The sequence below is a fragment of the Sapajus apella genome, unplaced genomic scaffold (genome assembly GCF_009761245.1).
Source record: "Sapajus apella isolate SASKATOON/1434 unplaced genomic scaffold, GSC_monkey_1.0 scaffold39, whole genome shotgun sequence".
Taxonomy (NCBI): domain Eukaryota; kingdom Metazoa; phylum Chordata; class Mammalia; order Primates; family Cebidae; genus Sapajus; species Sapajus apella.
This window is the reverse complement of record NW_022436979.1, coordinates 11,791,758-11,853,139: the sequence shown is the minus strand read 5'-3', so window position 1 is coordinate 11,853,139 and position 61,382 is coordinate 11,791,758. Positions and strand designations below refer to the sequence as shown.

At 34.5% G+C, this 61,382-nt stretch overlaps 1 long non-coding RNA gene across 2 annotated transcripts; it reads left to right on the top strand.

Moving 5' to 3' along the window:
- The first annotated feature begins 18,484 nt into the window (after nt 1–18,484).
- On the top strand, nt 18,485–40,709 carry LOC116565112. Of its 2 annotated transcripts, none has more exons than XR_004275265.1 (3): nt 18,485–18,643; nt 31,764–31,773; nt 40,699–40,709. It is a non-coding gene; the product is annotated as an uncharacterized LOC116565112 (long non-coding RNA). The 2 variants fall into 2 exon arrangements; XR_004275266.1 differs by lacking the exons at nt 31,764–31,773; nt 40,699–40,709 and adding exons at nt 20,189–20,191; nt 26,787–26,798.
- Nucleotides 40,710–61,382: the final 20,673 nt, after the last annotated feature.

Sequence of the window (61,382 nt, the reverse complement as noted above, 5' to 3'; positions counted from 1 at the left end):
AAGAAAGAAAGAAAGAAAGAAAGAAAGAAAGAAAGAAAGAAAGAAAGAAGGGGAAGGGGGAGGGAGGGAAGAAGAGAGAGGGAGGAAGGAAGAAGAGGGGAAGGAAGGAAGAAAAGAATGAAAGAAATAAATGAAAGAGAAAGAAAGAAAGATGGAAGGAAGGAAGGAAGAAGGGAGGGAGGGAAGGAGGAAAGGAAGGAAGGAAGGAAAGAGAAAGAAAGAAAGAGAGAGAGAGAGAAGGAGAGAAAGAGAAAGAAAGAAGGAGAGAGAAAGAAAGAAAGAAAGAAAGAAAACAGAAGAAGTGAAGGAATGGAGAAATGGAGGGAGGAAGGAAGGGAAGGAGGGAGGGAGGGGAGGAGCTTGAAGCTGAGAGACAATGAGTAAGTGTTAAGTAATTGCATACCAGGAGATTAATGTAGAAGTCTTTGGTGGCTCTTGAAATAGTACAGTGTTGTGGTGGAGGTAAAAGTCTGATTTATGGCAATATTAGAAAGCATAAGAGAAGAGAAAGTAGAAACAATGAGTGTGGACAAGTATTTTGAAGTGTTTCATGTTAAGAATTACCAAAAAATGAAGCCGTAGCTGGAGGGCGATTCGCTTTTTGTTTTAAATCCCTGTACTGAAATATAATTCACTGTGATAAAATACATCACCATCAAGATATAGAGCATTTTTTAACCTCATAAATTTTCCTTATGCTCCTTTTCAATCCCGCCCCATCCAGACCAACTTCCACTGCTGGCCCCTCTTAACCAATTTCACCTAATTGATAATTACAGAAAATTACACCCAGCACAACACAATACACTATTTTTTCTTCAAAAGCATGCAAACTTTCACAAGGGTCATCTTCTGTGCCATAATACAAGGGTGAAAAAATGAAACAGGAATAAAACAATACAGGGAAATTTACTTAGTAATCAGAAATACAGGGTAATTTGGGAAATCCTCAAATATGACTCATATATGAGTCAAAAATATTAGAGAAATTGTAAAATATTTAAACTGAACAAACAAAATAATAAAATTATCTAAAATACACCCAAAGAAGAGTTTAGAAAGAAATTTATAACTTCAAAAGTGTGTGTGTGTGTTTAGGTGAAGGTGTTTGTGTATGATATATATGTACATATTTGGATAAACTAGAAATTGTGTCAGAGTGACATTAACCATTTAACTGTCAATTTAAGTTGCACATTGTAATTTACTGTGATATAAATCTTTTTTTTGAATAATACTGAGATTGAATATGCTGAATAATATTCAAGGTGTTTAGCTCCTTAATAATCCCTTTGGAAACATTCCACATTTGTCTTGTTGTGGCACTACACTAAATGCATACACGAATCCAGTCACACACCACGTTCATAGAATCCAGCAGAAAAGCAATTGGTGTACAGGTGAATAGTATTCTTCTACACTGCAGAGTGAACAACTGAAAGGTACAGTTTCTGTGTCTAAATGTCCTTCCAGCTTCATAACCAGCTGAGCATTCTCACCACCACTGGCTACCAAGCATCCTAGTCTATCTGCCCTTCCTTTTGTCCCCCAGTTGTTTTCTCTCTTTCCTTTCTTTTAGCTTGTCTCTTATTTCTCAGACATAAAAAAATACTCTTTCCATTTCCAATACAAAGAAACTTAAGAGAGTATAATTCTTTTTACCAAGTCACCCAAAATTTATCCATAAATATAGTTTGAAAATTATCATGTAAAACACATAGTTAGAAATAGAATGTATTTGTTATGAACAGTAGCATAAATCTGATGTATCCATTTTATCCTTGGGATGAAATGTTTAAGCCACCCTAATACTTGACTTTCATTAGAGAATTAATTTCATTTGTACCATGAGCAATTACATAATCATAAAATTTTTAATTATTTTCTTTTGTTTAGATGAGATGATAATTTATTCTGTTTAAAGTGGATTCAAGTTAATGAAAAAAGATCTTTACAAAAATTGTATGCTTATTTTCAACATCTCAATAAAACTTTTGATTAAAGTTTCTACAGTAAAAAAGAGAAGTTGTGATGTGTTTTCTATAAAAAAAAATGAGCAAATATTTCTTTTGTCCAATATACCAGGTCTTTACAGAAGTGTGAATTTCCTTTTCATAAAAGAAAGAGAGAAAGAAAGAAGCTTGTCTTTACCTTTTAGAACAAAAGAAATCTATGTACCAATGTATTAGATTGTAGGCTGATGAGTATGTTAAAATATTTCTGCTGTTGCCACATCCCAGGAGACCATTATGGGATGTACTGTTCTGAACTGTCGTATGCCACTTTCTTGAAATGATCTTGCCTGAGTCAGTCTCTGATATTTTTCTACAATGGAATCATCCAGAATGATTTGATTGCTAAGGGAATTAACCTGTTCAGTGGTTCTTTACCTAAGCAATCCCTGTAGAGCAGTTCATCTTACTCAGGCAGGTTAAAGATTGTCAACTGGCTGAGAAAATATCCATTTTGGCCTATTGGATTTCAGTAAAACTAGTGATAATGATCATCCCATGAGTCTAGTAAAATTTATCACCCTTAGCATTTGTCCCTCTATCAAGGAAAGGGAATAAAAATAGATATTTCAGAAACCAGATTTCATATAAATATAATGATGCAGAAGTAATGCTGATTTTGAATAAAAATTGCGTACAGATGGTGTCACTGAAGGGCAGATGGAAAGGAGGGCAGGCCAACCTTACAACATCCATGGAAACAGATGCTCTCTACTCTCTGCATGACAGCCATGAGATTCTCTCAAGCGATTGTTGCAAAAGGATTCATGTCTTTTCGTCTCCCGCCCTATGCCTGATTCTTTTTAGATCTCATCCCACCTTCATTTAACAAACGTCTTTGGGAACTTTCAATACATTGAACACGGTGCTAAAGACTTAAACTACATCAATGAATAAAACATCATATCTGTTTTCATGGAATTTATTAATATATGGGAAAGCAGACAAGTGGACAATAGACAGTGAAGTACAGTATAGAGTGAGAAAAAAATAAAAAGTGCAACAGAGGAGGTATATGAGTTTCATTACAGCACTGATGAAGGCATTTAAGCAGACTGAGGGAGGTAGGAAGGGGATGCTGAAACTTTGTTTTTCTTCTTCTTTCAAGTATAGGGACCCTCAGTAGTGGAGCTGCCAAACTTTTATCCACTTCACTAAGACACTGCCCTATAGAGGCTGCTTAGGTAAAGAACCACTGAGCAGGTTAATTTCCTTAGCAATCAAATTATTCTAAATGATTCCATTGTAGAAAAATATTAGAGAATACTCAGGCGAGATAGTTTCAAGGAGAGTGGCACACACGGTGGTTCAGGACAACATTGTATCCCATAATGGTCTCATGGCATGTGCTTACACCAGAAATACTCCAACTTACACTCAGCATACAATCCAAAACCAAAGGGTTTTCACTCCCTACAGAGAGGAAATAATTTATTCTTTTTGTCTCCGTTTCAACATGCTAATTTTCTCAATGTTGGTGTCTCAGTAGGGATTCCATATTTTCCTGTGGATGTAATTTAATTTTCAATTATTTTTCTGCAATTGCCAGTATTAAAACTTTCTTAAATTACTCTCATATTAGTAAGATTGATTTCAGAAGATTTCTGAAAGTTCCAACCATTATTCTCAATTAAAGTGATAGTCACCATATATTTGAAAGGCTGTATACTATAGACTATCTGTGTTTTGATGCGTCTGAGCCCATTTTTCAGCTAGGAGACCTTCAACAATAATATAAACGAATGAATCTGTCTATCTATCTATCTATCTATCTAAGAACTAGAATACCAAATGCTTTCCTTTTTTTTTTCCTTTATGGTTTTCTCATTTGAGAAAAACATACATATATAGTATATGAATAAATTAAGAAAAAATACGGTAGATGAATAAATTTATGGAAAACAGAGACTATGTTTTAATCATTAACGTAGTTTAAGTCTTTAGTGCTAGTCTCATTATTCACAGATCATATGTGTGTGGATTTGCCTACTTGCTTAAATTTATTTGTAACCCCAAAATGAAGATTTGCAGCAATTTTATGGTCATTTGAGGACACGTGTGCCTTAGTCCATTCAGGCTTCTATAACAAAATGTCATAAACTGGAGAGCTTATAAGCAAAATTTCTTTTCTTTTGCAGTTCTGGATACTGGTAAGGTAAAGCTCAATGAGCCAGCAGATTTAGGGTCTGGTGAGGTCCTGCTTTCTTGTATTATCCTCACTTGGTCCAAGATGTAAATTTTGGAATTTTGGGGGAACACAAACATTCAGACCATTGCATGGACTAGGCTGTGAAAACGTGAGTCACCCAGTGAGCACATGCCCAGCTGAGGATAGACAAGGCCTTGTTCTGCCTCTTGTTTCAGCTCTCATGCTGTAAGTAAGTGCATTTACTATAGCACACCTGGGGCCACAGTTTTCTCATTTTTGTGCTTTTTATTGGTGATTTGTCTTTTTACTATGTCCCCCAAGTACAGGTATTGATCGACTTACCACCTATGCAACTTACAACCATTCGGCTTTACGACCACAATTGCTAGCCACAACTGCTCCATGTCTGGCAGCGGAAACGTTGCCCAGCTGGGCGTACGACAGTGTGGACCAGCTTCCAGCAGCACTACCATCTCCGCGTGCACCATTTCAACTGTACATATAGCCTACTCAACTTATGACCAAATCGTGTTATGACCAGTCTGCCAGTCCCAATCGTGGTTGTAAGTCGAGCACTAGCTGTATAGTGCTGAAATGCTGTCTATTGTTCCCAAATACAAGAAGGCTATGATGTGCCTTACAGAGAAAATACATGTGTTAAACTGCTTTGTTTGGGCAAGAGTGGTAGTGCTGCTGGCTATGGATTAAATGATAACTCCATAATATATATTAATAAGGTGTATAAACAGAAACAAATATGTGTTGATCAGTTGATGAAAATGTGACAAGAGGCTTACAGGAACCTACCTCTATTTTTCCCATAGGAGCAACGGTTTAGTATTCCCTAATTCATTTTCATGGCAATTTTATAGAACCTAAGTACTATGAATAATAAGAATTGAATATACCCACACACTTGATTAAGCTTTATGAAATTACAAAATTAGTAAAAAGAGGGTGGAAATGAGAAATCACTTGCTCTAGATACCTACAATGCATCAAGGTGTACAAGGCATAAGACCAATGCAAATTCATTTGTCCGTTTGCAGAACTGGGTAAACAAATAATCAGAAATATCAAGTAACTTTCAAAGATCATACATCTTGTAGAAGACACAGCAGGGAATGGAGGCATCTATGTCTGCAGAGCTCACATGCTTTTTATTATACCACGGTGCCTAACAAACCATTTTCTAAATTTAGACACTTCTACATTCCTAAATGTGAGTCACATGTTGGGTGTGAAATTCAGTCTGAATGTTTTTCTTAACTCTCCACTAATTGGTCCTGTACATTTTTCCATAATAATGAAAAAATAAATTTCTAACTGTGTTACAGTTTATCTCTGGATTAAAATCCTTTTTAAGTCTTCCTTTCTTGTTCTATATTTTATTCTGTTGTCTAACTTCTCTATGTTTAGTACCAATCTTGCAGTAATTTTCTCTATTTTCTTGTTCAAAAATCAAATTCTGCAGCTGCTTATAATTCCTCTGCAGGTGTCACTGACAGATAATTATTCCCTACAGGTTTTTAGTACAATTCCACCAGGCTCATTTATCACATACAATTATATATAATCTACTTGTTAAATGTTTTTTGTTTTGTTTTGTTTCTGGTAGACTTACTAGACTTACAAGAAACACCATTATATCAATTTTCAACTAACATCTGTGGATAAAAAGCATTATAATACAAAAGAAATATCTTCAGGGTGCCGCTCAACATAATGTTTATTTTTTCACTGCCTAAACAGAACTACGTTCATTTTATCATCTTAAAATTTTGAAGGAAAAAGAAAGAAACAAAGCTGATTTTGCCATAATAAAACTTGAAAAAGTGTGATTTGCTATTAAGGGCTTAAGGTTGTCAAAAGATAAAATAAAGAATACTGATTTTTGTACAGACTTCTCACAATAAAAAGCAGTGATAGTCTTAGCGTTTCTGAACTAGAGAAATAAGCAATACATGAAACCCCCTCATGAACTCATTTTCATTAGCTCCCAGGAATGCTATGTATTTGCATGTTGTGTTTGAGAATGATGCATAATGACCAATAGGAAACACATTATGCTTTTCCAGTGTATATGTCAGGCATTTTGTTAAGCCTGTGAAGAAGAAGGTAACTAGTTCCACAATGTACTTATTAAAACACCTGTCTTTATATATTGGTTTACAATCATTGCGTTTTGGATCACAAGCTAGCATGAGCTATTTTGAATCAGTCACAGAGGAATGTTGCTCAAAAAAGGAATTGAATATAAGAGCTCTTTCTGATAACGGAATAGCAGTGTAGTTTTAAGGGTTCTGTAGCTGAGTTAAGTAAACTCAAAATGTATTGAGAACCTACCTTAGAAGTAAATCCTCATTGATAGCACAACAGGAGTTGTGGTGTAAGAGCATTAATCAGATTGATCTGAAAGAGTAAATTCAGAATGAAAGAGAGAGTGTGATAAGTTCCATACTAGATTGGAAGAAATATTTTTAAGAACAATTCCAAGAACCAACAAAAAAAGCTGGCATTTGGACTTTCAAATTTGCTTTCAAAGGCAAGCATATTATCCCAGATTGTTCTAGAGGAAATTCTACTGTCAAGATGTTTCTGATTACGTGGAGGAGTTGGAGGGATTGATGAATTAATATGTATCAATTGGATTCTAAGATATGTTTAGGTTTGGGAGTGGAAGAGGATATTTTTGTGAAAATTCTTGACATGTATAGGTGAAGAGTGGATATAGAGGAAGAAAAATGTGATTTTTGACCTCATCAAAGTCTATGTTCTCAAGTTTAAAACCCAAGGAAGAGAGGCTGCAAAAAGAGCATGAAGAGCTTTGGGTAAAACCACAAAGGACTGTGAGGGGACATCTTGATCTCTGAGGTGACAGAGTGTGTGGTAGAATGTAGACAGATGGCATTTTTTTTTTCACTTGTAGGCCAACTGCAGACAGATTAATTACTTCAAATTTCGGGAAAACATGGAGATACAATACTTGTGTGATCATTGGTACTCTCATGTTAATCCTGTGCCATTGAGAGTGGGTTAGATGCCTTCAAGCAGATGTAATGGAAGCATCGGGAGGGTGGAAAGAATGCAGAAAAGAACACAGCTGATGGTCTGTTTCAAGAACTCATGAGATGAATCTTCTATGGATAGTCAACCCTTGGCTGGTGAGGCCTGAGGTCAAAGAGTTGATACTCCAATGACTCTCTACTCTAGGGAGTCGTCAGTGTTTAAAGAATTAATGAAGCTTGTCTCGGACAATACTCATCAAAGAGTCATTGATCAAACAATAGTTATCTGGAACTAATGCAAGACAAAGCATATGACTCAGCGACTTGAAGTGAAAATTTTAAGAATCACATATTATGGGAAACAAATCACCAGCAATTAAAATAATTCCCCTATTACCTAATCTGTAGTGTGTTAGTTCTACTACTCTAACTATAGGTATAAACCATGCCAACACAGCTGGAAAACCAGGAAGCTCAGGGATGAAATTGTTTCTCATTATGTAAAACGATCATAGTAACTCACTTCATATATTTTGTGATTTAACCTCATGACCAATCTAATTTATTTTTCTCTGACTTCTGTAATTACTTTTCTCCTCTTAATCATTCACAGGTATTTTTTCTGTCTCCTTAAATAATTTTATAATCAGGATAATATACAAATAAATATATTTTAATTCTTATTTTTGTGGTATTTTCAAGTTCACATTCCTCTAATAAAAGGTAATTTATTAATGATTTGTTGTATTTTAAAAAGGTGTTTATTTTCTTGGAGCTATAATGATTTTTTACCCCATGATATTGAGGAGCCATAATTAGCTACTACGGATGTTTTCCAGTTAGAATTGCCATCTGGTGGCAACTTCCACAAATCTTAGTCCACATCTATAATGTAATTTAAAGATTTAAAACTAATGAAGTGTGCAAAATTCACAACTACTATTTAGCACATTATACCTGCTTAATACATAAATGGGCGCCACAAGGCAAAATGGGTAAACACTAAAAAAGGTGACATTAAAGTCACCATATTTAACAACATGTAAAGTCATTTGGAAAAGAAAAGCAAGTCACCCACTGCCGTATTTTCAGCTGAAAATACATATGCTGGAATATCTACCATACACATGCTGGAATGTCATTTTATATATAGAAGAATTAAAATTATTTCCAATTTTAATAGCAACAACTTTTTTCAAAACTGCTCTGAGAATTCATCAAAGAGAAAATGAAAATTTTACCATGGAGTATTTTTGGTTTCAGTGAAAAGGTAGACACTCCCAAAATACCATCACTGTATAACAAAAATATTCTGCCCAAGCAATAAAATCATAATTTTTAAATAATGAGAGATTGTTGATGTTAAGAAACCTATGTAAATTGAAATCCAGAAATAAATAAGGCATATGACTGGACTCAGCCAGTGAGGAGTGATGAGAGAAAGAACAAACCTGCCATAGATTTGCATAGAAAATATCCACACATAACTTTAATGGATGCTTCAAGGTTGCATGTGGGATTTTTCTACAATGAATTAGAACCCCAAATAGAAATAAAATCTGCATCCACTCACCAGTTATTTTCCACAGAGCTGTCCCTGTGTATGTGGGATAAGGTGAGGATAGAAAAGGAAAACTCAAAGTGATCACTGTTCCTCCACATCACAAACGCTATAGTGTCTTCCCAAACACACATCAATAGTCCACTGATGGAAAGAGGCAGAGTGTCGAAGCTGAGCCAAATCACCTACAGGTGCATGAGAATTCTTGCAGTGTAAAGCAGAGGAGGATGTGGAGCAGGAGCTGGGGCTAAGTACACTGCAACCCCTGAAGGTCATGGCAGAGCAGTGTAGACAGGAATGTCAAAAGATTTAGAAATTCAGGTTGGAGAGCAAACAGAAATGCCTAGTGACCCAGAAAGCTGGCATCTGTGCTGTAAAGCAGAGTGGAATCTACCATGGTATAGGAAACCAGTGACTGGATTCCAAAACATGTAGACATCCAATCATCAGATCCCAAGCTTCTGTTTTTGTCTGCTTTATTGAGGTATAATTGAAAAATAAAAACTTGACAAATTTAAAGTATACTATATGGTGATTTGATAGACACATATGTTGTGAAATGATGACCACAATCAATGAACACATCCATCACCTCCTGAAGTGGCCATTGTGTGTGTGTGTGTGTGTGTGCACACATAGTGAGAACACTTAAGATATACTCTCTTAGCAAATTTCAAGTATACAATACAATATTATCAAATATAGTCACCGGGCTATACATGACATCCCCAGAACTTATTCATCTTAGAACTGAAAGTTTGCACACTTTGACCACCCCCTTTCCATTCCTCACCCCCAGTCCTTGGCAACCACCCTATCACTCTCTGCTTCTACAAGTTCGACTGTGGAAATCTGTGAGGTGTATAAAGTCCTGCACCTTAGAGGAAGAGCAAGGCAGCCAGAATAGCTGAACTGAAGTAAAAGAGGGGCAAAGACAGTGGAAGAGATGTTGAAAAGGTGCTGAGAGGCCAGATTGCATAGAGCTTTAGAGGCCTGTTTTCTCTGATTTTCCTGCTATAGAAAGATGTTGTGCTTCATTGAGAACCAGATTTGTGCTCATATGGACAGCTTAAAGCCGGACTTAGGCCTGGGCTACAGAAATTGATATGAGAGGCAGATCAGAAAGAAAGTAAGCACCTGATTAATTTCTCATTCATTTGAAATTATTATAAATTATAAATTATGGTCTATAAAGCAAAGACCTTTCCTTCATTTTTGTGAATACCTTTACAGGCTACTGAGAGTAAAATTATGTCAATATATAAGGACAAAATATGTTCTGGGATAGATTATTGTTTTATATATTTTTTTCTTGTGAAGTGGAAACTAAGTCCATGTTAGAAAATTTTTATCTAAATGTTTAATAGCTAAATGTAAATTATTCAACAGTGATAAAAAAAATTTATATTTGTAGTTTCCTCATAGACCTAGGGATTTATGCAATGCAGATTAATAAATACTTTCAGATTTATTACTGGATATAGTTGTTGAATGACTTTTAAAGAGAAGTGGAACTTTATAGAAAAACAAATGAACATTAGAGTCCTAATCCGTCAATGTCGAATAATTCTTCTTTGATGGACTTTTTATTTTGAACTTATGATCAATGAGCTTAAGAGTAATTTTGGTTTCTTACCCAGAATCTATATGCCAGGGGTGACACTGATAAATCTGTCTATTTCACTTGGAATTAGTATCACTGAAATCTTTTTGATGATAAGAAAGCTTTCCTTCTTCAATATATGGGCCTTATATCTCATTTCCCAATGAATGTCCTTGATTTCAGCTATTTCATTCTATCAACGCTGTGCTAGGTGCTGGGTATACAACGCTGAATAAACATAAGTCATCCTCCTTCCTGTTTTTCATTTTTACCGTATTACCTCTGCTAAGGTGCTGTAGTTCTATAATTTAGCATTAAGATTCTTGTTTATATGCAATTATCTTACTTTTTGTTATTAAAGAATATCTAAAATTGCAGTAGAAGAATAGATCAAAAGAAATAGTTATTACTTGTTAGAAAATGTCACAAAATGATACAATCTAAATCTACTATGTAATTTTGCCTTTATATTTCACCTAAATGAAACTCATGGCATATCTGTATAGTCTTTGTCTTCAGGCTACACTAATCAAGAGACATGAAAATCTACCAGTCAAAAGAGTTTGGACTCTTGTATTCTGCCTGCCACATTTCAGTACATCACAAAGGTGATATTCATTCCTTCCTATTCCCAATGCGTCCAGTCTTTGAAGATTGTAGCCACCCTTTTTCTTTTCCTTTGATTATTAGAATGCTGTATGCTTGTGGTGTGTGACTTTTATTTAATTTTGAGACGGAGTTTTGCTCTTGTTGACCAGGCTGGAGTGAAGTCTCATGATTTGGTTCATTGCAATCTCCACTTCCTGGGTTCAAGCAATTCTCCTGCCTTGGCCTCCTGAGTAGCTGAGATGACAGGCACCTGCCACCACGCACATGTAATTTTTGTATTTTTCATAGAGATGCGGTTTCACCATGTTGTCCAGGCTGGTCTCAAACTCCCGATCTCAGGTGATCTGCCCACCTCGGCCTCCCAAAGTGCCAGGATTACATGCATGAACCACTGCACCCAGGCGGTGTGTGACCTTTTTTTAAGGCAACACAGCAAAGTGGTTGAGAGCATACCACTATACTCAGAGACTGCCTGTGCTTAAATCCGTTTACCAATTATATCACCTTAGATAACTAAACTAATATCTCCGTGCCTTAGTTTCTTTGTGGAGATGATAAAATGAATCAGTAGATACAAAGTGCTTTGAAGAACGCCTGACATCTTCGTGTTGTATGTGTCAGTTGCCATTATGATGATGATCTCATGAGAAAATGCATATAAATAAATAGTACATACTAAAACTTAAACAAATATTTGTTGCTGCTGTGGGGAACATGACACCCATAAATCCCAGTGTCATAGCAATGTAGTATCAGAGATACGCTTTTCGGTGAACAAAAGTTGTTTTGAAAAACTCAAGTCCTTTACTTTCTTAAATAGCATAGAGGAGGTAAATGGACCAGTTGATTTTTCTCTTCTGAGCCTGACAGATACTAATTTATTTCTGCACTTGTGCTATTAAGGATAATATTGCTTGTACGTTTTTACCAACCTATGTATCAGAACTATAGAGAGATTCCCAAAAATCACATTTCTGGTATTTATTTTTATTTTTTACATTAAATAGATGGAGCCAAATTGCCTTCTGAAACTTTGCCAGTTTAGCTTGCCCATAAACAGTAAAACAGTCACATATTCCCATTTGCTCTAATTATGAAAAATTTTGTATGGTTGTCACTCTTCTGGGTAACATTGCAATCTACATACAAATTTAAGACTTGGAAAAAAACCAGATTTGGGACAAATAATAATATCAACAGCAAAATAAGAATGGGTGAAATTGCTTGCAAACATTACAGTTTCTATTGACCAAAAATTAATGAGAAGATTAAACTATGAAATTATTTGGCTTGGTACATTTTAACCCATAGAATCTGTATTTGGTTAAAATAATGGCACCAAAGAAATTTACAATGGCAGTATTTCACAAAAATTGATATGCTGTGAAGAAACAACCAACAAATATCTAAATTTTTCACAAAAATAATCATCCTAATGAAAATTATGCCAATGAATCCAACATTGAATAAACTGGAAACAGTTAAATGGTGCTATTTTTAAAAAGTAGAAACAAACTGAGCCTAATGAGGAGTTCCATAAGCATGATTTGTTCTTCCCAAGTTTTGAGTCTCAAATTTTGAATACATCATTTTTACCTGCACTTTCATTTTGATTCTGAATATTCTTTGTGGTAGTGATTATGAATGCAAACATTTCAGTCAGATTTATTTTAAAGTTGAGGTACTGCATTTTTTACCGAAAATATGTATTATCCAGTGAACTTCATTAAGCCAATTTCATTTTGTTTCTACTTTTAAGAAATAGCAGAATTTAACTGTTCCCAGTTTATTCCACATTAGATTCATTGGCTCCCTTTAGTCTTCTGTGCTAGGAAGCAAACGTCTGAGCCTGACAACACAAAGGCGGCAGGAAACTCAAAACAAGAGAATCAGGTGATGTTCACTCTTTTTTCTCCTCTTACCATTTTTTATGGACTCATTTATGTCTCCCTAAAATTCGTATCTTGAAATCCTCATGCCCAATGTGACTGTATTCAGATATAGGGTCTTTAGGGAAATCATTAAGGATAAATCAGGTCATAAGGGTGATGCCCTAATGCAATAGGACTAGTGGCCCTATAAAAAGAAGACGGGGCCATAGAGCTCTCTCTCTTCCCTACCACTCCCCCTACCTACATTTAAGGCCACGATGAGAAGGTGGGCATCTACAAGCCAAGAAGAGTCCTGACCAGAAACCATACTGGTGAGCAGCTCAGTCGTTGATTTGTAGCCTCCAGAACTGAGAGAAAATTAATTTCCTTTATTTAAGCCAGCCAGTCTATAGTATTTTGTTATTGTAGCCCTACCAGACCTAGTCATCATTCTAAGATCCTTTATATTTCTCCCTAAAACTTATCATCATTTGCCCACTATCTTCATAAATGAAACTCCTCTATGTAATTACTTTCTGTTTGATTACTGGTGCTATAATCACAGGGCAAACTTCACCTCCTGCATCTTCTTGCTTGGCACTTTTCTTTAACTTAGGCCCAGGTCTAAGCTTTCTGAAGTCTTTAAAAGAGTTGTATATATTGAAACACTACAACAAATCTTAACTTCCACTAAGTTTTATAGGCAAAATGAAATGATTTTCATGATATGGCAAAGAAGAGAAAAGGCATTTCATATCTCACAGGCTTTAAAAGATACAGCTTAAAAATGAAAGCAAATATATGTGTGTAGAAATTTAATGAAAAAATTATACACTAGTCTTATATATAGGTTTATTTAGGTAGTTAAAAAATCTAGACCATCATTCAGAACTTTTCAGAAAAGATGTTCTTTTTTTTCAGTGTAGGAAAACAAATGAAAGCAAAGTAGAAATCTAATGGAATGATATATCTTGTCATTAAGAAACAAATAAAATGAAAACTCTTTCAACATCAGAATTCTGAATAAAAGTATTTCAATATACTTTTCACAAATTGTCTTAAAGTTTGAGGTAGAAAATACTGAAATAAAATATTGGTATGATTACTTCTAAGCAAATACACCACTATGGAATTTTAAATAATTTATTCATACATGATTTATGACCCAAGTACTTTCAAAATACTTTAAAACATTTCATTATAAAGAAAATAGGTAGTTAAAATGATTTTTAAATCCAGAATAATGGAAACTGTATGAAACAGGCAGGTATAGTTGCGGAGCTTTAGTTAAGTTTAATTTAGACTATATAGGATTATTGCTTTTGCTCATAGTCCAACTCTGAGAATTCAGGCAAAAACAAATTGAATTCTATACTTTCCATATTCTGACCAAAGTATCAAACCTACTGTTTTTCAAAGGAATTAAAGTTTTTCAATGATAAATTCTAGAAGTAATAAGTTCCCTGTGTTCAAAGATGAGCAATAATGAACAGAATAATGGCAGGGTCTTCAACAGCAACTCATCAGCAATGCTAGAAACATTCTTCATATGTCCACTCATTGAATCTATACCTCATAAAAGCCAAGGACATAACATTAAATATAATGCAATGAAGGCATTTCTCTGAACATTTCTGCAGAGGTTTGAGCCAGTCAAGTAAGCATTTTGATAATCCAACTTGATATTATAGTAGAATTTACAATCATTTGAGAGGTGATAGATAATCCAGTCCTTGTGCTTAAGTTTTCTTTCTCAAATATCAGTTTTCTCCTTTGCATGAAGAAAAAATAGCTTCAACTTTAAAACTCTTGAACGTGAGCCAGGAATGCAGGGGTTCCAGATTCCTGAGGTAGTAGTTCACACATTTTACAACAGAGATTGAGAAGTAGAATTAAATCTTCACACATGGAGTACTACGGGTCAGAGAGCCAGAATTTTCTGAATCCTATTAGATCACTTTTAAATGTATTCAGCTGAGATCACATATTGCAGACAAACATCTCAGTCATTCAAGAACATCATCATGGATACCATTAAATTTTTCATCTACTTACAAAATTGCATTTTCCCCAAATTCCATGTTATTTGTTGGAACTGTCATCCAATTAGATCCTCAAGACAGAAAGATAGTAAATATAATTTGGTTTCTAAATGTCCTTCACTCTGTCATTCTCTGCTTCTAATTGCTATCCAAATTCCTCTGAATTTATCTTTTGAGAGTATGTTTATGATGTTTCTTCTCACTTTCATCACCCATACAATCCTCATTGGAGCTTCAATTATAGTGATCCTAAACTGATCATCCAGTGTCTTCACTTCACTTTCTTTCAGTCTATGCTGCTTCTTGCCACCAGAGATCTTTTGAAGACATAGATTATTTACTGGCACTCACCAAGGCAAACCCTTTGATAAATCTTCTCCAGTCATCAGGGAAAGGTCTAAGGCCTTTAGCCCGGCACACGAGGCACCTATCCTGTCTCCGAGTACTTTATTTTATATGTTCACAAAGCACATAGCAGAGAGAGGGTGCAGTTACCCAGAACAGCCTGTGGTTATAATTCTCGTACTTCAGTTAACATACCTCAGCCAGCAACTATCTTGCAGCAAGGTCAGTGAAAGCTGGTTATCTGTCGCTAGGCCCTACTGCTCTTCTCAGAGATATACACATTCCCCTATTCACTTCTCTTGGAGTTCATCCAAAGCTAACAGCAGCCTTGCTGCTGATGCCCCCAGAGGGTGGGCTTCTGTCTCTCTACACATAATATATAAATATATACTATGTATATAGTATATATACTTATATTTTATATATAATTATCATATCATAAAATGTCATATATGTTCCTGTATATATTCCTAAATATGTATGCATATATATATTCACTTAAACATATATACATACATATTCATTTATATTCACAAACAATCTCTCAGAAATAATTCAAGTTCTTGTCAATATCCTTGTAAATTCCATGTGAATGGAATAAGGAAGATCTCCCTCCCACAGATTTATTTAATTCAAAGCCAATTGATGATAAAAATAAAAAAAAACAAAAAATTGTATCAATCATTGAATACTCATTCTGTGCTTTATGTATTTGTATTCTTTGTAAGTGCAAAATACAAATATTATTTTTATCTTAAAAATGTCTAAATCCCTTCAGATAAATGGACTTCCCCATCTTGGCGTCTTGGCACAGCCAATAAGAGCTCGTATGAAATTAAAACCTATTGCAAGTTGGTTCTAACAGCTAATCTCTTTCTACTAACCCACTGAATTACCCATTTTGAAAACAAGTCTATTGCAGCATGCTGCCACTCAAGGCATCAAGGATACTGATTTCAGACATTCTGGTGTTTACCTCCCAGGGAGGAATTGGCAGATTCAGAACTACTTGGTTATTTATAAAGGTTAAATGCCATAGAATTTTCCTTCCTTGATGGGACTTCTTTCCCACTGCTGTATTTTGAATTGCTATGGACTACTCATGACAAAATCAGAAGTCATATGTTTTCATAATGAGACTCCATTGCTCATGGATAAGATAACAGTGCTCCAGTGGCTAAAAGTGGGACTGTTGATGTCAGATGAAACTTGGACTTTAATTCTGGCTGTATCATTTGCTGGCAGTATGACCATAGACAACTTCTAAGCTTCATCTTTACTATCTTTATAAGAGACTACTGATATTGCACACATAACATTCTTAGAGAAATTTGTGTGCTCATATAAATAAAGTGTGTAAAACATCTCTTTACTTCTGCCCCTTTGCCTCATTGACGCCTTGTTGATTTTCAGAGTAAGATTTTTAGTCACACTGTACCATATTATTTACCCAATTACTAGTATTTCATTGAGGCTGATTTTACTGTAAAGAATGTACCTGGGATGAAGAAGAAGAAACTACATACGCACCTTTGGAAAAGCCATGTGATTCTGCTTCCCGCCATCATTCTAAGAACTAAGTACTTCTTTTCCAATATTTATAAATGAGATCAAATAATCAAGCGTATTAGCTAAATAAACATATTAAAAATTGATAAAATAATAAGACTTCTTCAGTGGCAAACGGCATAAATCCAAGAGTTAAACTTTACACGGAGAAGAGAGCAATGCTGTCTGAGTTAAGGGTACTATAAACAACTCAGGTGTTTTCTGCAACTACATCCTCAGCCTGGGGGATCACCGCATGAGGTCTCTCTTTGAAGAACCTGGATACCAGGTAGACAGCCAAAGTTTGAAACAACCTGACGGCTCAGTCTCTTTAGTTTGGCAGTAAGGTCCTTCATGTAGGGGAGTGCATTCTCAACAAACTTCAGAAGGCTCGGTTGAGCTCTCTACTGGGGAATGTCCTAAAATACTCAGTGAAACAGACTAAGCATTTAGACACAGAACTCTCCTGATTCTTGGAGATATATCCAAACTGCACTGCTGCAATTTTAATTCTCCAATGAATTCTACTTTGACAAACATCAAAGTGTCAAATAATAAGTTTTTAAGCTTGATTTCTCTTAAAATTTAAACAATATAAAGGATCCAAAACTATGTGGAAAGTAGAATTTCTTTGTATTCTGTAGAAAGTAAATTTATATGAGGATGCACTGAAACATCTCTATGAATTGCATCACAGGTAAGTTTTATTTTTTAATTAATTAAAAATATCTAATACAAATATTTCTGGTCATTATAATCATAAAATAATAGCATTATTTTATTATTGCTATTAAATATACATAGAGTATTGATGTTTTTCAAAATAATTACTTTGACTTACACAACTTTTGCTACTATGTAAAACAACCAAAGTACACTTTAAATTTCAATTTGAAATCCAAATTTATAATGTGCTATACTTAATTACTTAATTTTTAAAATTTGCTGTAGACCTATAAAGCATATATAAGCTTTAATCGTTATCTATTATTTTTTCTGTTACAATATAGTACTTCAATCAGACATGCTTTATCTTTAAATTAAGAGTATAAATCTTGCCAGAAATGTACCCTGTTGTCGTATAAAACATCAAATTTAAAGTTTGATGAATACTGAGAGCAACATACTACCTGGAATTTGATGAAACTTGAAACTTATTTCACAATTGTGGACCAAATGATAGTAATGTATTATCCAACATGTTATCACTATACAAAATTTGAGATAGCTGATTGCTAGGTGACATGAGGAAAGTAGAACATGGTCTAAGATATGAAGACTTATCAACAGGATAAAAAACAATTAAATGAATTTACAAACCCCTTGTGTTTATTTCAGTTAAATAACATTTTCTTACTGTGAGTAGGAGAAAAATATTAATTTAATATAAAATTCTACCAACTTAACAAAAAGAAGTTTCTACATTAATATTTTTTTCAATAGAATCTGAGAAAGTATGACCTCTGATGAACCTAAGAAGAAGCATGTATTGCATTATGTGAATCCCCTAAAACAGGGGTCCCCAACCTCTGGGCCATGGACTAGTACCAGTTCATTGCCTGTTAGGAACCAGGCAGAATAGCAGGAGTGAGCAGCTAGTGAATGAGTGAAGACTCATCTGTATTTACAGCCGCTCCCCATTGCTCCTTACCACCTGAGGTCAGCCTCCTGTCGGATCAGTAGCAGCATTAGGCTCTCATTGGAACAGGAACTCTACCGTGAACGGCGCATGCGAGGGATCTAGGTTCTGAGCTCCTTATGAGAATCCAATGCCTGATGATCTGTCACTGTCTCCCATCACCCCCAGATGGGACTCTCTAGTTGCAGGACAGCAAGCTCAGGCCTCCCACTGATTCTACTTTATGGTGATTTGTATAATTATTTCATTAAATATTGTTACAATAATAGAAAAAAGTGCACAATAAATGTAATTTGCTTGAATTGACCAGAAACCATCCCTACCCCTCCATCCCCCAGTTCATGAAAAAATTCTCTTCTACAAAACCAGTCCTGGTGTCAAAAAGTTTGGGGACTGCTGCCCTAGAGCACAACCTCACATGTTTGCGGGTTGTAAACAAAATAAAGCATATCCTTAGTAGACTGAGGTAGCTGAAATTATGTTGAGAAGAGCTTTACAATCCCTACCAGAGCAGGAAAGGGCCTTTCTCAACTTCAGTTACCTCGTATGAACAGCCACAAAAGGTATTTCAAAACCCACAATCTGGAAAACGTTTATATAAACTGGATTTAGTTATATGGCTTTCATGTAATCATTCTCATATAAAAGAAGGCATTAATAACTATCTAAATGCCTATATTTAAAATGTCTAAAGGTCTATATGTCTATATTTTGTCTAAATATCTAAATGTTTAATGTCAATATTTAAGTGAACAAATATTATAGAATTTGATTTTGACAATGTATACATTATAAAAAGTCCCTTCTAAAATGAAGTAAAAATATATTTTTGCTAATTTAAGGAATTTTTTAATTCTTTATTAGATATAAAAGTAACACTGAACAATAAGTGAGTCATTTCTATACCAACATGGCACTTTATATTGACATTCTTCAATTTGATATCTTCAAAAGTATAAAAATTATTTTATTATACCTCTAAGTATGCAGTTTTATATGTTTTCTAAAGCTTTTCCTCTAACTGATTAATGGGAACTCAAGGTCAGTCCATGCATAATGAGCACTGGTTTCATTTATGGATTAATGTTCATGTTTGATATTTCTGATCTCAGTACAGAGAAGTTTCAAGACCTTTATTTCCTTCTGGTGTTAGCACAATCTGCAGTTGTTAGGGGAGCTGTCAATCTCTTCTTAATACATTCAAGTCCTTTGGAGAAAAGCATGGGCCAAAGGGGAAAACCCAGAGTGGAAAATTTCTGAAGCTGATTATAGAGAAGGCTGAATGGTAGTCAAGGGCAAATTTCCAAAGGGATCTGATTAACATTGCTCTATCAAATAAGAACCAGACAATAAGTCATTAATTTTATGGCATTTTTTTTGTCTTCTACCTGGTTTTTCATAAGTTGGACTTCCTTCCAGGATAATTAACCACCAAACATTTTGCAAGCAATCCAAATGCAGAAGCAGTACAAGATGGATAGCACTTACGAAGTAATTGACTAAAGGTATATTGGGCATTTTAAGCAATAATGGTGTGCATCCTAATACCGGAAGAAAGGCTTATGTACTGCCATTTGACAGGTCATTATTTAATCTCAGACCTCAACATCAGATAATATAAACTCAAGGCTAAATTGAACTTAGGCATACTAGGAAGAGGGTATCTTAGTGCAAACAGCTTCTGAGAAAGCACTTAGTGTTCTTGCCTTGGTATTATCAGAATACCCCTGGTGTTATCTCAGATGAATTTCCAAGTTATTTTATTTTCTTTTGACAGTAAAGTCAGTGCTGACAAACCAAGACAGTGTCAAAGAAATTCAGTTACTGAAGTGTCTGACAGCTTGCTTTGCTGCTTCTCACTAAAGTTTTCAAAGTTGCTTGCAGCATATGTAATATTGTTTGCTTTGCAAGACATGCATGATATTTTAGAATAAAATAAAAAATAATATCAAAAGAAAAATAAAAACTTGTAAAGTTAAAAATTTTAGTTAAAAAACAAAGTAATGATAAAGTATAAGGAAATATTTACAATTTTGTACTTAGAGCTTATTAGCCTTCTAGTATTGTTCATGGCAGTCAAGGGGGAAATTGTTTGTCTTTCAACAATGAAATCTATCAAACATTTATTGCTATGAAATCTGAAGTCATGAAACAGGGTTTGCATACAAATGATGCATTGATAAATTTAAAACTTTATTTCTCAATGAGAATATCCCCATGAGTTGGATGACTACAGTGACTGACAATCAGTGCTAGTTCAAGTGACTGGGATAAATAGTGGATGAATTAAAGCACATTATCTCTGGGTGTATATGAATTGTAATATCATATATAGTCTATATACAATACATTTCATTATTAATATATAATTACTAGGAAAACATTGAGATTTACATTATCGTAAGTGTTAAAATAATTTTTTTAAATGTGCTTAGGAACAAAATCCCAGGAACCATCTTGTTCCTATTGATTGGTTACTATATTAAACTTCAGATTATCCTCAACTATTTATAACGCAAGATTATGCTACAAAGAAATATTAGAGACAAATAATGATATTGCACCTATATCAACACTATTTCAAGTGTGTCTAATTCCTAGAAAATGGACCATAAAGAACTCCTTAGACCAGGTGTAGTGGCTCATGCCTGTAAGCCCAGCACTTGGAGAGGTTGTAGCAGGATTGCTTAAGGCAAGAATGCCAAGCTGGGTCATATAGCCAAACCCTGTCTCTGCAGAAAATAAAAATTAATAAAATTATCCAGGCATTTTGGTGCATACCTCTACTCCCAGCTACTCAGGAGACTGAGGTGAGAGAATTGTTTGAACCCAGGAGGTCAAGGCTGCATTGAGTCAAGTTTGTACCACTGCACTCCAGCCTGGATGAATTCCTTTGAGAATTACAGGTTTTTCTGTAGACTGCCTTAAAAGATAAGAAAAGATATTGCTCTGATTACCCAGTTAGCCATTAACTCTTCTCTCTCCCCAGAGTGTCCACGTTTTTGAAAAAGGATAATTAATTAGATTTATTAGCCTTTTTTTTTTTTTTTTACTGGGTTAGAACTTAATTTTCAAAGATTCTCTATGCCCAGTTTTCTGCAGTCAAATGCTTTTTCCTCTGAGCTATGCCTGCAAAGTCTAGGTTTCTACCAACCAAAAGATGGGTTTTTCCAAACTTAGGTGTTGTGACAAACTTAATATGGGTGGCATTTAATGATCATCTGGTTGTCTTCACTGACAAGAGGGATTCATGGCTAAATATACATGGTGAAATCAACTTCAAAGGTCATGCATTTGTTTTGAGGTGAGCTAGATGCAAAACCAAGATCTCATTATTCTATATCCAGAATGGTTTATACTTTTTTATGAATTAATATGTTCATCTATTCAACAAACAATGATTACATTAATACTAAGTAGCAGAAAACATTCTAAGTACTGGTGAAGCAAGGATAATTTAAGAAACCCACAGTTATTACCCTCATGTAAGGAAAAATGGACATGCAACAAGTTATGAATTAAATAAATATTTGCCAAGATTGATATGTTATAAGGAAAAGTACAGGGAATACAGGAGACTTTAGCCAATGTGGTTACCAATCATGTGGGTTAAATGAGAGATTCCTTTAGAAGAAGAAATTCTACACTAATTCTTATATCTTCAAATACCACATGAAGTTTTAATCATATATAAAACCTACTGATGCATATTGTCATCAAAATAACTACCATTCTTTGAATCGATTTTAAAAACAAAAGTATACAATGTGTTTATTGATGTTATTTGATGTATGTTTTCTAGAGAACGTTATGTAACAAACTTTAAGTTGTAGTTTGTAATTTATTTTTTGTAGTGAAATGCCAACATATGTTATTTTATTAATTTCTAGTACTTGGCTCCAATGAACAATAATAGATATACAGTTATACTGAATGTGACATAGATTCTCACTTTCCCTGATTCCTTGAACAGTTCATCAATCCCTTTTATCTCTTTCCCCTCATCACTGATCTCCCTGGGGAAAAACAAAAAACAAACAAACAAAAACTCACCTAGGTTCAAAAATCCAAAATTCTGCTTATATAATGAAGGACAAGGGTCAGAACACAACTTGCCTGTTTTCACTCTGATCTCAAAGACAGACCACAAGTGTGTGATACAAGTGCTTTGCACAGCAATACATTTCTTAGAAAATTCTTTCTTCCACTCCTGTAGATGTCTGTTTCATTCCCTTTCTTCTCTCCTCTTTCTTCACTGTTAGCACTCAAGTCCAAATCACCATCATCTCTGACATGGATTATTGTGTTCTCATCCTGAGATGTTTTCCTGAGTTAGCACTTGCCCTCATGTAGTGGGTTCAAAATCACGTAACATGAAGCTAAAGTCAATCTAACAAGGCTTGGTATTGCATCCTCAATGCAGATTTCAAAAAGTTTCCTCTCTCACTTAATAAAGGGTAAAGTCCTGGGCCCAGCATGGTGGCTCACGCCTGTAATCCAGGCACTTTGGAGGCCAAGGCGGGCGGATCACCTGAGGTTGGGGGTTCAAGACCAGCCTGGCCAACATGGTGAAACCCCATCTTTAAAAAAAACTTAAAAATTACAGTGTAAAGTCCTTATCAGAGTATAGGGTCCAGCCCTTTAGGGTTCTGTGAGCCCCTCCCTGCTGGTGCAGAGATGAGAAACTGTAGAAATAAAAGACACAGACACAGAGATAAAGAAAAGAGAGTTCGGGCTCGGGGTTCCACTGCCAACCAAAGCGCAGAGACCTGCAGTGGCACCGAGTGCCTGCAGCGGCACTCTGACTTTTATTGAGTAAAAGCAGGGGGCAGGAAAGATAGGGTGAGCTAATGGTGGTCAGTGATAAGGTCAGGTAAATCATGTGTCTTGAAGAGAGGGGGCCCAATACTTTCAAGTAGCCAAAGTGAGGAGAAAACCTAATGCATTGGTACTCTTCGCATATTTGTCAGAAATATCAAGGACACTAAGATTATGTTACTATTATTAATTCTTATCCTTTAAGAAAAGTGAAACCAGGTGCAGAAGCAGAGCGTGAGAGTAGACATGGAACGTGAGCACTGCTGTATCCCGACAAAGACAGTCCTGCCACATGGGATGTGCTTGTTTAATACAGGGCAGATGAATAACAAATGGACCAAAATGCCTCTAATTTGAATAATCAATAGTCCAAAACTTCATAGAAGACTAAAGGTCACTATCCAGCTTTTAATTTTACATAGATCAGCTTTCTCAGTCTGCTAAATGGGCACATCTTATTCACCACATACTGTAGTTTCCTATCTACCAGAAACCAAGTTTGAGACTTTTGGGTACAAAATATAAGAAAAAATAATCTTTAAAATGATGAGACATGACATAAAATCGTATAAATGTAGAGACAAAATGTACAGTTTTAACCTGTCTCTGTGCAAATAAAATAGTAAGAGGAAAGGCAAAGAATAAATTGTGAGTCTCAGTAGTAACAACAAAGAAAATATTTTTGTCTGTAATATTATAGCACTTGAAATTTGAAACCTGAACAAAAAGTTAGTGCAGAGACTTTGGGAATAGTTCCACATGCAGGAATGTTACCTGTGGCAGGTGGTCATCAATTTCTACTAGAAATGTTTTAGTAAAGGAGAAATTACTACATTAACAAGGAAGCCAACTTAATAGTTATGATTATCAGAAATATTTTTAATAAAAGCTGAATCTGCCTTTTTATTCCTTTCTTCCTGCGGTTTTTCTACCACTAATTCTTACAGGAAAAAAAAAGGTTTCAGGTACATGAATATTCACTTTATCATTTTAACTTTTTAAAGTAGACCTAAATCCTTCCTTTTTAATCACTTTATGTATGAGTTCACAGAGTTTCTAAAACTGTAACTCTGTTTTGAACCTACTAGAGTCTTTAACATCTCTTTTATACTAGGCTTCCCAGTAGTCACTGCAATAAATTTGTCCATAAGCATTTGAATTCACTAATTCAAACTAGCAATTGAAATGACTATACAACTATAAAAATAGCAAACAGCTGCACCAGCGCTGGAAATTAAAGTCATATGCCATACACCTATCAGATGCTTGAATCATTTTTTTTCTGAATTTAAAATAGGTGACATTAGATAAAAAGATGTTTTCATTTCCTGACTTAGAAATACTACTTAGTGAAAGAGACTGCACAATGTCAGGGAAACAGGTCCTGTCAGAAACACATCATTCTGCAGGAGAGAAGCTGAGATAAATGTAAGATAAGGAAACGTTAGGAGGTCATTATTCCTGACTCTGACTACTCATTTGAATAAGCATTATTTGTGCAGATATCCTAGAAGACCTTCTCTACACAAGATTGCAGATCTTAGGAAGGTATAATAACAGTGCAGGACAGAACCTTTCTAGGATCAACTGCAGTTTTCAGGCCAACCTGGATTCACAGTGTCACCTTTCTTCTCTTGATATTGACAACAAACCAAATGTCCGCTTCTGTAAACTGACCATGATCCACTGGCTTTCCTGGCCATATACTAGGTTACTGGCACATTGAACTTGAATTATAAATGTATCTCAACTGCCCTTTGGTGTTAAAGTTTTAAATTCTTAGGTAAGAAAGATAAGCCAACAGAAAGTGGGGAGATTTAATAAGGCAAAAACTGTCTCTATTATTGGGAGAATGATTGAAAGATGAACAGACAAACAAAAGAGCCAATCTAAGAAACTCTTAGAAATATTTTGGGGAAAATTGTTCAAGAGCTACCTATAATAATTGCATTATGCCTAGATGGTTTTATAGATAAGATATATCAATATATCAAACGACCCATGATTGTCTTGCTCTTTGAACAATTTCAAAATTAATAAGGGATGAAACACTTCCAATCATTTACCCATTTGAAATAATCACCAAAGCCTTCAAAGATAGCTTTCAAAAGCTAATTAAAGACTAATTTTATTTGTGCATATGTGTGAAAGATATTAAATTAAATATTTCAAAATGAAACCTGTCAAAGTATTTTTTAAAATAATAGATGATAAAAATGAGTAAGTTAGGATTTTTTCCGAGATGTAAGGATCATTCAACATTAAGAAATCTGTTAATTTAGTTAACACCATTAACAGGACAAAGAAGAATAAACTTAGTCTCATGCTTATAAATGTTGAAGAGGGCACTACAATTTTTTAATATCCATTAGTATTTTGGAAAAAACACTATAGAAAGAAAGTTAATTCCTTAGCTTTATAATAAATTTATATAACACATACAGTCAAAATCCCACTTAAGAGCATAACACTAAGTACATTGTACCATTAAAGTCAGGAAAAAATGTGTCTCAACTTATTTAAATTTACATTATTTTGCATATTTTTGCCAAAAGTAATGAAATGATATAATAAATATCTAAGAGGAATAAACGAAATATTTATCACTTGCAGGTGAAATTATTTTTTACCTGTAACACACAAATAAATCATCCATTAATCTATAAAAATAATCTAGCACTTAGTAAGATTTCTGGATTCAAATCAATAGGCAGAAATCAATAATTTACAGTCAGCATATTTATTTCAAAAGAAACATTAACATTAGCAAAGATCAATATAATGTGAAAAACTGAAAACTCAGATATAGTATGTTTTTTAAAAGACTACAGATCTTTACTGAAGCACAATAAAAATTTTGGATGAACAAATTCAATATAATTCAAATATAAATTATTTTCAAATTAAATAACTGACGTATTCTCAACAAAAATACCTATACTTTTAATGTAATTCTATAAAAATTATAGTTATATAGATAATACAGTTTCTAAAACCAGCTAAAAATGTATGCCCTATTATGAACCTAAGAAGCAGCATAAAATAAAAGTAGTTGGCACTCAAATTATTAAGAATTACATCAATAATATAGCTTTACGATTGAATGATAAATATTGGTCGGGTGTGGTGACTCATGCCTATAACCTCAGCAATTTGGGAGGCCGAGGTGGGTGCATCACAAGGTCAAGAGTTTGAGACCAGCCTGGCCAACATGGTGAAACCCCATCTCTACCAAAATACAAAAAATGTGCCGGGCATGGTGGTGTACACCTGAAGTCCCAGTTACTGGAGGCTGAGGCAGAGGAATCACTTGAACCTGGGAGGTGGAGGTTGCATTGAGCTGAGATCGCATCATTGCATTTCTGCCTGGAGACAGAGCGAGCCTCAGTCTCAAAAAACAAAACAAAACAAAAAAGCAAAAGAAAGAGAAAGAAACAAATATTAACAAGTTTATAAAGATTTAAAAGAATTTTTAAATATGATAACTATAGCATCACAATCAAAAGATAAAGTAAGAATTATTGAATGAGTGGTACTGAATTTCATGTCAAGAAGAGAATTGTTTATGATGTTAGGTAAAGATGTAAATAATATACATTTCAAGTATTAACTAAGTTTAAAGGGGAACAACACGCACTGAGAACTGTTGGAGAGAGTGTTGGGTAGAAGAACATTAGGGAAAAGTGCAATTGCATGTTGGGCTTAATACCTAGAAGATGGGTTGTTAGGTGCAGCAAACCCCATAGCAGGCATTTACCTATGTAACAAACATGCATGTCCTACACGTGCACCATGGAAGTTATAAATAAAATAAAATATATTTTTTGAAAGATACTGGCTTAAATAAAAATTAATATCTTGGAAAAAATAATTAGAAAAAAGCATTTTGTAATATTGTTATAATTTAGGATGATGAATGGTATTTATTCAAATATGAACACGAGTGTGAAAATGAAGACAAATCCCCAAAACTAAAATCTTATAAGATTTTCTACCAAATATGAAATTTATATTTCAAGATGATTTTTAAATTAAAATATAAAGAACATATTGATAAAATATTTTCAGTCTATTTGATCACCACCGGTTCTATTATGGGTTATAAATAATAGTTAAATCAATGATAATTTTTTATTAGCAAAGGACATGAAGAGGCAATTCACCAATATGAAGAAAAAAGTACAGTAGACATTAAAATAGTTAAATTTAGTAGCAAAAAAAGTAAGTTCCTTATATTGGTTAACCAAGTTTTAAGAAAATAATTAAAAGTTAAAAAGAATGAAGTAGCCAGTCATAATGATAAGTGAAAATTTATATTTGCATTCATATTGGTTTTGTTGTATCTATATAATCAGTCTAAAACATGGTCATTTTCAAATAACCTGAAAAAATTTGTAATCAGATTCGGAAATATTAATATAATTTTTAAATACTTGGAAATTTTAAAAAATAATTGGAAATTGACGTAAGGGTATTTTCATAGTGTTATTAGAGTAGTAAAAACTTGGAAAGTCCATAATAACACTTGATTTGTTGATTAAAATGGTGTCTATACTATGGAATATATTTTGAAGAGAAAATATTTCTGGGTAAAAATCATAGAGTGAAACTGTATTACAGAGTCTCTTATCCTAATACCTTACACAACCCCTTCCTCCCCAAAAATTGTACAACAAACACAAGTGCACATACATGCACACACACACACACAGATTGTAGCAGGAGTCAAATAATAACTAGCAAAATTTCATTTGATAAACCTTGCAAAAGTGTTGGTCAATAAAAGAAACATTCTACTTCCTCATTACTTTCCACAAGCAGTTTGGGAGACTAAAGATAAATCAAAATATGGTAAGTATTTGTGAACAGAAATGACCTCTGCTGTTTCACATACGGTAATCTCCATAACTTGCATTACTGCAAGAGGCAATATTGGAAATCATGAAGGCTCTGCTAGTGTGGATTCATGAGTGTCTATAATGAGCAAATGTCAATAATGTCTATAGTGAGCAAATTGTCCCCGTGTTAAATCATGATAGATCTATAGGAGCAACAAGACCTATACTGCTAGTGGTTCTCATTTTAAGCCACTGTCATTTTGGTGATGTATATTACAACATGGTATCTTGGCTTACCTTTTTTTCTACACAGAGGATTTAGGAAGCAAATGACATGTGACCAAGTTCTTAACAACTATGATCAGAAATAATATGAGTAAATTCTGTCATTTGCTTAAAGGAATTATTTGCCTCCCAGTTCTATGTCTTCATAATTTCCTGAAGCAGGATCCCAGATATGGACCTACCATATCATATGAGACATAGTTCACAGACGTTTGTAGAGTAATAATAGATAATAAAATTTAGGAGGGATGGGTCGACTAGGAGATTTGATATCAGAGAGAAGGGTAACTGCCTCAGGCAAGGTTATTACAAAGCCTTTAAACAAAGCAAAAATAGCCCGTATGACAATTCTTCTTGATGTTATGTACCTTTCCCAAAGCTCTTATACAGATGCATCTGTAGAGATGAAAAAAGGACTTTGAAAAAAAACAGTCATTAGCTTTCTAGCCTCTACAATGTAGTAAGACATTCTAAGAGTATTAAAATGAAGTAGCCTCAGCAGATCTGCAGTGTAGGCCATGTAGGTTTCCTGTTCATTTATTGAGCTTTGAGGAAAATGAACATCTCTTCAGTCATTCTTGCAGAAGAAAATGAGATATGAAAGAATAAAATTCAAGATGACTTCACACTTCTCTGGAGAAACATTAAAAGGCAGAATAAATATTTGTAAAGTATATGATATCCTGCAGGATAAATGAAGCTAGAGTATATGATACTCAGAGAATATGGTGATCAAGTTTAGAAGCAACAAGCCAACAACTTTAAATGTGTGAATTTCAAAGAACACAATAAAATAAGCCTAAAATTGTAGCCCAAAATATAACTCTAGAACAAATGTAATGTTAAAGGGATAGATGGTAAACACTGAATGCAATTAAGTACAAAACAAAGTAACATTTGTGGGATTTATGGATTAGCTTAGGGAATGGTTTTAACACTAAGAATGATTATCTGAGATTTATGGATGCTTGTATTTTTTCCCTTCTTTGTAGTACTGTTTATTTTAAATAATTATTGTACTTCTCTTTAATAAACATAATTATTTCAAGATGAAAGAAGAAATCATTTCACAAAAATTATTACTAAAATAAATCCATACTGACATTCAGTAATTAAAATATGAAATTTATATTATTTAATCAACCAGAAAATTTCTCTAAATATATGCTTATGAATAAAATGAAATATATATATTTCTTAATAGTGATCAAAGCTCATTCATGTGAAACTTCAGGCCTTCTATTTGCATTTTTAATGTTTCATACCACTCTTTTGGATTTACTCTAATAAATCCAATTAGTATTCTAATTTTTATTGCTATGGTTTCTTTCTAATTTGATCTTGAGATCTTCATCTTAAGAGTCCCATTAGCTCTTCTAATGCCCTGACCATAAAGTTCAAGGGACTTGGTCATGGGCATTTAAAGTGTGTCTTTCAAGGGATGCTTGTTAATCCCGGAAGGTGACCTAATGCCGAAGAATCCAACTCATGTTCAAGTACTCCTTTCACAGGTGTCTTATTTATACTGGCAGATGCTTTTGGGGCTCTCATTTGATGACCAGTTTATTTCTACCAAGACAGCCACTTTCTAAGATAGAGATCTGTCATGGATAGAAGGTAAGGTTCAAGTTTGTGCATGTCAAGTAAGACACATGAGGCAGTAAAACCAAAGTGGATGGAGCAGAAGAAATGTATTACTTAGAGGTCCTAGCAAGGTTAGGGGTGCCAATAGGAGGCTGGCGAGAAGTCTGGAGGTATCCAAACGTTAACCGAACGTGAGTGGAAGGCAAGAGCAAGGGCGGACCTGTGTAACTATTCCCTCCTCAAAGTTCATGGGTGCTGTCCCTTTGACTTTCCACTGGAATTATGGATTGTCTAGTTTAAAGAAAATGTGCATGTGCAGTGAGAACTTTTTTACATGATTCTGGTGTTTTATCGTATTTGGCAACTGTGGGTGTGTCATGTTGTGGGTCAGCAAGATGTGAAACAAGATGTTTACGAGATTGTTATATTGTAAACAATCAGATAGGGGAGGAAACGTTTCAACAGGCCTAGGGTGACAGGATATACCTGGGTTTTAAACAATTTATGTCAGGCCTAAAAATGAATGCTGATGCAGTAATTTCATTCAACGGTTATGACATCTACTATGGCGTTTTAGGGGGAAGTTTCCACATGGAAAAATATTTATTGCTCTGTATTGATGGTAGGAAGGAACCAGAAACTGTTAATCCTTAGTTCATAAGAAATCTTTCCTAAGGCAACCCATCATTGTCAAAATTTTGTTTATAAAAGTAAGAAATCAGTAGACTTATTCCATAAACACACTTCTGAGTGCCAACCAAACAACATCTCACCTGAGTAAATAGACTTCTGCAGATGTCAACATGCATTTTCCTCCTGACCACCTGTCAGTCACCAGACCCTATTTCCATGCTCCCCAAACGCTTTATAAGACCTTTATAAGATTATCAGCCTGCCCAGCTCAGGCAGATGACAACTGATAATCACAAGAAATAAATTTAGAATAGTTTTAATTTCACATATTGGAAAGTGGTCTCACGAGGACTTCTGGGGTTTCCACCAGGTTTGTTTGGAATACACTCAGCAGAACTCCAGGAGGCCCTCAGGCCAGCAGTTGTGTTCATTGAAAGACTTATGCCAAAATACCATTTTTAAAGTTAGTTCCACTATGTGAGACAGTCTAAAAAAGATCCAAGCCCTGATTAGTTTTATTGATCTTTTGATGCAAATTTTATTTCCTTATTTTATGATTTGTAATTAAATAGGTTTTCATATAATTAAACCTATATTTTTATATAAAAATTTCAAGAATGGATTTGTATATAAAGTAATTTTGGTTGAAAAGTGCATCCACTGACAAAATACACCTAGATTTTTCATACAGATTCACTAAGCCTCTGATTTAGAGGTTTACCACTGGAAGGTTGTTTTCTATTAAAATGCTTATCTTCTGCTATTTGCTGTGTTTTTGCTGTTGTTTCTCTATATACACCAAGTTATACGGCTTTGGTTTTATCCTTGCTGTTCTTATTGAACACACACACACCAAGGAGTCTTTTACAGAGAATGGATGGAGACAATACCCTAGTAAGTCTCCAATCCAATCCAAGCTGACTCTAAGTACTCACAGTTAGAAGTCCATTAGACCACTGACCAGTCATGAAAAGGTATTAGTAAAACTGTACCCTAGGTCCCTTACAAAACCTTCATGAGGGCATTCTCTGTTCTATATATTTGTGAAAGAACTGCAATAGCTGGCAGGTTGTTGATCATAATGACCCCTCCTTGCATGTGCTTGTTTGGGAAAGCCACAACAACATTCTTAAGCATACACAATCATCAAATGAAGTGCCCTGCTTTCTAGTTTTTCATGGGCTTGTCTTTGCCCAAATCTCAACCTCCTTCTTAAAGATAATCTAATGTGTATATAAAATCTCTTTCCCAACCCTGCCCGTTCCTCAGTTAATGACCAGAAACTAAGTTGAGTTAAGACAATGGACATTATGGAGAAACTTTTTACATGTAAAATGAATTAACTAGTATGCTTAAACAGGGATCTGTAAAAATTAGAGGGCAGAACAACAAGAATTCAAAAGTTAGAGTTTTTAATTAGAATGCTGAAGCCTTAAAACAAAGTTTTATCTTCAAGAAAATCTCTGTAAAAGATTTGTAACTTTTGAAATTTAACCTTTGTAAATCTCTCACACTTTCTACTCCGTTTTAGTTGGTCTTCCAAAAGAATTATTCTTTTTTTAGGCTTTCTTCGGGTAAAGAAAGATTGCATTGTAAAATTGCTAGATCAGAAGGCATTGTGAAATTGCAAGACCTTGCTGTACAGTCAAGTTAAGAACTATTATCAGTGTATACCCAAACTTTAATAACACAGGCAAAACATTTGCTCCAAATTTAGGATTGTATTATATATTCACTGCTATAGAGGACAGATCTTTAGCAATTAGTCTGTTGACTATTAGCTGCATAAAGCAGGGAAAAATGTTTAATAATAAAAGGATTGGGGAAAGAAAATTTAAACGAACCCATTGACACAATTTTTTTTAAGTTACCTTGAGAGGGTAAGAAAAATATATATACTACACAAGGTAATTTCAAAATCAATATGTAGGGTAGATTGAATAAAGATTCAAAATTATAAACTAAATTAAATCTAAATGAAGAAGCCATTGCCAGAGAGTTGCTGCAACAGCAAACTTAGGCAGACTGTGTGTCTGTAACGAGTCATGCTCTCGGTGTTCCATATGCTCCCTTTTCCGTAAATCTACATGTAAAGAATTATTCCACACTGCTTGGTATGTTTATGCCTCTAAGAACCTCAGAAATAATACCTGCCTATAACCAATCTTCAAGTTATTTTTGGCTCAAAAATTCCTAAATCAATATTAATTTGGATTATAAACCTACACTGGGAAAAACCGAAGTTTTAACTTACTTTAGAAATTATTTTTTAAAAGAGCATCTTAATGCTGAGAGTGGCAGAGCATCATGGCTGAATAGAACCCTCGAGCAATTCTTTCCATTGCAGGAACACCAAATTGGGCACATTTTTTCCAACTTCTATTGCGAGAATGTAGCAGTGTAAAGGTTGCCACATCCTGCAGTTGTTCTTTGTGCCAAATTCCTGCCACCTATGGTTAGGACCAACATCTCAAATTCTGTTAACATGCAGTGTTCAAACCCAGACCACCTACACTGGAATTTTTTACAATGATTACACACTCCTTTACCCGCCCCAGGTCCAGAATGTACAAGAACTCTCTCTATATAAAAAAATATATTTTGTATACACACTTATTCATGTGTTATATACAGTGATATCTTTGCCAATTCCTTCTGTAGTCAGAATGTATTCTACAGAGGAATTAAAGAGGACAACTAAAATCATAAAGGTATGAAAAGTTTCTCTACAAAACCATAAACTACTTAAATTGTTCAAATTCATACAGTATAATTAAGGATTTGAACATGCACATGTCAGTTTTTTGTATTCTAGAAGTTATATTAATATAGTTTCATTATAACATAATAAAATGTGCAGCAATAGCATAACCAGCATAATAGAATATAACATGAAATGTTATAATTATTAGGTACATAAATATATCTTCAGATCTGAGCTACATAGCATCAATTTCATGTGACTTTGGACAAGTTATTTAACTTTACTAAATTTCAATAAACTCATATATACAATGGAAAAATAATTATATCTATATTAAAGCTGTTAGGATTACATATAAAATACTTAGAAATCTTTTCTGTCATCTATTAAGAAAAATATTCTTTAAAGACCTTTTATCATCTCCGTAAATATTATTAGTCACAATAGTTTGATGTCCTTGCAATCAAGCTGATATAACACTAAGTAATAAATATGAAAAATCATATAAATATTACTATAAACATCAATCTAAGAAAGATAAAAACATACATATCTAAGTTATAGGTCAGTTTTTTTTCTGTTTAATTTTGTCTTCATAAAATTAAGTATTTTTTACTGTAACATTTTGATTTGATAAAACTTTCTTATTTTCATATTTGATCCAAATCCTATAAAATTCTTGACCATATAGACAAAAGAAGTGAAGAACAAATAACAAATGCCTGTGTTGTTAAAAAAAAAAGTAAGGAAGTTTATATTTCTGAAGTTTACATTTCAGGATACTAGCATTTTGGTTTCCAGCAACCCTACCCATTTCATGTGGGCAAAAAAGGTCAGACTTTGCATTTTGCAATCCCAACTCTACATTTTAAAGCCTAAATTGTTTTGACTATATTGCATAGTAACAACATGTAGAAAGAAATGAAAGTTGATTAAATGGGAAATTTTTAAAGTTCAGGGTTATTTTTAAGGTGCCAAATACATATTTGCTTCCCAACTCTTCATCGTTTTCCCAACTCTTCATGGTGTCAGATGGCGATGCGCGGCCAGTCTAGCAAAAGCAAAGTGTATTCTGCTATGATCTAACCAACAAAAACATATGAAGATTTTACTTCTTCCTTTTCTTGAATTGAGCTTCCCCTCCCATAAGAAAAAGTAAACACTCGCATTTTGAATTTGCATCATTGTAACACTTAAGGAGAGGAAAATTGTGGTAAGAAAAATCCAGGCTGTTGACTAAAAAACAAAATCACTATTTACATATCCTTGTATATTTTCCTGTTTGACTCTTGGACATAGAACACAAGATTAAAACCATCTTTGTAAAAATTGTGACAGTGAGAAAAATCTGACCTCACTGACTCCAGCTTGCTTCAAACCTCCAAGCTGCCCTTGTTCATTCCTGAGTATAGGCTGAGCTAATTGTGGGACAAATTCAGTTTACAGTTTAGCTTTCAAATAAAGATAATAAAGCTAAAAAGCTTTATATTTATTTATTTATTTATTTTTATTTCCTTCCTGAAATAAATCCCCTCCTTCTTTGGGGACCAGGCTGCCTTTGTAAGGCTAACAAATTAGCCACAAGATTTGAAATTATGACTCAGGATACATGCAGCCAGATATCACAAGATTCCTAACATCCTGATTGCTTCTATGGATAACATTACTATTGTAAAACCTAAAACTGATGTTTAAGATACTTTGCAGACGCTGTAGTCTGATGGACCAGCTGGTATCATCTACATCTGTAAACTGGCTCCCCTAATTCTGCCATCCCACCCAGGGACTGAAGACAGCATAAACTCACTTTAGCCTCCTATCTTTTCATTGCTGACTCAGCCAGTCAGCACTCCCTAGTCCCATATCTGCTAAATTATCCTTTTAAAAAAGCCCTAATCTCCAAATGTTGGGGGAAATGTCTTTTGCTTAGCTGGCTGTATGTTTATTAAACCCTTTCTCTATTGCAATTTTGCTGTCTTCGGTAAATCAGCGCTCTCTGGGCAGTGAGCAAGAAGAACCCATCAGGGGAATACAGGATCAATATAGTTTAAAATTAAGAAAAAATGATCTCAATTATATCCTTAGGATGGAAATATGGTAAGGATACATACATAATAGTGTAGCAAATTATTTTCAGATATGATGAAATATGTATTACAAAACTACAGAGAATGTAAATTTTGAAATAGATTGGTATTCTGAAGCATATATTTCAATGGAAGCATTTATTGAATTACAGTCAATCAATAATAAAACAATAATATTTTAGTTATTCCTCTCAAATAATAAAATAGAGCAAAATGACTATACTAAGGGTATAGCATCGCATACCATAAAATATCATTAGTTAGTATTTAAAGAATCAAAAGTAAAAGCTAAAATTCTATTCTTTCATGTAGGTTCTATGACCTATTGTTTAAGAATACCTCATCATCAGTGTTACCCTTTCCTTTGCCTCATCATTTGGGAAGAAAACCTCTCTACAGAACTCCTCTCCATCTTTGTCATTTGAGTACACACTCTTCTTCATTACTTTCAATTTCTTGAGCAGAAATGTATTAAAGCCACCTGAGCCTGTGTTTTTGATGGATAGCTTCTCAGTGAATCTTAGAATTTGCTGATTTAAAGAGGCCTCTATCAGGTCACCTATTTTATTTCTCTTCACATAGCTAGTTATTTTATGATATTATCCCTTAATAATTTATAAAACAAAATCAGTTTTATTTTGCAAATTTCTTTTGTCATTGATTTCCTCTACTTGTTTAAACACGTTTTGTGTCATTATGTTTTAATTTAATGTTAATATGCTTTTGTTGTATTACACACTACAATAAAAATAATAAATTGTATCAGACATTGATAGTTATTTGACAACCACTGTTATTTATTAATTCTTATAATTCTAAATTTTGTAATTTTCACCTAAGTAGTCTTTATTTTATTAGGTATCCTATTCAAAAACTGCAACCATATGAACATATACTACTAAAAGAAAAATATGTGTCTATTTGATTTCTAACCTAAATAACATTTTTATATAATGTGTTTGGAAGTGTTTGTTATTTAACATTTAAAAGCAATTGTTGAAATATCCAAAAATAGAATATTTATTACAGTATAAGATACAATAGTATAAGTGTTGTAAGGCAATTTGCAAGATTTCAAAACAAGCTTCCTGTTCCAATAATATTGCAGTAATCACGAGAAAATGACACTCTGGAAATCATGAACAGAAAATGTTTAGAAGAAATAATGTCATTTCTGAATAAGTAGGCTTAGAGATAATGTGTAGAAAGGAGAGGGAAAGATGGATAGAGTAAGAAACAAAGAGAAGGGGGAAAAGAGAAAGATGGAATGGAAGGTTAGTAAGTGATAACTCCCACATGCAAATTGAAGGTAGGGGTAAAAAAAGAACAAGAAAAGAGTGAGCAAGCTGGTTAAGAGTGGGTTCATATAATATATGTTCATTTTGTCCCATACATCCCTATGTTTGTGTGTGGCACAGGAAAAATATATTTAAGGATCAAGAGATCTTCTGCCTAGGAGATCAAATTAATGAGTTGCTTTTAGGATCTCTGCTTCTCATTTCTGTGACCTTTTTCCCTCCTTTAAATTCAATCTTAATCATTGAACTAAGCCATGTTTTTAAAAAATCACACCAAGGGTTTATGACAATGCGTCATTATTTACCTGAGAGTTTGAATTTTTAAATATGACAGTAATTTTCACAGTCTTGGGAGATATTAAATGTCATATTCCTTATCCTTGAAAGTTTATGATTTATTAAATGTGAAAGACCAAAAGATGATTCAAAAATGTCTAAAATAAGGCATAATGCTAAGGAATGGATCCTAAGCCTAGAAAAACAGAGATCTCAGCAGGATTATCAGTGAAAATCACAATGCAGCTGGGCGTGGTGGCTCACACCTGTAATCCCAGCACTTTGGGAGGCTGAGTTGGGTGGATCATGAGGTGAAGAGATCGAGACCATCCTGGCCATGATGAAACCCCATCTTTACTAAAAATACAAAAATTAGCCGGGCATGGTGGCATGCGCCTGTGGTCCCAGCTACTCAGGAGGCTGAGGTGGAAGAATCGCTTGAACCCAGGAGGTAGAGGTTGCAGTGAGCCAAGATTGCCACTGCACTCCAGCCTGGTGACAGAGCACGACTCTGTCTCAAAAGAAAGAAAAGAAAAGAAAAGAGGAGAGGAGAAGAGAGGAGGAGAGGAGAGGGGAGGGGAGGGGAGTGGAGGGGAGGGGAGGAGAAAAGAGAAGAGACGAGAAGAGAAGAGAAGAGAAGAGAAGAGAAGAGAAGAGAAAAGAATCACAATGCATTCTCCTCCAAAATAAAAATGTGTACCTGGGATAAACTGAAATAAAATTTGGGGACCATTGGGTATACCGTTAAGCCTTAGAAGAAATTCATATACCAGGACAATTATGGAGTGATATATTCAGGGGTGATGGCTACTTTAGCTTGATAATAGAGGCTATGTAAAGTTTTTCTTATAAAGTGGTGTTCTATAGCATGTTTCTTAGGAGAATCATTTTTAAATTTCTTCTGGATTCCTTCCTTTCTTGGCAGTTAACTCAGAAAACCATGCCTGTAGCTACCTCCCACTTGGAAAGCAGCCTCAGTTTAGGAAAGGAGTTCCCATCTAGGCCATTTGTAACTGCATATTCTAGGAAAATCAGCATTTGTGACTCATTTATACTTAAGCTCATTTCTGCAGGGGTCTTCATTCAAGCTTTGTGATAGCTACAAAGGGTGATTTTGTCCATAGTCTTCACTTACGGACTTACAAGTTGCCCACAGCCATGCAGACAAATAAAGCTCTATTCTGAAAACATAAACACCTAACTGCAATGAACTTTGAAACTTATTATGTAGACTTCTAAATTGACTCAATCGATTGTTATGTTAAATATGTTCACGTATCTGAACATATTTAACATAACAATTAAATATGTTCAAGTATCTGAAAAATTTAATCTTCTATCATGGTAGAGGAAGCTAGTGAAACTCCAAGAGAGATAAATGAGGTAAAACATAGGTAAAAGGCAGTTCAGTCAATTGCAAAATACTAATTTGAGTCAAGAAAGTATCCAAGTACAAAGATCAGATAATTAGCTGATAATTTAATTAAATAACAATTATTTCCTTTATATTTTAATCTAATTAAATGCAAATCAAGATTAAACTATACTCCCTAAATACTCATGTATACCCATAGAAAAGGCAAATATTACTTAAAAGAAACATTTTTGATGGATAGCAGGTAATTGTTTTCCTAAAATATCATGTTAGTGAAAATTTGCTATTTAATCTCACTTATATATACTGACAACATTGAAAAATTATATCCATGCTACTTAATTTATAGTATTTATTTATTTTTCCCTAAGCGCAAGTTTACAGAAGAGTCAGATTAGTTATGTATTTATTTATATATATATATATATATATATAATTTGTACAAAATAAAAGGTACATCAAATATATATCTAAACAGCTATATTAGCTTTTGTTAATGCTATTGGATTGAAAGTTTTAAATTTAAATATCATTACTAAATCCTACGGACAATATTGGAGTTTGACGTTCAGTCAACTCCAATATTCATTTAACATTCATGTATAAATAAAACAACAATCTTGATATGGATTGGCTGTGCTCCCACCCAAATCTCATCTTGAACTGTAGTTCCCATAATCCCTAGGTGTGATGGGAGGGATCCCAGTGGGGTGGGAGGTAATTGAATCATGGCACCAGTTTTCTCTGTGCTATTCTCCTGCTAGTGAGTAACATCTCATGATATCTGATGGTTTTTTTAGGGGGCTTCTGCCTTGGCTTGGGTCTCATTATCTCTCCTGCCGTCCTGTAAAGAGATGCCTTTTGCCATGATTGTAAGTTTCCTGAGGCCTCCCCAGCCATGTACACTGTGAGTCAATTAAACCTTTTTCCTTTATAAATTTCCCAGTCTCAGGTGTTTCTTCCTAGCAGCATGAGAACAGACTATACAAATGTCTTAGCTAATTACTACCTAATTTACCATGAAACCCCAAGCTAGCATGACTATTAATATGCAGCAATTGCCAACTTTTTCCCGGTCCCGCAGCTTGCACTTAACATTGCCTTGCAATTGAAGAAAATACAGTATTAGAGAAACTAAAGAAAAGAGAATGGCTGGCTTCAAGGGTCACAAGAGTTAAAATCAAGAATATTTAAAAAGAAACGGAAAACCATAGCTTTCTAGATTTTGCCTTTTGATTCAACATCAACTGCCAAGAATTTAATTACATTGCTTTTTTCCCCAGAACATTGAAAAACCAATTGTATAGTTCTACTCTATATCTGGAATCTTTGTTTCACTGCCTTTCAAAGAATGAGAGTTATGATAGTTAAATGACACCAAGGGGTTACAATATATATTCGTCCCCATACTGTTAGTAAGCGGCAAAAATCCTATCTACAAAGTTTAAAAATGGAGGGCATCTCACCACTAGAGAAGCTAATAATATTTGAGTAGTCCTCAAGAAAAATGGTTAGACACTGTTAATTTCGGAGAAATTGAAACATCTATTATTGGTTCATTTAGAATTATTCTCAAGCAAAGGAACAAAACTGAATGTTAATAAAAGGAAACCAGGAAAAATTATTATGAAAGAATGTCTATAATAAGGATTATCTTTTCAGTTTTAGAAAATTGTTTGGTCAAAAACACTTTTAAAATATTAAATTTCTACAAAACTCTTACTAATAAATAAATAAAACTGATACAACCTGGCATGATAGTCATGAAAAACATAGGGATTCACAGAATGACAAAACTTTCCAACTAGAGTGAAACCCTTAGTATATTCAGTCTGCCAAGACATTGCTATAGGAAGATGTTTGTTGTTATTGTTGTTGAAAAAATTATTTTTAATATTTATTTCTACTTTATTTTAGGTTCAGGGAGTATGTGTGCAGGTTTGTTACATGAGGAAACCGTGTTGCTCAGGCTTGGTGTATGAATGATTCCATCACCAAGGTAGTGATCATAGTCCTCAATAAGCCGCCGTCCAATAAAAAGTTTCTGCAGAGCACAGGAAAGTATCAACAGAGGAAATGGGCAGTCTACAGAATGGGAGAAAACATTTGCAAACTATGCTCCCAACAAAGGCCTAATATCCACGTCTATAAGAATATTTTAGACAGGTAGCAGAAAGGCAATCTCTCATCTCTATCTCCATGCCCCTGGAGTGGAGGAGATTCCTTTCAAGAAACCCATACAATTTCTGGACAAGTCTCACTTATGAAGATCTTAAGACAGTGTTAAATTTTATGTTAATGGGACTTCTTCCAATGAGTATTTGCTTTGCCTTAAATATTCAAATTCTTTTTCAAATGAATTATAGTTTACTATATAATATATCCCTAGAATTCTTTAACTTCCCTGTTCAAGAACAGATCTAATTTAAGTATTTATTTGTCAGCTATTTTAACTGGCCATTTTTCCATAAAACAGTAAGATATACACTTACCACATGCTTACTTTAAGTCCCCATAAATAATCCGTCCATACATACACAAATACATACATGTATACGTTTATATGTTAATAAATAAATGAAACAATACCTGGAGGCTAGTTCTGTAGAATTGAAACATTTATTTACTGATTGACCAAATATTTCAGTCCTTTGTATATGCAAGACATAGTGTCAGAAGTTGACAACAATCAAATTTATAAATTTCTCACTTGGAAGAAAGTGCATTTCAATGAACAGATATTATGTCTGTGGGGGAAAAGGCTTTCTGGGTGCTAAAACATTCTCCTCCAAAAATGTGGCTAAGATAGCAAATAAGGAGAAGTACTAGAAATGTCATAGTAAGAGCAAGAGCTTTTGCAATGAGTAACTCTAGGAAGCAGTCACATTGTTGTCTGTGTGAATAACACTTCCACCACTTGTGCAGTGTAAATCCAATATGATCACACACAGCAGCTCTGGGGAGTATATCAGAGGACCACTAAAACAAATGGGGATATCTAAAGGTGAAGTCCACCTGAGGAAGAAGAAATAGGGTCTGGAATTATCTTAGATACACCTTTTTCTAAATCTTGGCAATAGTACTTATTGACTATATGAAACCTAATATGATAATTAACAGTTCACGAATTCTTACCTTTAAAGTAGGTACGCAATAAAACCTCCCTCAGGGTAGCTTTGGGGATAATATAAATTAACTAAGAGCATTCTAAGCAGAGCTGCTCCTGTCAATCTACAGAAAATGAAGGCAACAACCACTCTGACATTGTAACACGTCAAGAAGAGGAGTCCATTTGTTGTCAGAATTTTAGATATTTGACTTTCATGTATTTTTTGCATCAATAATTCATAATATTACAGCTACCTTTTTCTCTGTTCTCTAAATCTCTTCAATGATTATTTTTAAAAATATGTTCCAAATTAAGTATATTAAGGCAATTCACTTTAAAACTATGAGTTTACAAAAAGGAAATGTTTGTTAATTCAAGCCAGTGAATCGAAATTTAGCCTTCTAATAAATTCTGATTTTTATCGAATTACTTTATTGTGGGTAGACTTGTAATTAGTAACCGCTGTGAATTTTTCCTTTGTAAATGTGGGGAGGATAAGTTATCAAATTAATCACATTTGGACAAATATCAAGTTTTTAAAAGAGGAAAAATCTGGGTAGATTTTTGGCAACATTTGAGAAAGTTTATTAAAATTTACAAATATATTTTAGCTAACCTTGTTTTAAAGGAAAAATGTGCAGAACTATCTTTCCTCCCAATCCCAAGTTAATTATGTCATTCAACTCTTTACCTCCTAAGGAGATTCTTCATTCTCTGGAACTACTCTAAACATTTATTTTATTACCTCTGTATGTCTTTAGATGCATACTGACTCTTGCAAGAGATACTTTAACCAGATAATCTATTGTCTGCAGAGAGCTGGGATTTCAGATGAGCCCTGGAAAATCATCTTACCATTAGCCTATAAGCAATTTTGAAAATGGAAAGTTGAGCATATTTACTACACCTGGTGAGTCTCTAATTACAATAGTCTATATTCATCATTTACACACATTTGTCATTTTAATTAATTACTCAGGTCCTAACTAAATCCCTTTCCTACATTATCAGCTTCCCATTGGTTTTAAAAAGGTACTTTTTTTGCTGCAATGTAGCTGAATTTTGAAATCAGTGGTTTTTATAAAAACAAGGACTATTCTATAAAATGTATTCCCTATGTGGGGTTCAGGTTCTTGCTATTTATAATCGTTTTGCCTTTTTTATGACTGTGAATATAAAGGATCTATTTTGAGTATTTTAGAAGCTAATTTTAAAAATTCTGTCTTCAGTCACAATTCCCATGTTTAAGTACTCAAAAGATATTATAATATACTGCATTTTATTAATAATTGCTTTAAGTACATATTAAAGGCTTATTTGTTAGGTAGTATATTGGCCTGTGGGCAAATTTATTCATAGCAATATCAAGATTAATGCTCAAATACAGTACAAACATTCTCAATTATTTATACAATGTCTTTTCTCCTGAACTTCAGTTTTTTCGGTTTCATTATGAAGTATAGTCTTGGTTTTTAATGTATTCAGTAAATTTATAATAGAAATTTAATCAATATCATGGAAAAAGTCATTCACAACCACCTGACACAATTCCTCAGGCTTTGAGTAAAATGCAATTCTGGAGGGAAAAACTTGAATCTTTATTGGCCTGAATTAACTAAATCAGTTGCCTACACTAAAATCAAATTGATTTAAAGTGATTAAATGTGTGCTTTCCTCATGCATTTCTGTCTTTTGAGCAAGGTAAGGGTGATTTCTAATGATAATTGTGTTTATTGTGTACTTAGACTATAGCAGGTGCTGTTCTAAGTGCTTTATGTGGAAAAACTGATGTTATGATTTGAATATTTCTCCCAAATTTCCTGTGTTGGAAACTGAATCCTGAATGTAACCGTGTTGCGAGGTGGGACCTTTAAGAGGTGATGCAGTCATGCAAGCTCTGCCCTCATGAATGGATTAATATTGTTTTAACAAGAGCAGGTTAGTTATAAAAGTGAGTTTGGCTCTTTCTTGCTCTCTCTGCTATGTTCTCTTGCATGTGGTACCTTTCACCACACACGAAATGGACTAAGACAACTGACTTAAGCGTCGCAACAAACTCAATGAGAAACTCTATGTTTACCACCATTTATAAAATGATGAGAAAACTGAAACACAGGGAGATTGTGTAATCGCTGAAATTCACACAGTAAGTGGCACATATTTGATTTGACCTCAGGGTCTATACGGTAAATTATCACTTAAGAGGTAGAAAGGTTCTTGCAAACTGTAACTTTAAATAGCAAAAGTATTGTGATGAAACCAATTTTACCTAGGCTAGCTAATGCAAACTAGAGTTAAATTCTTTACGGCCTATTTCTGGTCACAATCGCATCAGCAAACTTCTAAATAATGACCCCAAACACTTAACAATGTAAAATATTGTATCACGAGTGGCACGAGGTCAGACATCACGAAGTTCATGCATGTTTGTGTCTTTTCACAATGTCAGATTTTTAATCATGCTATTTCAATCACGAAGGTCCCGAGCTACATGAGACTCTGAAGGGAGCGGTTCTCCATGGTACTTTGCCTTCATTCTGTAGTCAGAGCTACAGGCACACAGGCTCAAGCCACTCCACAAGTCAATCAGTATAGCAAAACATACATAGTAGTGTACTTAATATATAAATGTTATAGATAAAACATTTCATAACAAAGTAACATTTAACTTTGAGAGAAAGGGGAAAGGAAAAAGGGTTAATGAACTCGTCCAGGGAGAGACGTGAATAAAATGAATGCCCTGTGCTAGTCTAGGTGTTCCATCAGTCAAAAGTCTTAGATGTGGGCACAGTCTTGGCAGCAGATGCTGGGTGCTTATCACAAATGTCAGTAAGACATTGTTAAGATAGAGGTTTGAGCTGCCGAAGTCCTGTTCTTTTTATGGCCACAGAGTCCTCTGCTGAGGGCTGATAGTGGAGGAGTATGCCTGGTAATATTCTTATCTGGTTGGATGCAGTCTTTATCAAAGAGGTGACTCATCTTATCCCTGATGGCATGATGCCTTTTGAAATGCATGGTGGAGTCAACTTCTAAGATGGAGTTACTTATATCTAGGGTGCTCTAAATATTCCACCTCATGATTTTAGTAATCCCAATGCAAATAATGTTTGAGGAAGGGGTTACAAAAATAAATAAATACAAGTGACCTTGGTAATTATTTCTTCTCTTGGCCACTTGTTTACAAACTTTGATTTACAAAGGCTGGCAATGCAGGTTTTGAGTTTCTAATTGGCAAAGAAGATGACTGCAATGAAGATAACAAAGTTCTACAAATGTTCTCCAAGATTTTAGACCAATTCTGGAATCCAGTTTTTAATATGTTTATTAGATTTCAAGCTAATCATGAACTGTTACAAAAAGAATGGCTAAAAGTCTTCTTGATCGTTTGCAAGAAGGTACATCTTCTGTGTAAGCCATCTAAGTATTTTTTAAATCCCATTTTATTTGTGTATTACTATTGCTATTCTGTGCACTACTGTCTCAGTAGTGCATTTTAACTGTGCTAATTAATTCTGTATGGAATTTATCATGAGCCTGTTCAATTTCCTTTGAATTTCCTTGTCCTTGTCTGTGTGGTGTCTACCCAAGGTGTTTCTCATATGTTGGAGTGCCAGGATGATGAAAAAAATCTCTCCTTGTTGTTTCTTCCATATAGTAGTAAGTTTTGAAGTGTTTGTGAGGGTGATGTTTATGGCATACATCAATTTGATACTTTCTAATTGCAAGTGTCTGTTGCAATGCTTTCTACTTGTCCAGTTATAATCAGGTTGTAATTTTTTTCTGAGCACACTATCCAAGTGAAGTTTCCTAAGTCTAGAGGCATTATGGGCATTTTTGTAATGCTGATAGGTAAGTAATCTAATTTAGGCACTATGTCCTGAAAGGTATAGTATATAGTGTTTGACTGTTGGAATATTAATTCTCTTTGTATAAAATAACCATCAACAAATAGTGGCTTTTCTAAGGACATTATTTATAAATTATGTTTTATTTGTCTGTCAAATTGTCATTGTGCCAGTATGCTGATAGTGAGTCTTCTCTTAATTCACAAAGGTTTAATATCCATTGCCCCGAATCTTCACATCCTCATAGTTTGAATGTGTCCAACTGAATTATAGCTGCTTTGTCCCAATTTTCTATGAATGATTTTCCTGATTCTATTTCGTTTTTTATGTTGTTTCAAGTCTGAGTTACTAAAGTACATATCCTAGTCCACCATGTTTGCCCTAGTTTTTCACCATAAGGTTTCTTTCTTTAAATAATATTTCATCTCTTACATCTGTGACTTTATTGCTTTTTATTCATAATCATTCATTTCTTTGTGTCGTCTTATTTTTTCTTTTTCATTTTTTAATTTTACTTTAAGTACTGGGGTACATGTACATACCTTGCAGGATTGTTACATAGGTATACACATGCCATCGTGGTTTGCTGCCTCCATCCGCCTATCTCATCACCATAAAGTTTCTTAATGTAAACACGTTGACTTTTAAGATGTCCTTCTTGTGATCAATATTGTAATTGAATTCCTTTTGATATTCTTGAGAACACTGGTGTGAGTTATCATTGATTTATTTCATTAAGTGCCTGTGAAATTGATGACAGCGTAGATGTGGTACTTGACATGTAGGAATTAAGTTTATATTTAAAATGAGTTTCTGCTTCTTGTGTTCCTGAAATGACTAAGTTTGAAATAATTCCAATTGTTGCAAATATTTATATCAGTTCTCTTAATGATACTTTTCTAGTGGTGTTAAGTTTGGTAAAATGAGCTTTATGTCATAACCCTGTCCCTCAAATTGTATGCATTGTAGTTAGATATTTGTGACTTTAAATTGTTAATTTTTGGCCCGGCATGGTAATCCCAGCACTTTGGAGGAGGCGCAGGTGGGCAGATCACCTGAGGTCAGGACTTCCAGATCAGCCTGGCCAACCTAGTAAAACCCTACCTCTACAAAAATACAAAATTAGCCAGGCGAGGCAGTGAGCACCTGAAATCCCAGCTACTCCGGAGGCTGAGGCAGGAGAATCCCTTGAACACAGGAGGCAGAGGTTGCAGTGAGCCAAGATCATGCCATTGCACTCCAGCCTGGGCAACAGTGAAAAAAAATTGTATGTTTCTGAAAAATATTTTGAATCTTTTAGGTGTTGATTTGTAAATTAATCTTAAGGGTTAATTAGGATGGGTTCAAATAAATTTGATTTTAATAATTTAGGTGGAGGGTTTGTTATCCCCTTGGTCCACTATGGTTTCTAGTGATGTGTCTTTTAGTGACACGTGTCATTCCAGCCTCCTGTCTCAATTATGCATGGATCCATGTCCCAAGGTTTAACAGCTTTTGTAGAAGAGATGACGTTAGATATAAATTTATGTAAATGGGAGTCTAGTCTGGTTATATTTTTGTAAATAGGGTATTGGGTCGACCATGTAACCTTATCCTGTGATTCGTGGGATGGCTGGATAATAGAGAAAAAGTAATTTGACATACCTGTATCTATTTTTGTGACTTTTCCCATATGTATTTTGGTTCCTACTGTTTCCCACCAGTCAATTAATTGAAACCGTATGTTGTCTCTATCTACATCTTTGAAATGAAAGTGTAGATCATTCTGATTTTTCAGTGGGCACCTTAGAAAAATCACTTGATCTCATACATATTTGGTTTTATAGGTAAATTTGACTAATATGATCATGTTTCTTGGATCATCTTGTGTGAAGAACGTGCCTGTTGTTTTGTATGTGGGTGTAAATGGTCCATGTACTAGTTGTGAGTTAGAAAATAGCAGATTGTAGGTATCTGGTCTGCGAGTACATGTGAATATTAATTATCCCTTTTTATTTGTTGTACTTCATCAAACATACCTGGTACTCAGGACCCTAATGGGTTTCTGAAAGATGTTGACTTCCAGCAATCAGTAAATTTAATAGGGATTTTGTGTAATTATGACTCTTCTTTTTTTTTTTTTCCTGTAGTCCAATATGTATTTTCTATCTGTTGGCCAGAATGCACTATTGAGGGATAGTGTTGTAAATCAGTCTAGTACTCACCTTGTAAGGGATAGTATTTGCATCATATTCTTCCTTATTGTTTATGACCATTAAGTTCGGTTGCTTAAGATAAGACTGAGGGTTGCTCATATGTAGTCTGTCCCTTTGATTTAAACTAAAACATACCAAGTTAAGAGTTTGTTGGAATATACTCATTCTGTCTAAGGTTTTTAATCCTCTTTTTATAGTCCATTAAGTCTCTCTAGATTTCCTGCTGTGGCATTATAGATAAGTGGAAATGGCACTATATATCTCATTGATCTGTGAATGCTTATGTAGCCCTTGACACAAAATGATTTCCCTGATCACTTTCAATTACTTTAGGTGTTTTGTAGTGAGCCACCTGATTTTCTAAGACGGAGATGGTGTATTTGGCAGATGGATGATAGCTACTATTACAATGCCTATCCTTGTGCATACATATCCACAGTTGTTACTGCATATATTTATTGGTAGTGGTGCTTTAATGGTCCTATAAATTCTATCTGTTGGCAAAAGATGTTGGGTTTGTATGTATCTTTTTGTTTGGTATTCCTATATTCATCTTGGTAGTTTTACATTGCTCACAATTAGCTGTATGCTTTTTAACTTGGTACCATGTCACCTTTTGACTTCCGTCTGAAGCTGCCTGCACAGTGAGTATATGCCCAATTTCTCTTTTTCTTTATGTAATTGTAGGAGTATTTGAGTACAAGCTGCTTCTGGTATCTGTTAAAAGTCATCTCCCTGTTTTATTACAGCTACTGGGATAGGGGGTACTTCAGGTATCTCCCATTCATTGTCTGATTTTCTCCTGAAATGCAGAGATGGTAATGAATGTCTCCATGAGTTGGCTGAATTTCTGTGTAGTTTTAACTTGCGTATGTCTTGTTGGTCAGTGGTTATGCTCCTTATTAATGCATCTATCTATTATATTTTGTCTCTGAATAGTCTTTTTGGTGTGCTGATACACGTTTCACAAATACCTAAATTCTGTTTGATAATTCAGATATTTCCTCCCAATAATATTTGTACCATATGTCTTTATTATTATTTTTAAAATTATTTTGTTTCTATTTATGTGACCACAGGGCCGTGCCATTTGTGAATATCCATAAGTCTATGTAATTTCTTTTGATTTTCTGATACTGAGTGTCTGACTTACAACAACTGCAATCAGCTCTGTACGCTGTGCACAGAGTGATTTACTTGACGTCTTCAGGATGGTTTTGATCCTTGGGTCTGAGTGCTGCTGTTGTCTGTTGGGTCTGGCCTTGGGTCACAGCAGCTGATCCATCTGTAAACAAAGTGTTATGGAAGACACTAGACCAGACTGAGCCCATTTACTTAGATTGACATAGATTATTTCTGTCCTCAGAATAAATACCAGCAAGTCTATTTTAGTCTTGTGAATCTCCTTGGTGAAGAGGCCTGGTTGACCCTTAAAGCCTGTGTCTTGACCCTGGATATACCATTGCTGTGTGAGCAGATTTGAATCAATTTGGGTACCTGTCAGTTCTTCAGAACTCAATTTTATCCAGTGAAGGTGAGGCATCTGGCATCTTATTGTAAGATTGTTGTTGCCAGTTAGAGGCGCTGTATTTTTGAGGGTTTCTTAGGTAAGTCATATGTGTTTTTCAAATCGTCAGTATTTGTTTTTAGAGTACGGCAATTTTGTTGTCCAAAATTCAATGGGTAGGATGGATTTAGTACCTGGCTTATCTGTCCATATTGACCATGTTTCATATTTATCACTCATTAGAATTTGCAACCTAAGTTGTGAATCCAGAGACGGGTAATGTACTATCTGGGACGCAGTGCTGTAGTCTTTTAGTATTGCAAGTGCTTGTGTTTGTTGTTGTCCAAATGTGAAGTCTGGGAATCCTCCACTTATTTTATCTATTGGTTTCAGGGTGATGTTTAAGTAAGGCATATGCTGTCTCAGTATCCAGATAAACGTTCTAGTCTTTGTGTTTCCTGTTTTCTGATGCCTTAAGGGCTTTTCTTTTATCTATCACTGCGGTCAGGATTTTTCTCCCTTCTGATGAACACCGTACTCCTGAAAATTTACAGTTGGTGTCTGGGCCTGTGGTTTTATCTATAGTAATAGTTCATCCCAGTGATCTTAAGTGTGTTATTAACGGAGGTTTTTAAAAAAGGTTTTCCTGGTTCTTGTTTATCATTATAATGCCATCTATCTGTGATACTATTAGAGATGGATATTTGGATTGGTCTATGTGCAATAATAAAATTGAAGAACTGGCTGGGTGTGGTGGCTCACGTCAAGTGTAATCCTAGCACTTTGGGAAGCCAAGGCAGGCAGATCACAAGGTCAGGAGACCGCTACCATCCTGGCTTACATGGTGAAACTCTGTCTCCACTAAAAATACAAAAAAATATTAGCTGGGGGTGGTGGCATGTGCCTGTAGTCCCAGATACTCAAGGCTGAGGCAGGAGAATTGCTTGAACCTAGGAAGCAGAGGTTGCAGTGAGCCAAGACTATGCCACTGCATTCCAGCCTGTCAACAGAGTGAGACTCTATCTTCAAAAAAAGGAAGAGCTATTATGGAACTATTTAGATATCCCTGAGGTAAACTTTTAAGGTGATATTGTTTGCCTTCCCAAGTAAAGGTGGTATATTCTTGGGTTGGTCTATTGGTATGCAAAGAACATGTCCAAAAGGTCTATAATTACATAGTAATTGCTGTTATAGTTATTTTATTAATGACTTCTACATCTGGTAATGCTTGGTACTTTAGGTGAGACTTTATTTAGATTTCTATAGTCAATAGTGAATTGATAGCTCCCATTTGGTTTTAGAACAGGCCTGACTGAACTATTACAGTTATTAGAAGTGCCAATTTTTATATCTTCCTTGAGAAATTCTAGACTCTTTGCTGTTATTTCTTCATGTCCTCCCTTTAATGATTAATGTTCAGTGGGGTATCGGCAGTATAATGGGGTTCATTTTAATTTGTGCTAGTTTCTTTATGCTTTTTAATAGGTCACCATCGAATACAAAGTTTAAGAATCAGATTCATTCCCATATTTACTAATTCAGATAAACAGTAAAAAGTTCAGGGTATAAGTTTAGAGTTATAGAGAAGTGTAAAAGCAGAGATTGGGAAGCCTTGAGTTAATTTTCCTCCAAATACTTCTATATGAACATTTGTGTCAGAAATATCAGCCATTATACCTAAGAAGGCTTACTTGTGATCTGGTTTCCAAAAGAAATGTGTATACATGTTTGTCAATTTGTATAGCTAATTGCATATATGGTTTGTTATCCCTGGATTTTTATAGCTTGTACCAAGGAGTTTCCAGTTTTTTGATGAATATTTCTTCTTTTTTTTTTTTTTTTTTTGACACTGGGTCTCACTCTTGCCCCCAGGCTGCAGGGCAGTGGCATGATCTTGGTTCACGGCAGCCTCTGCCTCCCGGTTCAAGCAATTCTTCTGCCTCAGCCTCCTGAATACCTGGGACTACAGGTGCACACGTCCATGCCCAGCTAATTTTTTTGTATTTTTAGTAGAGATGGGGCTTCACTATGTTGGCCAGGATGGTCTTGATCTCCTGACCTCATGATCCATCCACTTCAACCTCCCAAACTGTTGGGATTACAGGTGTGAGCCACTGCGACCAGACCTGAACAACTTCTTTATTGTTGTTGTTACTGTTTTTGAAATTATGCGTTTGGTCTGGACCTCAGGCATGTCTTTGCCCATACATTTTGGTATTTGGCTGGTGATCTTGGACAGCCTTTTTACCAGTTTGGTCCTTTTGTCCTTGGCTGCTAATTATTTTGCTTGGATTGTCAATTGTTTCATCTGGGTTGCCGATTCATCCATGTTGGTTTATTTTGCCAAGATGGCTTAGGTCCATTTTGAATGAATTTTGGGACCTGTTTGACATATAAGAAAAAAAACGACGCCTTCCTGAATTTATCTTTTGGCGTTTATATCAGCATTGCCATAAATATTACCTTATGGGTTCCTAATTCTGCAGAAAGTTTAAAAGTTCCCAGTATAATATATCTTCTAGGGTTCTGCAAATTTGAGAAAGCATTGAAGTAGGAGACCTTCAGGTTTGGTGGTGCTCCTAACAGAAGTTATATTTCAATTTCATTTGTAGCTGGACTTTCAAGTGGCGTAACATACTGGTTATATCTATCATATATCATCCCTAGGAGAGCTGATTTTTTAATTCTTCTGTGCCTCTATTAGGTCAATCCATTTGAATCTGTCTCCTAATTTTGTTGGGTCTAAATATGAGTGGGCAGGTTTCCAGGCTACTCCCAGAGAGGTAGGATACTTCTTGCGTTATTTGTTTTTAGTTCTAATAGCGTATGATTTAGTGATGGGTTTTCTGCTAATATAGGGATCTGATGCATTTCTGTGCCTGACGGTTCTATGATGTTTGCTCCATAATCCCATAGTTGGAGGAGCCAGTCTACACCTGTGGTCTATCTTTGGCAAATATCTGTTCTTAGTTTTTGTAATTCTCTGGTGTATTCTGCATCCACACAGATGTCCTGAAGTCTGTCATTTTCCATGGTTATAATATATAACTGTTTTCTAGTTATTATAGGTCTTGACACATATACCTCCCCTCCAGGCTCATCACAATCTACCAAATCCTCTGAATTGGAACCCAGGTCCCTAGTTGGTTTCCAAGGGTCCTGCCTTAAAGTTACATCTGAAAGGGATTTTCTTTTCCTTAAAATTTTATGAGCTATTTCTTTGCCTTTCTTGGGATCCCTGTCTATCTTTGAGATACTTTGCATTACAACTACAGACATTTCTTCTTTAGCGACTCTGGTAATTAAAAGTTTAACATTTTTGGGGTCCCTCAAGTCTGACAGTATATTCTCATGGCATCCAATATAAAGAGAGCCTTTTTCTGACTTCCAACTTTGTTGGGTACCTCACCACACAGTACTGTACTTGGATAGCAAACCTCTAGCATCCCATTCTTTCCTAGAGCTGACACATTATGCAATATTAGCAGTTACTCTGTATAGTTTCTTAATAACAAATATTTGTTTCCCACCTTAACCAACTCTATGAGTGGAAGTTGTGTGATAATTGACTTTCCTTTCTTTCAGCCAAATGAAAAACTTGTTTTGACAACCACCATCTCATTGTTGAGACCCTGCTCAGTGTGAACCTCTCCGGCTTCACCAGCTTCTTAGCTTGTCACTAACCAAGATCTTGTCAGCCTTGGATCTACATGGCATGGGTACAGAAATCCTATCACGTACAGAAATCCTATCACCTGAGGTTTCCCTAAGGAGCCAGGCTTTCAAGGGGAAGCAGGATTATGTATCTTTTTAGAGAGAGTAGCAGATTGTTTTGCAAAACAGCTCGGTTTCTAATTTAAGTCTTAGTAGAGGATTTGGCCTTGGGAATTTCCTTAATTTGGTTATCATAGTTATGTGACTATAAATGCCAACTAATTTTAGTTTTGAAAATTTTTTCTGTGGAGCAAAAGCGCTAACTATGCCAATTATTGTGACAGAAGGTCGGAGATAATGAGGTCCATGCATGTTTGTGTCTTTACACAATGGTCAACTGTTATTAATGTTATTTAAATCACAAAAGCCACAAGTTCCATGGAGTTACCCAGGAAGCAGTTCTCCTTAGACCATCCTGTTCACTCCGTAGTCAGAGGCACAGGCACACAGGGTCAAGCCACTCCACAAGTCAGTCAACATTGCAAACCATAAATAAATAGTATACTTAATCAATATGTAAATGTTATAGAATATACCTATCACAACAAACAAACATTTAACATTAAGCAAAAGGGGACAGAAAAATAGTTAATTAACCAGTCCAAGGAGACACGTGGTCATAAAGAGTATCCTCTCCTGGGTCCGGGTCACCTATTAGTCCATCAGGAGTCTGTGACATAGAGCCTTCAGCAGCAGATGTTAAGTGCTTATTAAAAGTGACCGCAATAGGGTGTCTGTTAACACAGTGGTTTTGAACTGGTGAAGTCCCGCTCTTTTTAAGGTCACAGAGTCCTCTGGTGAGAACTGAGAGTAGAAGAGTGTACCTCGTTGTGTGCCGTCTTTATGGATTAGGTGAACCATCAGTGTCCCTGTTGACATGATGCCTTTAGAAATGTAAGATGGAGTCTTTTTTGAAAATGTATTATAGTTACTTATATCAAAGGTGCTCTCTACAGTTGGTTACTGGAAACTGCAACTTTAAACAAAACAACTATAAGAAACCAATTTTCCCTTCGGCTAATTGATATAAACCAAAGTTAGATTTCTAGGGCATATTCGTGGTCACAAAAACATCACCAAATATCTAAATAATGACCTAAGATAGGTATCATAATAAACATTAAAATAAATATGAGCTATATATACATTTGAGAAAGATAAATCAAAACATGTAAAATAAGTATGTACCTGCTTATTCCAGTTCAGGGTCACAGTGGGCTGGAGCCCTTACGGAACCAGGCAGGGCCCACCCTGCCAGGACACCAAAGCATGGCAGGGCGGCTCACACACACCCTAACTCACTCACACGGGGATCATGGAGACTTGCCAGTTCACTAACAGACACAGCTTTGGGACATGGGAGGAACCCAGAGTCTCCACAGAAAACCCACACAGATGCAGGGGAGAACATGTAGACTCCAGACAGACAATCGCCCCTGGAGAGTGATGTTTATCTCTCATTGACATGATAGCAAAATGAGAACCTGCTGTACAACAGAGTCTGTAATTCTAACCAGTACACACCTACTGCCACCATGTTTATTTATTTACTATGTTACAGCATGAAATGCTGGAAAATTAAGGCCTATTCTTAGTCCTCTTTTATCTCTCAAAAGGTCATTAAAAAACAAGTGCCAATTGTTTTCTTTTTATTCTTGATTGACGTGACACATCTTATTAAAACCCAGGCATAATTAGTGGCTAATTTAATATACAAACAGGGGCTCTTACTGAATCTACAATTTGCTTGGTTGGTTTTTCTTCTCCTTTGTTTTTCAACAGCTTTATTGAGGTGTATATTATATCCAATAAATGCCACTTATTTTAAATGAACAATTTGAAAAGTGTTGAGGTATTGTATATGTTCATGTAACAACAACCACAATGAAGATATAGAATTTTACCAATATCTTTAATATTTTCCTGAAGCCCCTTTCCCAGAACCCTAGCTATAACTGATCTGTTTTGATATCATTTGCTTTATCGAGAATATCATCTAAATAAAACCATGTAGTGTGTGTTATCTGAGTTCTAGCATGATGTTTTGCAATTGATCCAGATTGTTACATGTTACATGTGTCTTTTTAATTGTGTCCATATTATGCCTATATCAAAATTTGGTTAGCCATTCATCTATTGATGGACATTTGGATTCTTTCCAATTTCTGGCTACTGTGAATAATGCTATTAGCAACTGTTTTATACAGGGTTTTTGTAGGTATGTATTTTCATTGCTCTTGAGTAAATCTCTAAAACTGGAGTAGTTAGGTCATAAGGAATTTTAGCTTTAATTTTACAAGGGACTGCTAATCTGTTTTCCAAAATGACTGTACAATTTTGCATTCCAAAGAGAAAAGTATGAGAGTTTCAGTTACTCCATATGCTCAACAACACATGCCTTTTACATTTTAGCTACAGTGAGTATACAGTGGTATGATATTGTAGTAATTTTGAATTTCTCTGATGACTAGTGATTTTTTTAGCTTATTGGCCATTCATATATCTTATTCTGTAAAGTATTGTTAAAAATGTTGACCCATTTATGGATTATGTGTCTTCTTACTTTTTGAATAATTCACTGTTTCATTGTTTGGGTTTTTTGGTTTGCTTTTTGTTTTTATCAGGTTTTTTAAGGAAGATACGTGGATCACTGAAGTGCGATATTTTGTCTTTCCTGACATAATAAAGTCATAAAATACCTTTAAGAACTATGTTTAGTTTTATCTGATACCTTTTAATTTGTTATGCTGACATTTCCATTTAATTCAAAATATAGTCTCCTGTGCTCTGATTTTTTTGTTGACCTATGAATTTGGGATCATTTTTGTTTAATTTCAAAGTATTTAGAAAATTTTTTAAATCCTTTATTATTTTTCATTGTAATTATGGTGGAGAAGTTTAATGCATCTTGTTTTGTTAATACTTATGTCCCAGCATATTGTGTATCCTGGTAAATATACACCATCACTTGAAAAGAATGTGTGCCTGTGGAGTGCCCAAAAATATTAAATAGGTCACTGATTTTTTTTTTTTTTTTTTTTTAAAGATGAGGTTTCACCATGATGGCCAGGCTGGTCTTGAACTCCTGACCTCAGGTGATCCACCCACCTCAGCCTTCCAAAGTGCTAGGATTATAGACGTGAGCCACCACACCCGGCAGTCACTGATATTTTAAATCTAGTTGTTATATGAATTTCCAAAACCGGGGTGTTAAGATGTTCCAGCTATTTTGTGGGCTTGTGTAATTTATTGTTTAATTGTGTTGTTTTCTCTACATGTATTTTGAAGCTTTCTTATTAGATCACATATGCATTTACAATTGATACAGTTTTAGAATGAATTGACAATTTTTTCATTAGGAAATGTCCCACTTTTCTAATGATAATAATTATTTTTAGACTAAAATCTATTTAACAAAACTTGTGCTGCTCTTCTTATTTGTTTGCATAGCATTTATCTGTGAGACATTTGTTTTCAACTTATGTCTATCATTGTACTTAAGCCATGTCTTCTTTTTATCCATTATGATAATCAGTGGCTTTGTATGAGAGTCTCTTATAGCTTCATGTAATAATAGTATGGTAGCATGTTAGTGTATATTACTCTATCTGGTGTTTCTTCTTATTTATTGATACATTTTAACGTTCATCTAAGCTTCTTTTTATTTTGTTATTTAGCAGTTGTTTAAGGGATTCCTTAGTCAATTTTGAGTTTATTATTTTATACTTTTCATAAAATATAGAAAGTTTTAAATCAGAAAGGTGAACTTATCCTCACCCTCATGTTTTATATCATGGTAGAAATCAGTAACCTCACATCTCTCATTAAAAAAAAAAAAAAAAATAGGCCTTTAGGTTTTCAAATTTTTTGCCCTCATTTCCTCTTTCCTGTCGTATGCATTTGCTAGGCTGCCATAGCAAAGTATCACAAACAAGATACAAGGATCATAAATAACAGAAATTTAATTTCTCATAGTTTTGAAGGCTAGAAATCTATGATCATGGGATGAACCAGGTTGGTTTCTTCTCAAGACTCTGATAAAGAATCTGTTTCATGCTGTTACCCTAGCTTTTGGTGGTTTCTGTGAATCTTTGACTTTCCCTGAATCGTAGAAGCATCATCTTGATCTTAGCCTTTATCTTTAGGTACAGTCTCCCTTTATGGATGTGAATGGCCAAGTTTCGCCTTCTGATAAGGATACCAGCCATATGGAATTAAGAGTTCTTCCTATTCCAACACTACCTCTTCTTAACTAATCACATCTGCAGCAATGCTATCTCCAAATAAGATCACATTCTGAGATACAAGGAGTTAGGACTTCAGCATACAGATTTTGAAGGGACAAAATTCAACCCATAAAACTCTCCATCCAGGAATCAAATCATGGGTGTATTAAACTATTTGATATTATCTAATGGTTATCTGAGGCTCTATTTACTAAATTGTTTTCTAAGTAATAGTTTTAATTACTGTATCTTCCAGTTCACTGCCTCCTTTCTTATCATCATTCCTCAAGATATCAGTTATACATTTAAATTTTCAGTTAATTTCAATTTATTTTCATTCTCTGAAATATCCACTTGTTAATTTTTATTCTTTCTATCCCTTTATTGATGTTTCCTATATTTTTGATTTTTGGAAACATTTAATTTTTGATTTTTACTTTGAGAATCTTATTAGCAGTTTTAATTCCTCGTCTGCTAAGGTTATCTGGTTTACCTCAGGGGTTTGGTCTCAGTTTTTTAAAATTGAAAATGGGTCTCAAATTACAAATTGTTTGCATATTAGATAATTTCTGCAGTATGTCACAGACATTATTCATGTTACATTGTGGAAAATATATATTTACTCATAACTTTCTGATGTGTCATTTCTTTTGTCCTAGCAGCAAATCTGGATGCAAAATGTGCACTCTCTTTTTGGGGTAGCCACTAGTGATCTTAATTTTGACCTTTTAATTTTAGCTGAATGCATTCATTCTGGTCTGTAAGTGAATGGTTGAGGGGTCATCCAGGTATATAAGAAGTTATAATTTGGATATTCTTTTTCTGGCTCTTTAGTTGCCTGGACTTTGTCTTTTCTGTTCAGTGGTCATAGTTGCCTGACACTCAATTTCTTGGTTTCTCAGCCCAAACTTACTGAGTTTTGAACTGATAGCCACTATTCTGTGCTAACTGTGCCTACTTTTAGTCTAAAAGTAGCAAAAATGGGTGCAATCACTCTGTTATGCCCTCCTCTGAGTGTGAATGTCCTACCAAAATTCATTCTCCAGTGCCTTCAAGTATTTGCTTTTTAAATTATTCTTAATCATATAGTTTATACTATTAGCTGTGTGTGGGTCAGTCCAGCCGCTCTTTATACCCCCATTAACTAAAGGGGAAGTCCTGTCTGATTGTTTTTGTTATACAATCAGCTACTTCTTCACGTCAGTGACCGTTAGGCACGTGAGGATTCCTAAAACTTTAACACGTGGATTGTAGTTTTAGAGTAATAATTAGAGAAGGGGGGTTAGAAGTATTATAGTAATTATAGTAGCAACAGGAGTAGTATCAGTAATAATAAAGGACTGATCAGAGAATACTTTGGGAAAGGCAGTGTGCTAAATTTTGTTCATACACTCTTTCACTTAAACCTCACATTAATGTTATAAGTTAATTATTATTCTGGTAACTTACCCAAGGTTACACTGCTTCTGAGATACACCCTTTGAAACCAAATCAGTCTTGACTCAAAAGCCTGTGTACTTTACTTCTATAATCTGTGATTGCTTTTCACTTACTTTTGTATCAATGCTAATAATATATCTGTAATTATTACATGGTATATGATATGGCAGTGACTGGAAATGTTTCATAAATCAAAGGCTCACATTATCTATGTTTCATTTATAATGAAAAAATTAAAGAATTTCAGAAGTGGTAAGAGAGAACTCTCAAGTGTTGGCTGAAAGGAAAAAAAATATTATTCTAGGCAAGTAACTTATTTGAAATAGCTGAGTTTGGGATCTGGTTGAAGACCAGAATGATTTCAAAAGGAGCTCTCACTTGGTTACACATTTTGAAGCAGGGTTCAGAAAGTAAATTTTAATTTTAATACCACATAGATAAGCATTTTCTTTCAACTTTTCTCTTTCAACATTTCTTTCAACTTTTCTCCTAATATATCCCTCAAAATTCCAGAAAAAGTATTCAAAATAAACTATATTCTAAAATATTTATCAGCTCAATAACAAGTACTCTAATATTCAAGTTTTGAACTAAAGCTGTGGTTTAGAAAAATTGGGGTAGTCTATCAAAACTTGAATTAATGTCAGAGCCTCAGTGCATGCAATATGCAAATGGTTAAGGAAGAATTCATCAGCCAATTCCAATGAATCTGGTCATCCAAGGAAGCAACTCTTGAGTGTTCTTTCAATACTTTGTGCCAATTTCATATAGACAATTTCATACAGACAATAGTAATAACCTATGAAGAAAGAAACATTCTTTTACTCTGTTTTAAGTAAACATTATGTTAATTATCAATTATTAGAACCAAATACGGACAGTGCAAACGCTATCTGTTACAAATGTTCATATATCCACTCTGCGTTAATCTGATTGTCCAAATGGCACAGCGTGTTCACAATGCAATTCAGCATAAAATGATTAATAGTGTCATTACTTTAAATTATTAGTGTATTTAAGTACCTGATTTATATTTATGTTATATCTTAATAAAATAGGTTATACATGTAAGTTTAAACAAATTATCAAATATATTTTATGAGTTACACAAAATAATCAACAGTTTCATGTTATTGTATGCATTTTAAACTTTCTAACATAAAGGAAACCAACTCAAATTCCTAACTTTGTACCCAGGTCAAAATAAGTGTCAAATGTGGTGAAGGAATAACAGTTCAGAATGTTCCACCTAGCTTCTTGTGATGAAGAGTAAATATTCTTGGGGGGAGAAAAACCAGTAGTAACAGTCAAGAGGAAGTAGAAAAAAAATACCTGTCAAATGAAACAAAAGCTGTGGCTAAAAATATTTTAAATGGTGAATTGAAAGGTATTATAGCTGTTGAATCAAGTATTCTCTCATAATTAAGATTTCTTTTCTGGAAGCTTTAACTGGTGTTTTAAATACCAGTCTTATACAACATCGAGGAAAAATGCAATTCTGAGTGAATAATCAGGTTTTAAACTAAACGATGTTCCTTCTCTTAGGCAAACACAAACACAAACATTAAATGTTGACGTTAACAATTGAAATTTCATGAAGAAATAGAATTCTAAACATTTTCTTCTCTGAAACACTTCTATACACATACACAAAACTTGAAACACATTTTCTGAAAATGAATATAGTATTATTTATATGAGGAATAAATCTCTGATTTGACTTACTTTTCCTTTTCTTCATTGACTCAAGTTTATTTTTGAAATTAAATATTTAGAAGAGCCACATTAATGGATAAGATCCTTTGGCAACAAAATCTGAGGTGCTCTCATTGTTCCCACCTATTGCTGCTTATGCTTTTTTATAATCCCCTTCCTTTGGGTGCAGGAAAGATATGATTTGCTTCTCACCACTAAAATATAGTAAGTACTGAGATGTCACATCATTATGTAACTTTATAAGATCTACTATCTTTCTATCAGATTCACCATCATGCTCTCCAGCTGGACTTGAAGAAGCAAGCCACCACATTGCTCACTGCTCACAGAGAGGACCATATGTGGAGGAACTGTGCATAGCCTCAGGAGCTGAGTGCAGCTTCCAAGTCACAGTCAGGAAAAATCTAGAGCTCTCAGTTCTACTACCGAGGTAAGGAAATAAATTTTGCCAACAACCTGACCAAGCTTGCAAGTGGATTATTCTCCAGATAAAAATGTGGTCAGGCTGATTCCAGAAGACACCCTTCTTAGACCCTGAGTAGAAGAATGAGATAAACCATGCTGAGATGTTTGTTTAACAGAAATAGATGAGAGAATAAATATGCGTGTTTTTTTTTAAGTCACGATGTTTGTGGTGTATTTTACAGATAATTTATATAGCACCATTTTAAATCATAAAAATTTCTATTTTAAAAAAATGCATACTTTTGAACAATTTTACTAATTGCCAAGAAATTTGGAGAATGTGCAGGTTTTTTATTAGAATGTTTGCCCCAAAAATGATTAGCAATCAATATTGAATTAATTAAAGTGTTTTAAAACTTAATTTTATATCTATAAGCTTGTTTCTATAAATATTTAACGTCTTAATTTGATTCAGATATTAGAAGCTATTCTATGCAGCCAAAAACCTTTTTCATTTAATTTACAGTTATGTGTTTACATATATATAATATGTATATAATATATGTAATATTATATATGTATATAATTATATATGTATATATAATCATATATATACATATATATGATTACCAGGGGCAATAATGAATACTGGAAAGGGGGTTAAATTTGTAAGTGTATATAAATATCAACTACTCAGAACAACAACAATAGTGTTTGGTGGAGTTTCAAATGTATTGAGAGAGGAAATAAGGCAGATGGCAAAAGCATCTGAAGGAGCGATGCGTTCTGGAGTTCCCAATGTAGATTTACTACATAAATCTTTGTATTATACTGAAAAAATTTAAGAATATGTAATGTAATCTGTAACATAATAAAATTATTAAAATGAAAGAATATCACATTATTAAATAGAAATATGAAATAAAGTCTTTATTAGTTA